Here is a 68,479-nt window from a genome sequence, read left to right as displayed (position 1 = left end):
ATACAGGAATATACATCTCTCCAGTTGTTGTCCATCATCCAATATACATTTTCAAGTTCCTTTAATGAAACAAGTCCATAACAATCCTTCGCACAGTACTAGGTGCAGTGTACAGCTATCAGCTAGTAACAAACAAGCTGCAGGCCTACAGATCGGAGCAGTGCTTTTCAGCGCTGCTAGATTTGGGCGCAGCCAGCGCCGCCATAGACTGTAATGGGAATCAGTCTATAGCGGCGCTCAGTGAGCAACGTCGGCTCCGTCAGAAGACGGAACCGAAGTTGCTTAAAAACACAATAATTCGGCCTCCAGCAATTGCTGGAAGCCGAATTATTTCATTCCCCCACTATCCATGGCGGCCTGGAGGGGGAATAGTAATTAAATCGGCCCAGACTTGTGCAGAAGCAGGATCAGCCATATAGCGCTGTATCCTGCGCCCAAGTCTACCGGCGCCGATTTCAAATGTACTCCTACAGATACCTTGCTGTAACTTATAACTAAGCACACACAGTTCTAACCTAGGTAAATCTGGCACAATACACCCTATAAATCACAGGTGTAAGGTTGTAAAACAGACCTACTTCTCTTTGTCTCTGGCCTTAGCTTGTATCACACATACAACACAAGTATCTGCCTATTGTGGGATCTGTCATCATTGGATGCTCGGGCTTACTGTGCACCCTGGGAGCCAGAGAGATTCGCCCAGCAGGTGTGCATTCTGGGCTTCCAATCAAAATTTTGGCAGCGTACCGCCGCTATTGATCGCTGAAAAAGCGACTGCATGGCGAATCACTGAAACTTCGGTAAGCAGGAAAGACTGAGATTAAACATACGATTTTCACTCGCTCATCCTTACGGATCACCTTTTCCTCTTGGCGGCCGCCATCTTGGTTTTCACCACATGCAAACTCTTTCAGTTTCTTTGCCGCCGTATGTCAGGTTTTCACATTAACGGAGTTAGCAGGCATCTTGGGGCAGTAAGGAACACTCCCAGGTGGTTTCCATGCAAACTAAGTAACCTAAATGTTCAGAAGGATAATATGCAGCAAGTCACAGAGATGGAGCTCTCTTACATACGTGTGATGCGACCCACATCCAAACACCCCCTCAATTTAATCTATTTTTATGCTGCATACACTTGCATAATTCTGCAGCAGCTCTGAGTTATTTGCATCTCATTAACCACCCCTAATGAGCTGCAGTCTTACCTTGTCCTGTATTGTGTTTCAGCCAAACCATGTAGTCTCTGAAGATGTGAGGACTGACAGCAGAATAGATCATGACCATTAGTGGCTGTGATTGGCTGAAAAGTTTCAGTAGCCTCAGGAGGCTCCTCCCCTAGGAATTTTTTGTGATGGACTAATGCTTCATACACACTTGAGATAAAAGTCTTTGGAAAAGGCAAGATCACAGACCAATCTTACCACCCTTCATGTAGTATGAGAGCCATACTCTACACAATCTTTTCTATGGAGCTGCACTCCCCATCAGATAAAATCTTTGCAAGATGCTGCACACAAAGATGCCCGTACACACTCAAAAGATCATTATCTGCAAAAGATCTGTTGCTGCAAAATATCCATTCCTGCAAAATGCATTCATAGTCTATGAGATCTGCAGATCATCATACACACTTGGTTTAACAGACAATCATCTGCAGATCATCTGCAGATCAGATCCACCAGGATGGATTTTCAGATCTGCAGATGATTGCCAGATATGCAGATGAAGTGTTAAACCAAGTGTGTATGATGATCTGCAGATCTCATAGACTATGAATGCATTTTGCAGGAATGGATATTTTGCAGGAACAGCTTACACAGGGGAGCTTACAATCTAATCCTACCATAGTATTATTATGTATTTATATAACACTGACATCTTCTACAGCACTTTGCAGAGTGCAACTCAGCCAGTTACCAATACAGAAATTCACTAAGGGCCTGTTTCCACTACACGCAGATTGGATGCAGAAAAACGGACTCCAATGAATGCCTTTGGGAAAATCTGCATCAGAAAAATTGCTTTTAGTGGAAACAGGCCCATAGGCATTCATTGGAGTCCGTTTTTCTGCATCCGATCTGCGTGTAGTGGAAACAGGCCCTAATTGTTGCAACTGTTGCTGCCAATCTGAATTCAGGAAGATGGCGCCTTCATTGACAACCACAGCCTCAGAATTCTGGCCTGTTTTTGTTTTTCTTCCCTTTTCCCTACTAATTCACCTTGTTTTTACCCCTGAAGGTGTGCAGTGTGGTCTGGTGTTCATGGGGAGTTCAGGGCCCAGAGTTTTAACCACCTTGCCGGCCGCTGCCTGGGTCCCTTATCTGTGCAGGTACAGGCCATGTGGAGTCCACTGCTGCCACCCAGGAGGTTGGGGCTCCACTGAGGTTGGAAGACACTGTGCCAATCGGGACATCTAGCTAGCTAGCTCCATCCATCCATTGGCTGCTGCTGCTCCACCGCAGCAGGGACACCTTTGGCTCAGCCTCTCCATGATGTCAGCCTCTAATCCGAAAGTAAGGGCTGCCATAGCTGGACGCTTCTGTGACAGCTAAATTATCTTGTCCAGCCCTGCTGAATGCTGCCCAGGAGTTGGGACCCACCACAGAAATGAACACTACTGCACCTTTTGAACTGGAACACCTTGGCCAGCACTGCCAGATGCCAGCAATCGGGATCCTCAGCAGCGTCAGCCATCACCGCCACTTTCTTTCATGAAGAACTGGGCAATTTCTGCTGAACCTTTGCCTTCCTCTGCCCCCCTCCCCATATTTCCTTAGTGGTAACAGATAACTGCCAAGTGTGACTGGTCGCGCCGTAATATGGCAACCTCGGGCCTTGACTTTTGACATTTTCCCCCCTCTCACCATCCAACCACCCCCTCTTTCAGAACCTGTATATGCCAAAACCAATTCTATGCAACTAACCCCCCCCCCCCCCTTTGTACTTAGCGAAATAGACGATTCTGATATATATCCACTCCCTGCCAGATCCAGGCAGGGATATCACAAAGTTTACAAAGAATACAGCGGTTCAGGTAAACAGCAGTTCTTTAATTTCTAGTTAGAGCATTCAGATATTCAACATAACATTTTTTTAAATATTGTTTTAATAAAAGAAGGCTAAATCAGTGCAGAAATATTTATAGAAGAAAAAAACTTATAAAATGAACTTTATAAAAAAAAAAGTATATCAGAAAAGGAAATTACAGATGGAAAGTAGATAAATATGCACCGCTAGGCGTTAGCCCAGTGCAGCAAATGTGTTACATGCAGATCAGTCCAGGCTGGTGATCCAAAGTCTCCAATCTCTAGCTTTACTTTTTTGGTAACTAAGCTCTTTGTTTTCGATCAGTCTTCTAGAAAACCTTGTGGTTGCGGTTCACCCTAACTTAACTAGGTACTCTGTGGATCCCTCACAAGTGAATCGTGACAAGGCTCAGTTCGCACTCAGAATCAAAATCACAATTGCAATTAGATGTGATTTTGCATTAGGTGATCTGTGATTTTGCCGCAATTGCGTTTTGCGATTCCCATTCCAGTGAATGAGAACCGCAATGCAATCGCCTGAAAAATGCTGCATGCAGGGCATTTGCGATCAGCGGAAATCGTGTGAGTAATCGCATAGGATTACATGAGCTGCAGCGTATTGCTGATCGCTGGCGTTAAACAAACCACTAAACTCCGGCTAAAAGCGCCCGAGTGTGAATGGAGCCTAATGCTTTTCTATCCAATCACAGCATGCTCGTGCTAGTGCCCTGCCCCATATGAATGGAGGCTGCTGGGATACCCGCTCACCAGGACTCCTCTGAAGCCTGATTAGTTGGCTTTTGTTACCACTTTCCTCTATGCTGCTGCACATCAGATTGCAGCCTCCAGTATAAAATGACAGAGCCCTGTCCTGCCAGCCTCTGTTTTATAATGCAGGATTGGAGAAGGTTTCAGGGTTAAATACTTACCTAATCCAGACTATTCGGAGCTCCGCCTCCCCCATGATCATGTTTCCAAAGTCTGTTGAAGCTTTTTGAAAAAAACTCTACCAGCATTGTTGGGGCCCTCCCCCAGCTCAGCAGCCACCAATTAGGCCATGGCTACTGAGCTGGGGGTGGGCCACAACTATACAGATTAGTGTGGCCTGGGCCCTGGCCAAAATTTGAAAAAAAAAAAAAAAACACTATGGTATTCCAAGGAAGGCGGAGCGATTACCTGACTGGATGAATTACAGCAGATCAAGTATTTAACCCTGAGGCCCCCCAGTCCTGTATCATTAAAGGGAACCTAAACTGAGAAGGATATGGATTTTTCCTTTTAAAAGAATACCAGTTGCCTGACTCTCCTGCTGATCCTGTGTTTCTAATACTTTCAGCCACAGCCCCTCAACAAGCATGCAGATCAGGTGCTCTGACTCAAGTCAGACTGGATTAGCTGCATGCTTGTTTCAGGTGTGTGATTCAGCCACTACTGCATCCAAAGAGATCAGCAGGACTGCCAAGCAACTGGTATTGTTTAAAAGGAAACATCCATCCATATCCCTCTCAGTTAAGGTTCCCTTTAAGACAGGCATGACAGGATCTATCTTTTCACTTCCGAGATCCGAGCTGAAAAATGACATTCGGATCCGAGATGAAAAACTAACTATAACAGGTAATTTGTCTATATATCTTATCTAAAGTTTAAGTTTACACATCTTATCTGGCTGCAAACAGCTTCAAAAGTTTATGATTATTTCTTCCTGTGTACAATGAGGGCAGCCATATTCTGTTTGTCACAGGCTGAGGGCTGGAGATGCTATCAGCTTGCCTGTGTGTAAATTCAGTCCCCTCTCCTCCTCCCTCCTCCCCTCTGCCTCTGAAATCAATGGCTAGTAACCTCCTCCTCCTCCTGCCCAGACTGAGCTCCAATATGCCCTTGCTACAGTGCCAAGGCACAAAAGGAGCTGTGCTTATCTTATAGGGAATTAGAGTATTAAAACTTAAAACAAAAAAAGAATTTGGCTCGAGGAATGCCCTATAAACTATATGAAAGGAACACAATTGTGCAATGAGTAAATGCTTATCTCGGATCCACTTTAAGTCCTCTTTAGGAAGGCAGCCTGGATGTCAGAGATACTATGCAATCTATGAGATGTCCGTATTCCGTGCGGTGTGCAGAAAAGTAGTAGAAAAGTCTAGAGCCGCTCTAGACCTGATAACAGACTGTTTTCCACCACGGACACAAAGACATGTTTCTGGATCTTCAGTTAGCTATAGGATACCTCCACAGATTTGCTTTACACACGTCCACTGCAATAAAGGAACGCAAAGTCCCATCTTGGACATTTTTTTCTGCTATAATACTTACTATGGACACCACGATTATATGGACGGCCACAGCAGATCGTACATTGCATCTATTGTGACCGTGAAATGTTGCAGTGTGAATCCTGCCAATCAAAATTGACATATGTGAACAGATCCTATAGATAACATGGGACCTGCCAACATGTTGGTTTCATGCAATCAGTCCATTATCCAGCCTAGTGTAAACCTACCCTGAAGCCTTTACAGCATCCTCACAGACTAAAGGACGCTCATCTGTATGACTTCTCTGGTGTGTAAGAAGGTTTCTTTTGTCAATGAAACGTTTCCCACATTCTAGACAGGTATAAGGACACTCACCTGTGTGACTTCTTTGGTGTCTAAGGAGATCTCCTTTCTGACTGAAACATTTCCCACACTCTGAACAGCAAAAAGGACACTCCCCAGTGTGAACTCTATGATGTCTAAGAAGATGGGCTTTTTGACTGAAACATTTCCCACACTCTGAACATGAAAAATTACGCTCACCTGTATGATTTTTTGTGTGTCTAAGAAGGTTTCGTTGATCAGAGAAACATTTCCCACACTCTAAACAAGAATAAGGACGCTCCCCTGTGTGACTTCTTTGGTGAGTACGTAGATTAATTTTCTGAGCAAAACATTTCCCACACTCAGAACAAAAAAAGGGATGCTCACTTATGTGAATTTTCTGATGTTCAAGAAAGTTTCCTTGATTGGAGAAATATTTCCCACACTCTAAACAGGAATAAGGTTGCTCCCCTGTGTGACTTCTTTGGTGTACAAGTAAAGTTTCTTTATGAGTGAAACATTTCGCACACTCAGAACAAGGAAAAGGACGCTTACCTGTGTGCATTTTCAGATGGGTTAGGAGTGTACTTTTATGAGTGAAACATTTCCCACACTCAGAACAAAGAAAGGGACGGTCACCTGTGTGAATTTTCTGATGTGCACAAAAGCTTCCTTGATAAGAGAAACATTTCCCACACTCTAAACAAGAGTAAGGACGCTCCCCTGTGTGACTTTTTTGGTGTATAAGTAAAGTTCTTTTATGAGTGAAACGTTTCCCACACTCAGAACATGAAAAAGGTCGCTCACCTGTGTGCTTTTTTGTGTGTGTAAGAAGCTCACATTTACGAATGTAGCATTTCCCACAATCTGAGCAGGAATAAGGACGCTCACCTGTGTGATTTTTCTGGTGTATAAGGAGATCACCTTTCCCACGGAAAGATCTCCCACACTCTGAACAGCAAAAAGGCCGCTCCCCAGTGTGAACTCTCTGGTGTCTAAGAAGACTGTCTTTCTTTCTGAAACATTTCCCACACTCTGAACAGGTAAAGGTTAGGACACCTGTATGACTTCTCTGGTGTCTAAGAAGCTCTCCGTTTTGACCAAAACATTTCTCACACACTGAACAGGAAAAGGGAAGCTCTCCTGTGTGAATTCTCTGATGTCTATAAAGGGATATTTTCTTAGTGAAACATTTCCCACACTCGGCACATGACCATTGCAGCTTGCGTGACTGTGTTTCCTGCTGCACAGCCAGTGATGCTTCAGACTTGCTGCACTCAGGATATCCTAGTCTTTGATATTCTGTGTGTGTGGCATGATCTGATGTACAAGAAGATGCCTCCAGATTAGATGGCTCTGTTCCTGTACTGGCTTTGTGACGTGGTTCGTGGACATCTGAGAAGACCGCCTGTGACTTCCCATAAAACTCCTCACCATTAGAGGAAGCCGCTCCTCTATCTGCACTGTAACCCCGGTGATGTGTATTTACAGTAACAGGAATTTCTTCTGGAGAACATTGTGTGACGCCATTATCTTCTGCAGCATCACATGGATGTGACTTAAGAGGTACCATTGTATTGCTCCCGACATCATCTCCCCCTGCTGGAGAGAAAATGTTACTGTTATATTTCTGCAGTCAGGAGTCATATAAATATGCATAGTAGTCACCAGTGTTACAGAGCTCTATCATAGAAGTGGCACAACAAAACCTACTGAGATGGGTGTGTCAATGAAACCAATTTTCCATACTTTAGGCAAGTGGTAATTACTTTCTGCATAAAGGAGGAAGGGTTATGTAGTACCCAGTAATGTCTTGGAGAACCAGAACCATTAGGAATCTTATATAGAGACATGATTTCCATATTCACTCACTGGACTTGATTCACAAAAGAGTGCTAACTGTTAGCACGGCCTTTTTTGCATTGCGTACGATTGTGAATTTTTGCGCAAAATGATAACGTTTTAGCGCGCAAACGTGAATTTTTGCGCGAAAACAATATCGATTTTGCACGAAAATTTGCGATCGCGCGCAATGCGAAAATTTGCACGAAAACGGCCGTGCTAACAGTTAGCACTCTTTTGTGAATCAAGCCCACTGACTGAAGTGTAGTTTGTCTTCTTCAGCAGAAGGTGTTTGCCATAATTCCGATTTAAGTGTGTAACTGTGGTTACCCACAATGCATCACTACGGAATATGCAAATTATCTCTTTATGCCCCTAAAGCCAGGCTTACATCCAGAACCGCTGGTGTATAGCAAGTCTATTGCTTTTAAATTTTACATAGCCTCATCATCCCCACATGCAGACTGCCTGTTTCGGACTGTTGGTCCTCCTCAATGCATGACAGGGATGGATATGGCTTTATGGGATAGGTGTTTGGACCAAAACAACAGAATACCCAAGCAGCTCTGAGTGACCCAGAAACACTAGGAGATTGGAGTGATGCATTACGGTGGTAAATTTTTGTTCCTGTGAGGCTGTATATATTGAGATAACCTCTTGTTTAGGAAGGCAAGACCTCTAGTAAGTATCTCAAGAACCAGCGTGGCTCGGGGGCTGCAATTTGGCACAGAGGTAGTTTGGGGGGGGGGGGGGGGGAGTCCCTTCCATACCCTGCATACCCTGCATACCCTGAAAATGTGGGGAGTATAGGACATGTGGAAGTGGAGATATTCAGTGTTTTACCACCGGCAGCATAATCAAGTAGGAAATGTGGCAGCACAAATTTACAGGCAGCACGATCAGACACATCAGAGGAATCATGAGGATTGTCTTCACAAGTTATGACCTGACAAAGGCTTAATTCACAAAGCTGTGCTAACTCATAGCATGGTTGCGCTAGCGTTTTGCGCACGTTATAATGCGTGTAACGTTTTTTCCACGCCATCGCAAATTTTCGCTCGCAAAAATTTGCATTTGCGTGCAAAAGTTTGTGATTGCACACGAAAACCGTTGCGCGCAAAACGCTAGTTCGACCTTGTTATGAGATAGCACGGCTTTGTGACTCGATCGCAAAGAGTGCTAAATGCAAAGACAAAATAAAAGGACACTAAATGAGTCACATCAGTCCTTCAGAGAGGGAACAGAGGTAGTTATCCTGGAGGATCCACAGAAATACCATTACTAGTAAGTCTAAGTGGGATTTTCTCTCCCTTCCTTGGGAAAGGTCCACCGCCTAAGTGTCACATCTTAGCTTAAAGAAGAACTTCAGCCTAAACAAACATACGGTCATTAAATTACATTAGTTATGTTAAATTAAAATAAATAAGTAATATAATCTCTTACCAACCCTGTTTTCAAAGAACAGGCAAATGTTTGTGATTTCATGGGGGCAGCCATCTTTTTGGTTGAAAGGAATTGACAGAGAACATGAGACACGGTTCCAACTGTCCTGTGTCCTGATCACCCCTCCCAGCTGCGCGCGCTAGGTTTCAAATCTCAAAATCAAAATTAAAAAAAATAAATAAATTTGTGCCAAAACAGCAGAAGGAGAACAACAATATCAGAAATCCCTTCATGCTTTGCACAGCATCAGGGGAAAAATGCCCAGGCATTTTTCTTCTGTACAGCTAAAAATGAGGTTTGGGTAAGAAAAACAAAGTTCTGATGCTGTGAAACTTTTAAAGAAACACCAAGCCTTTTCAGTGCTGATGAGTAGATTTTTAGTCTGAAGGTTCACTTTAAAACAAGGCCCATTCAGTATTGCTTCATGAAGACTGTTGGGCCCACCCATGTGGCTGCTGTACAGATGTCCTCGATGAAGACTCCTGGTCTCTCTTCAAGGGATCAATACAGACCCTGTGGAGTGCACTAGTTCCTTTTCTCAGAGATTTGTCCGAAAAATCGAAGCTTTCCTTCAGCCATTCCGCTATGGATTCCTCACACCCAGGTCATTACTTCTTCAGTGTGCTCCCATCAACGAGGCTTCTGGCCATCTCCACCAGGACTGTTAGACACAAGAACTTTTCCACACCTTCCCCCTCCCCAAACATCACTCTCATTCTTACAGCCTCCTTCCGCAGTCATTGGATTAATATCACTGGTACATATCCCAATGTGCACATTTTTGATAGATAATGGAAAAATAAAAAAGATTTACCCCAGCTTTTTAGGTCTTCTTCCTCTTGAATTGTCCTGAATACATCACTCATCTGTGTAGACTTCTGATGACCCTTAACAGATATCTCTTCTTCTTCTTCCTCTTTAATTAATCTCATGATGTCACCCTTCTTCATATTCTGCTGATCTCCCTTCACATAGGTCTCTACTTCCTCTTTAGTTGTCCTCATCATGTCACCCTCCTCCATAGACTGCTGATCACTCCTCACATAAGTCTCTTTTTCCTCTCTAATTGTCCTCATCATTTCACCCTCTGAAGTAGTCCTCTGATCACCCCTCACATACATCTCTTCTTCTTTCTCAGGTTTCATGCATCCCAGTTCTTCTGCCTAAATACACAAAATAGTAAAGATGAAAATAAAATCTTCCAGGCAGAGAAGAACATAACCTCAGATTGTCTGAAGTCACTTCTAGTTCTAGATCTTCAGTTCCACCTACATGATAATGGTGGGGGATGGTGGGATCCTCCTGTGGACAATCCTGGGAATAATTAGGACCTGTACATCTCTCTGGTGGGTTTCTGTTACTGGACCCATCTGTAAGAACACACACTGTAACGGTTAGTGTCAGCAAGGGACAGCGTTCTGATTATTTGTTGATCTGCAGTATCACCAATAATACAGAAACTATATCTGATTACATGGTGATCTGCAGAATCACCAATAATACAGAAATAGCAACACGGTATAGCAATGGTCAGAGAAACTCTGCTGACCAGAGTGAGCTCCAACAGACTAGTAGCAATATAAACAGTATGAGGACAGAAATGTCAGTAATTTAATAAAGGTGTGATCACACGTGTTTAGGTACACAGTAGCTCAGGAGTACTCCTAAATGATAGCCCCTTGGTTGTGGGGACTGACACTAACACTAGAGAGGTCGTACAGGCAGGGTCGGTAACTGATCGGTCAGGTCGCAGTACAGAATCGGTAAACAGAATCGTAGTCAGAGTAAAGCCAAGGTCAGCAACAATTAGATGTACGGAAGTACAGAATCAGAAGGCTAGAGCAGAATCGAGGTTGGGCCGGGGTCGGCAACAAGACAGGCAGAGCACAGAATCGTGAGGCAAAGGATAGTCAGAAGTTCAGGCAAGGTTCATACACATAAAGGCAATAATATCAAATTACAATTATAGCTATCAAACAATTCCTAGCTATGTGTGAAATCCCCGGGTTCCTGCCCGATCAAAGCACACTGGGATCTGACTAATGTCTGAGAGCTTAACCACAAAGTTTCAGCAACAGCAGACAATGATGCACTGACAGTTTAGGCCTTAAATACAGACAGAGCATTCACAAGTTCCGCCCAGCAGATTCCAGCCAATCAGTGCCAAAAGTCAGCCCAGCCCCGTCAGCTGACCGGCAGGTCAGCTGACCCGCCTCCTCAAAGCATAAAGGTCCTGTCTCCTGGTGTGCGCAAGTGCTGCCCTGCTTTTATGGACTCTGGAAAGACCTGACCTGGTGGGAGGCGATGGCGAGGAGGCGGCGGTGGAATCCGCCGTGACGTCAGACGCGAGAGCGGCGGCCGCACCGCTCTCCGCTGCAGAGGTAATTTTGCTGTTACTGACACACACACTGACTGAATACATTGGGCTCGATTCACAAAGCGGTGATAACCCAGTTAAAGACTTTAGGCGTGATAGCCATTTTATCATGCCTAATCTCCGTTTAGGCATGATAAGTTTAGATACGTTAAGATCGCAAAGTCCCGCACGCAAAGCAGCGCCATTAAACTCTATGCAACGTTTCGTGCACCAGACTTTGCTAGCGCAAAACTTTTGATCAGCTGTGTACTGCGGTGCTAACCAAGTTGGTACTATAGTTATCATGCCTAAACTTATCATGCCTAAACTTATCACGCCTAAACTGAGTTTATGCGTGATAAGGGGCATTTCACCAGCGTGCTAACAGTTTGCACTGCTTTGTGAATCAGGCCCTATGTGTTTATCAGATAAAGGGGATATGTAGGTGGATCCTCTGTACGGCTCGCTGTGTAATACATTGGCGCTATATATATATATATATATATATATATATATATATATACACAATAAATAAATACTGCTCTCTCCTCTATAAGAAATGAAATTCTTCTCTTACCCGGTGATGTAAGGGGCAGCTGATTCTCCAACATGGTGTCCTTGGAGAGGTCCTGGTGTCCCTCTGTATACTGCCCCTCCTCCACCACATCTTCCTCTTTCTTCTCTACCCTACAGCTCTTCCAATCTTCCATTACAATGTTCTCCTTCTGATCCTTTTCTTCCTGATGCCTCCCCTCCTCCTGCAAAGGCACAGTGAGACATGAAACAAGGACAGGTTTGTAATAAAGCACACAATATTTCAGCAGGTAGATAGACCATTACCCCCAAACCACAAGTTCACTTCACATATTTCTATCAGCATATATGTTTCTTTACTTGTATATTTTATTATGTTATAATTGCAAACTGCTTGCAAGCACAGTTGACCTGGAATAGTGTATCTCCCTTCCACAACATGTGTTCTGCATAATAAAGTCTCAATGTTCTGATCTGAAGATGGTCCACTATATTTTTTTTTTTTGGAACTAGAGCTAGAGTGACCCTTATCTTCCATGTATGTTCTTTTATTGTTTTTATTTTATCAAGCTATGGAAACCACCCCTTAAATGCATAATAATTCAGTACAGCTTGGCCAAGTTAAGGCAACCACAGGGAGCAGATACAGACCAAATCCAGGAATCAATCAATTACTCATTTGTAACTCAAGAATTCTACCTGACTGGATTTCAGAAGAAATCTGAACAAGGAATAACTGCTGTCCCTGCTAGATCTATACTCCTCAATGCAGTACAAAGCTCCTCCCTACTAGCCCCTCCCCTCACTGCTCCCCCCTTGCCAGCTTGGCAAAAATGTACAACTGTGCCTGCCTGCCAAGCTTTAAATTGATAAACTGAAAAATAAATCTGTAGTTGGGCTTCTGGGGGTCCACTGATTAGAGTGTAAGCTCCTCTGGTGCAGACATGATGGGAATGGATCAGCGATCTATGTACAGCGCTGTGGAATATGTCAGGGCTATGTAAATACACTGTATAGTGTGTAACTGTGGTGAGGATAGCTCCTCTGTTGGTTTACTGGTGGCTCAGGACTGATGGGAAAGGATTAGTGATCTCTACAAAAATAGCAGCAACTGGTGGTGATGGGGGAGGGGTCACAGTGTGGGGGTTACTGGATGTAAATATAAAATGATATCTTACCTTTGCTGCCAGCCCTAGCAATGTGTCTTTTCCTCCACCCTTCTAAGCTCAACTTCCTGCCTTGCCCCATTATTTTACTGATTTGCGTTCGACTTAAAATTATATGAGCCTGCCACCACATGGACTACGGAGGAACTGCAACCAACATGACTTCAGTGTGATCCTGAAGTCTACAAGCATGAAATCTCTCCCATTATTAATAATGATAAAATAATGTCTGGCCTCTTTGATGTCACTCTAATACAAAAATGATTGGTCATCTGTACTCTAGTAATGTTTGCCCTCTAGTAATTTGTAGACCTCCCCCTCCCCCTTCCCGTAAATAAAAAAAAAACGTCCTGCCCCTCTTCCAATAATCCTAAAATATTTCCTACTGCTCTCTATTACTCCTAAAGTATTGTTTCTCTATTATAGTGATAACATATGGTAATTTCTGCACTCTCTTTTCATAATCTGAAAATGATTTCTTTTAATCCTTGATAAAATGTAATCCTATAATATCTCCTGCACTCTCTTCTATTAATTGTAAAATTATTTCGGTCTTTTTCAATAATGCAAAAATAGAAAATGTTGTCCCCACTTCATTTTTTCTTATCTGCATTCTGCACTTACCTCCCAGGAATACACAGATGTTCTCTCTGAACAGGCTAATGAAGGAGCTCACAAGAGACCCTGTCATGTTGACACAAGGCTTTACTGCTGGACCATTAGGGCAGCACATGGCAATTATTTCTGCAATAATTCCTCCTCTTGCTCTCCTCAGGGTAGGTTACCCCGCCATGCTCTCCCCCAAGCAAGAAGACCTTGTGGTTTCTGTGTTTGTGTTATAAAAGTGGGATGCAAATCCTGTACCTGCACTGTACTGCAATTACTCAAAATATAAAGTGCAGCAATAATCTCACATTTGAGGCGCAGCAGTCACCCCACATATGAAGTGCAGCAATCACCCCACATATGAAGTGCAGCAATCACCCCACATAGAAAATGAGGCAATCACCCAAAACTTCAAATGCAGCTAATACGCTTCATATGAAGTGTGGCAACCACCCACATATGAAATACGTCAATCACACTAACAATTCAGCAATTAGTATGCACAAGAAGTAAAGGAGTGCGGTACTCTCCCAGTAAATCAAGTTGAAATGAGAAAGTATAAATAAATACACAGGTAAATCTCTCACTGATGTTCAGTCAGAAAGCTGCACTAGGGGGTGTGCTTTGTTGTTATGTAGAGGTGAGGAAAGGCAAATGGTTAATCCATATCACAAGAAAATAGCGCACGTACCATCCGTACGAATAATCCTTTATTTACAGTGACAGCATCCATTTGTACACTGGTGAACATAGCTGTACAGATTGGCCATTAGTGGAAGTAGCAGTGGCAGCCGTGGCTGGTGGAGGTAAGTGGTGGGCACAAAACGGGGAGAATATTCTTGGGATATGAATTCAGCAATTAGCCCACATAGAATATGCAGCTCAGCTCACTGCTTAGTGTATGAGGAGGTGACAGTCACTCACTCAGACCTCAGTCAGATCATGCAACCCATGTGACAGCCATCTTCACCACCACAAGGACCACAAGACATAGTGAGGGACATTTATCAAGAGTGTCCGAGACAACATATTAGTAGGTTTTTAGTAATCCATGCAGAAATGTCTCAGACAGCCTAGGAAATCACTAAATAGTGCAGATTCCTTCTAAAACTGTTGTAAAATAGGAGGAGCTAGGAGGAGTCTCTCAGACAGTGCAGTGTGTGAGGGGAATTGCTGTAGCTGAGCTAACCAACACACCTGCTGTATTGATAGCAGCAGGCTCTGAGGAGGAATTCAGCAGGGGGGAGGGGCACATCACAAATCATGTCTAGCCTGCAATTCTACATCTGTAGAACTGCTATCACAGTACTTCTTAATCTGCGCCAGTTTAGGGATGGATTTGCACTTTTCTTAACTGTAGTGCAGCTCTAGAAATCCACACTAAATTGCCACTATTACCTAGGATTTAAGAAGGTTCTTATCATGCAGAACTGCAGGCATGGTCGGAAGAGCCCATTTCCGTTTCTGGGACAATTCCGTATACAGTCATACCGAAATTCCGCATACCGGCACATTCCGGCGGTATTCCGTGGTATTCCGCATGTATTTTCCGTAATTTTTATCCGGACTTCCGTAATTTTCGAATGATTGTGTCTATGTTGTCTATTGTCAATAAAGTTGTTGTATATTACGGAAACGTGATTGAAACGTGTACTTTCGTAAATTTCAGCCTTTTTTTACGGAAATGCTTTTTTTTATATGCGTACTGTTTGGGGGGTGGCGCCCAGGCGGAATTTCGCGTCCATGAGCTTGTTGTCATGATTGGGCAACTCATTCCGCATCTCCTGATTGGTCAATTCATTCCGATTTTGCCAGAATTCCGCATTATTCCACATTCCGGTTTGAAGTTTCCGGATTCCGCGGAACAATGCGGAAACCCCAATTCCGGCGGAATTTCGGTATTTTAGCTTCCGCGGAATTCGGAAGCTCATGCCTGCAGAACTGTTCTCCCTGCTGGTTAGAACAGATTAAGAAGAAAAAACTGTCGGTAATGTGTTGATAAATCTCCCCCAATGAATGCTGCCGTTGGTGTCTTAGTCAGCCTCAGCTACCCTGCCTGCCCCTGGCTGAGCCTCTCTCTCTGGGCCCAATCCAATTCACTTTTTGATATTCTCACAATGTATCAATAAGCACCCAGTAAGCAAGTGAACACTCAGAATAATTTTGACAGTACTTTTTCAACTACTTTTCAATTGCAGAATTCTGAAAAGTTATTTTAAAAAGATGAAAAATGATCTCCTAGGAGAAAACTTGATTTGGATTGGGCCCACTTTTTATTCTCCTGGCCACCCGTCCCTGTCCACTTACTGTGTGTGGCTGCCTCAGGATCCACAACCCTCTGATGCCCCAAGCCGAGGTGGCATGCAGAACACATATCACACATGGTCAGTCAGACCTTAGATAGTGCCACTAGTAAAGGACAGGCACAAGTAACCGCTCACCCTCCTGAGTCCTGCTGTAAGGGCCCTTTCCTACTAGCTAACATGTGTTACAATGCACAGAGCGATGATGAGAAGATGCTTTTTAGCGTGAATCAGCGGTGCTTGTACTAATTAGCTCACCAGGAAATCGCTTGTGACATGCGATTAAATGTTTCCAGTAACATATTTCAAAATGTGAAAAGTACAATGAAAGTCTATGGACATTCATTTGACCTTGAGCATCGTGCACGATACACATTGCATCAAAACGGGCATAATTATGCCTGTTGTGAAAAAGTTTTAAGTGCAAGTGTCACTTCCTGCTAGTGCTGGTGGACGGATACCTCATGTGTCAGCTGTATCCTCCAGATGCCTCCTCCTAAACGCCTCCTGCTGTTTTCTGTGCTCCTTCTCCAGCCGGAGGGCAAGCAGTATCACACTGGCACCACTTCCACCTCCACGCTGATGCTGCTCTCCCCCCATGGCTTGTTCTCATCACTGGTGGGCCAGCCCTAGGGGTCGTGACCTGGTGGGCACCAGGCAGCAAAGTAGTCTATTGTCCACTAGGGATGAAGGCTCATCATCCTTTTCAGGGTGTGCTGGTGAAGACCCATGCTAACTTTAGACCCAACGCCTTGGGGGTGCTCGCACCAATCACTGGTGATGAGTTCAACAGGACCTTGAGACGGGCCAGAAAAGGAGGGGATTCTGGGACTTGATATGCACATTCCTCTTGTATTTGTATATAGAACAGAGGCGCCAGCAGGATAAAAGTCAATAACATTTTTAAAAATTGTTTGGAGGAGGTGGTGGGTTTCGCAGGCCCAGCCCGCTTCATCAGGCAATAAACGTGGGGACAAAACAGAATTTCGGCAATAGCAGGTGTAGCGCCTCAGTACTCAGTACTGAGGCACTACACCTGCTATTGCCGAAATTCGGTTTTGTCCCCAAGTTTATTGCCTGATGAAGCGGGCTGGGTGTAATAGATAGCGGAGATACCGCCGCAGAGACAAGCGGCATGGCAGCTATCTCTGCGTATCAGCCAGCAGCCTCTGCCGCGCGGTTACATGCTGAGACTTTGCCTGGTCCTTCTATTGCTCACAGGTGAAGGGATACGCGCGCACAAGCCGAGCGACAGGACCTTTATGCATCTAGGAGGGGAGTCAGCTGACGCGCGGTCAGCTGATTCCAGCCAGCGTCCGGATTGGCTGAGTGACTGGGGCGGCGCTGTGGAGCATGGTTGGGTATATATAGGACAGGCCTGTCAGTAGCTCCTCGTCTGCTGTTGCAAATGCTATCGTGTTACCCTAGTCAGATCCCAAAGGGTGCTAGAACCGTCCGGAGCCGGGGATCCACACTTAGCCAGATTCTGTTGATAGCTTAAAGAGACTCCGTAACAAAAATTGCATTCTGCTTTTTATCATCCTACAAGTTCCAAAAGCTATTCTAATGTGTTGTGGCTTACTGCAGCACTTTCTGCTATCACAGTCTCTGTAATAAATCAATGTATCTTTCCCCTGTCAGACTTGTCAGCCTGTGTCTGGAAGGCTGCCAAGTTCTTCAGTGTTGTGGTTCTGCTATGAACTCCCCCTTTCAGGCCCCTCTCTGCACACTGCCTGTGTGATATTTAGATTAGTGCAGCTTCTCTCTGCTCTCTTATCTTTTACAAGCTGGATAAATCGTCCTCTGAGCTGGCTGGGCTTTCACATACTGAGGAAATTCAGACAAGGGCAAAGCTGTTTGCAGGAAGAAAAGAGCAGCCTGAAACTTCAGTGCATGAGAGATGCAGGGGGAAAGAAACACACAAATGATCTCTTGAGATTCAAAAGGAAGGGTGTATACAGCCTGCTTGTGTATGGATGTATTTTGTAGGTGTGGACATACTGTACATCAACCTACTTCCTGTTTTGGTGGCCATTTTGTTTGTTTATAAACAAACTTTTAAAAACTGTTTTTAACCACTTTTAATGCGGCGGGGAGCGGCGAAATTGTGACAGAGGGTAATAGGAGATGTCCCCTAACGCACTGGTATGTTTACTTTTGTGCGATTTTAACAATACAGATTTTCTTTAAAGTACTAATTGCATTGTTTATTTGTTATGACTTTCTGCTTCCTCTGACTATCCTCCTATTTGTCGATTCTGTGCCTCAGCCATCTGATTCACGTTGCCGACCCTGCTTGTTATTGACGCTGAATCAGTCTTCCGTTTCTGTACTGTACCTGTCCGCTCGTTGCCTACTCTGCCTGTCTGACCTCGCTACCCGCACCAGTGGGCCTAGCCACTGGGGAGGGAAATTACTGTCTATATCATCTACTCCTAGGCTGCAGTACTGTCTGTATCATCCACACCTAGACTACAGTACCGTCTGTATTACCTTCTCCTAGGCTGCAGTACTGTCTGTATTGCCTACACTTAGGCTGCAGTACCTTCTGTATCAACTACGCCTAGGCTGCAATACAGTTCGTATCACCTGTTCCACAGGGGATCGTTAGTGCAGTACTAATTGTATTACTCCTCCTTGTGCTGTGCACCAAACACTACTAGGCTGCAGTACTACCTGAATCACCTGCTCCACAGGTGATCACTTGTTCAGCTCTGGTTGTATTATCTTCTACTTGCGTTTGTGTTTCCAACACTCTCGGCTGCAACACGGTCTGACTCACCTTCCCAATAGTGAGCACCGGCTGCAGTACTGTCTGGGTCACCCGCTCCTCGGGTGAACCCGCTCATCCTAATTACTGTTACACCAAACACTATACTACATTAGCTGCCTTGTGCTTTGCTATACTTGTATTATTGGTGATTCTGCAGATCACCATATAATCAGGTATAGTATCTGTATTATTGGTGATACTGCAGATCACCAATAATCAGAAAATCTGGTCAGCTGACACCTATCATTACACTGGGCCTGTGAAACGCGTTGCACTGTTTTTGGGGTACCGTATAATAAATGTATTGATTTATATGAAGACAGGATCTCGTGTCTGCTTTTGGGAGGCAAGCCCACCACTTCCTCCAAGCATTTTTAAAAAAATGTTATTGACTTTTATCCTGCTGGCGCCTCTATTCTACATACAAATACTCTGTGTCCACTCCTGGTGGAGGGGAGTGCTACGTAACCCCTTTCTTGTTTCTTTACTACAGAGAGCGACTTCTTAATCCTGAGTGAGGACAGGTCTAATCTCCTCACCTGCCTATTGAGTGGTTGCCTGAATGGTAACCCATGTTTGCGAGTATAAATTATCTCACTAAACCACTTACCAATTGTCTAACATACTGCACCATATTGGGCTCTCGGTTTTTTCTATTTTACATTCCTCTTGTGCACTTGTGAGAATGTATCCATTTCAAACTCCTTGAAATACACCTGAACTGAAATGGATATGGAGGCAAACATATTTAATTCCTTCTAAACAATACCAGTTGCCTGGCTTTCCTGCTGATCTCTTTGGCTTCAGTAATATATCGATCACACACCTGAAACAAGCAAACCGTTAATCTAGTCAGACTTCAGTCAGGAACATCTGATCTGCATGCTTGTTCTGGGTCTAGGGCTAAAAGTTTTAGAGGCAGAGGATGAGCAGGACAGCTAGGCAATTTGCATTGCTTAAAAGAAAATACATATGGCAGCCTCCATATCCCTCTCAGTTCAGCTGAGAACCAATCATCAATAACTGAAGTTGGGTCTTTGCCCTTAGCTTGCTCAGGTAGTCCAACTACCCTAATGTAGCTGCAGCACGACCGAATTTCAAGGTCTTCAGCTTCTTGGTGCCAAAATGTACCATTTTGCTTAGGGTACTGTAGTTACCAAGAATGGGGGCAACAGTATCCTCGAGGTCAGGAATTCTGCTTGGTCAATTTTCAAGCTGAGTACATTTGAATACAAAATTCACATAATCCTGCACCAACTCTGTATCTCATTGACCATCCTTAGTGCAGTGTAGTAGCAACCAAGCTGGAGGACTACAGATACCTTGCTGTAACTTGTATCTAAGAACACACACTTCAAACCTATTAAATCTACACCCTATAAATCACAATTGTAAGTTGGTGAAACAGACCAGCTATCTCTCCCTGAAGCATACACTTCTTTCCTCAGCTACTATTACACAATGAAAAACTCCTCCCTCTATTCCCCTTTATATCTGCTTGTCGGGGGATCTGTTTTTCATTGGCTGCTGGGGCTTGCTGTGCATCCTGGGAGCAAATAATTTGCAGAGCAGGCGGCTATTCTACACCTCCCATTTAAATTTTGCCACCGTACTGCCCCTGTTTTGTCCATGATCTTTCAGTGAGAGAACGACTATATGCCGAATCACTGGGCCTTTCTCGCATTAAGTTTTAGTAAGCAAGAAAGTGCGATTCACCACAAAATTGAATGTACGATTCTCGCCCACACCTATGGAGCACCGTCCTTCACCTGCTTGGCGGCTGCCTAGAGTTCTCTGCCACTGACTTTCGGGTTGTATCAGTGGCGGAGATAGCAGGCATCTTGGAGCAATAAAAACACTCCCAGGTAATTTCCAGGTAAACTAAATAACCCAAACATTCAGCAGAATAATATGCAGCAATTCAGGTAGATGGAGCTTTCTTACATGCGTGTGATCTGTTCATCTTCTAGACACAGCCTCGGATTAATCTGTTGTAAAGCTTCACAAATTTACATTGACCATTTCTAATGATGAGCTGCAGTCTTACCTTGTCCTGTATTGTGTTTCAGCCAAACCATGCAGTCAGTGAAGGTGTGAGGACTGACGGCAGAATAGACCACAACCATTAGATGCTGTGATTGGCTGAAAAGGTACAGCTGCCTCAGGTGGCTCCTCCTCTGCCGACCCTTCCAGGTGATGGAGTCAGTGTTGGCACATTATACATCCTGGGAGATTATTAATATGTATTTTTGTAGCACTGCCGCTGACATGTTCTGCAGCATTTTACAGAGTACATAGTCATGTCACTAACTGTCCTCAGAGGAGTTCATAATCTCATACCCGTCACAGTCTAATGTCCTACCATATTGTTATGTTTTAATCTAGCACTGACATATTCTGCAGATCCCACTCTAATCCTACCACAGTCATAGTCTAAGGTCCTACCGTATTATTATGTAGTTATATAGCACTGTCATCTTCTGCAGTACTTTGCAGAATACATGGTCATGTCACTGACTGTACTCAGAGGAGCTCACAATCTAATCCTACCACAGTCATAGTCTAAGGTCCTACCATATTAATTATTATTATGTATAGCACTGACATCTTCTGCAGCACTATACTGAGTACACAGTGATGTCACTGACAGATCTCAAAGAAGCTTACACTCTAAACCAGGCATGGGCAAACTTGGCCCTCCAGCTGTTAAGGGACTACAAGTCCCACAATGCATTGCAGGAGTCTGGCAGCCACAGTCATAATTCATAAAGGCAAATGCATTGTGGGACTTGTAGTTCCTTAACAACTGGAGGGCCAAGTTTGCCCATGCCAGCTCTAAACCCTACCACAGTCATACTCAAATTTTCTAACATATAATTATTATGTATTTATATAGCACTGCCATCTTTTGCAGCACTTTAAAGAATACATAGTCATGTCACTGACTGTCCTCAGAGGAGCTCACAATCTAATCCCTTCCATACTCATAGTTTAAGGTCCTACCATATAATTATTATATTATTACTACAGTGCGGTCCCCGGTATCCAGCACCAGCGGGGATCACCTGATGTACATGTTCTTGCCAGTTGCCAAAGCAACCAGCCGAAACAGTGCCAAACTCGCCCTGAAATACTTACCGAGGCTCCAGCGATGTCTGACAGCCTCCCTCTGTCTCCCCGCGGCTTTCCAGCTTCCCCAGTGCAAGGAAGCTGGAGTGTCAGCTGACCTGCATGGGGTCATGTGACACTCCAGTTTCCATACACAGATGCCGGTGTAATGTCTGATTGCACTGCCCGGAAGCTCCCTTCCACACTGAGTAGCACGCATGCTCAGTGTTAAATTAATGATGCTGCTGGAGATAAAATACGAACTATCTCTGCTCCCACACCTCTTACACTCCCCAAATTTTCAGGGTAGGGAGGGGACCCCCCGAACGACCACTATGCCAAATTGCAGCCCCCGAGACCCGCTGGTTCAGGAGATAGATTAGAGAAATCTATCTCGGGAACCGGCGGATCTAGGGGACTGCAATTTGGTTAAGAGGTAGTTCGGGGGTCCCCTCTCTACCCTGAAAATTTGGGGAGTGTAAGAGGTGTGGGAGCGGAGATATTTAGTATTTTACCTCCAGCAGCATCATTCTATAGGAAATGTGGCCGCACAGTCTCCTACTGCGCATGCGGGGCAGCGCAAATCCACAGGCAGCGTAAGCAGACACAACACCGGAAGCTGCTAGGAGCCCCACGGGGAGATAAAGGTAGACGGCTAACCATCGATGGAGCCTCCATAAGTATGTAAAAGCCTGCCAGCACCCAAAGAAAGCCCCCCCCCCCAAAAGAGGTCCCCGTTATCCTTCAGGCATGTCGGTTAGCTGAGACTTCCAGTTGCCTGAATTCTGGATGATGCAGATTTTGCTGGATTATTATGTATTTATCTAGCAATGACATCTTCTGCAGCAGTTTACGGAGTACAATTCAGCCAGAAACCTTTTTACACAGACAGTTGCCAACACAAAAATTCACAAATTGTCACAACTGTTGCTGCCAATCTGAGTTCTGGAAAGGTCAGTACCACTCCCTGCTACATCCAGGTGGGGAGATCACAAAGTTTACAAAGAATACAGCGGTTCAGGTAAACAGGAGTTCTTTCATTTCTAGTTAGAGCATTCAGAGATTCAAAGCAACATTTTATTTTATATATAGTTTTTAATAAAAGAATGATACATCAGTGCAGAAATATTTTATAAGACTTATTAAATAAAATTTGTAAAATTAAAATAAATGATAAAAGAAAAAAAAATACATATACAAAGCACACAAATATGCACCCGCTAGGAGTTAGTACAGTGCAGCACATGGATTATGTACAGATCGGTCCAGTCTGATAATGCACCAATTTCTTGCATTGCTTTTGGTAACAATGCTTTTCAGTTTAGTGGTTGTGATTCACCCTAACGTAAAGAACAACTGAAGTGAGAAGTATATGGAGGCTGCCATCATTTGTTCCTTTTAAAGGGAACCTAAACTGAGAGGAATATAGATGTTTCCTTTTAAACAATACCAGTTGCCTGGCAGTCCTGCTGATCTCTGTGACTGCAAAAGTGGCTGAATCACACACCTGAAACAAGCATGCAGCTAATCCAATGTGACTTCAGTCAGAGCACCTGATCTGCATGCTTGTTGAGGGACTGTGGCTAAAAGTATTAGAGACACAGGATCAGCAGGAGAGTCAGGCAACTAGTGTTATTCTAAAAGGAAAAATCCATATCCTTCTCAGTTTAGGTTCCCTTTAACCAATACCAGTTGTCTGGCAGCCCTGCTGATCTATTTGGCTGCAATAGTGTCTGAATAACACCAGAAACAAGCATGCAGTAATCTTGTCAGACCTGAAAATAATGTCAGAAACATCTGATCTGCTGCATGCTTGTTCAGGGTCTATGGCTTAAAGTATTAGAGGCAGATGATCAGCAGGACAGCTGGTATTGCGTAAAAGGAAGTAAATATAAATAAATATGCTATATGCCTCTCACTTTAGTTGTCCTTTAACTAGTTGCTCTGTGCATCCCTCATCCTTCACTATTAATAAAGCTTCTCCATCCAATCACAGCAAGAATGTTCTGCTAGTGCTCCGCCCACCAGGACTCTTCTGAAGCCTGATTAGTTGGCTTTTGTTCCCACCTTTCCCTATGCTGCTGCACATGTGATCTCAGACTGCCTCCAGTATAAAATAACAGAGCCTGTAAATCAGACTAATGCTGCAGGATCAGGATGTAGGGGGGGGGGGGGGGATGGGGGGGTTTCAGGGTTAAATACTTACTTGATTGAACATAATTGGGACTCAGGTGATGCTCCGCCCCCCTCCGCCAGGTTTCTGAAATCTGACGAAGCTTTTTGGAAACCTCCACCTGTGTTGCCATGGCCCACCCCCGGCCTGGCAGCCAGCAATGACTGCTGAGCTGGGGGCGGGCCGCAATGCAGATGGGTGTGGCCAGAGCCTCGGACAAAATTTGAAAAACAAACTTGCCATGGATGCAATTCTGAGTGGGTCAGAGCGATCAACTGCCAGGATGAAGTACCTTGGATGAGGTAAGTATTTAACCCTGCGACTAGGATTTATCCACACATGTGCTGCTTTCCACTTATCTGTTACAGCAGTGGAATGCAAAGTCACATGTTTTCTGGTATAGTATCAATAACATGTCTGTTACTATGGACACCACAGATATATAAAGGTGGGAGGCGCCCAATGGGAACAAAACCCAATCTAGAAAGATCTATATATAAAAAAACTCACAAGGAACTTCCGGTTCCGGCGCCGTGGGAGATGGCAGCATAAGAGGAGAGCTCTGTCTCACCCGCTCTGGCAAACCGTCCCCCGCAGCTAATTTGCCCAGAAAACAAGATGACAGAACCCACAGAACCGACAGCGATGGATCGCTATGTCCTTCGCACCCCGCGTGAGAAGCAGCAGCCTAAGCTTCCGAGGCAAGGACAACGAGGCGGCGCACCCAAGATGGCGGGCGCACCAACAGGCCCAGAAGCGGAGATTCCTGAAACTCCGCAAGAGAAACATCCCACTGCCACCAATGCGGGAAACCAAAGCCAAGAATCCTCAGCGGACTCCCCTCCAGAGACACAGGACGAGAGCCTGGAACAGCAAAGAACGCCAGAAGCAGTAACAGAGACGGAAATACCAGAAACAACAACAACACAGGTACCAGCTACTCCAGTTATAGATTATATAATGATTGCCAAAGAAGTAGTAAAGCTATTAAAGCCAGAAGTAACTGCAACAATAACAGTAGTGATGGAACAACAATTACGAGTCCTGCAGGAAGAGGTCTCTTCACAAGCAATACAAATAACTAAAGCAGAGACTAGGATAAGTGATCTTGAAGATAAACTGGAAGAAACCACGAAACTCTCACAAACTGTTAATACCAGACAAGTAATCTTCTTTGACAAGCTAGACGATTTGGAAAATAGGTCTAGAAGGAACAATCTTCGAGTAATTGGAGTTCCAGAATCAGTAAAACCTACAGATCTATTAGAGCTGTGCTCCATAGCAATACCAAAAGCCCTGGGCCTTAGCACGCCCTTTAAAGTGGAAAGGACTCATCGTATAGGCCCACAGCGCCCAGATAGAAAATCTCCGCGACCAGTGATAGCATGTTATATGGACTATACTGAAAAAGTTGCTGTAATGAGATCCTACAGATCACAACGAAATCTATTAGTGGATGGAAGGAAACTATTTTTGTTTGCTGACTATTCTGCAGAGGTCAATAAAGCGCGGAAAGCTTTCAACACGGTGTGCCAGTCTCTAGTACGCCGCAGACTGAGGTTTGCACTGAACTACCCAGCAACACTATACATCTACCCACCTGATGAGAAACCAATAACCTTTACTTCACCTACTGAAGCAGAAGATTATCTTAAACAACACCCGGAAAAAAACTCATCACTAGCTAATGAATCTCCAGAGAAACAAACCTCTGTAAATGGAGAAGGCACCCCAAAAAAAAATCAAGCATGCTAACATCAAGCCAAGAATCAGCACCATGGGATGACTGACGGTAACTATAAGGAAAGAGACACTGACATATAAAAGAACTTACGGATCTAAATTTGGGGGACGGATCCATATAAATCATTATTTACATACCTGGGGAAGGTGGCAATACACTAACTATGCTTTATACTGATGGCGATGTGACCACTTTCTCCCCAATCGGGCGTCACGAGCCTCTCTGAAGGAGAGGTTAGAGATTTACACTCTGGCTGTGAAAAGGGTTATTAATATAAAGTCCCATATCAAACATATTAATAACGCACATAGTTTACAATGTTTGATTGTAATGTGTTTGACTCTAACAATGTTTCTTTTTACAGCATGGGACAATACTCCCACGGAAAAAAGGGAGTCAATAAGATATAAGGGATTTATGCAAAAAATAGAAAAAGATTGTTTGTTGATAAGGAAGAGAGATCCTTGGCAGTTAAGGGGATCTCATCTTCTGTCAGTTGAAGTTATTGTTCCAAAAATAGTTAAGTGCAAGGTTGACAGTTCTCCCTCCTCCCAGATTACCGCACCTCCCCCTGAATCCAAATTTAATGATATAACTAAAATGTATCCCGCCGCTAGGAAAAAAATAAGTCTTTCTGCTAGCTGCTGGGACAGCAGGAGACTAAATAATGCAGAAATTTTTTTCAGGTTAACATTAGACTCTGATTGGGCCCTAACGTGATCATTACAACCTGGAATATAAAGGGACTTAGGACCCCCCAAAAACGGACCCAGGTCTTGCGACATCTGGGAAAAATGAAAATTGATTTGGCATTTTTGCAAGAATCTCATCTTAAAATACATGAATTTCCTTTGATGTCCAAGATGTGGGTCCGAGAAGTGATTGGAGCACCGTCTCAAGGCACAAAAGCTGGGGTATTATTGCTAATTGGTAAATCTTTCCCAGGAAAAATCACCTCATATGAGGTAGACAAAGAAGAAGGCAGATGGGTCAGAGTAGAGCTACAATTGGAAAACAATGCTATTTTAATATGGGGTGTTTATGGTCCTAATTCTAATAACAAGGAATTCTTTAAAATCTTAGCAGATGACATTACACAAACCTCCGACCAAAAGAAATGCATAGTACTAGGAGATTTCAATGCGGTACCGGTCCCACAAGAAGATAGACAACCCCCCCCCCCCCCCCCCCCGTCAAATACCAGAACGATCCACCTCTCAGGATCAATCCCTAGCCCAATTCTTAACTAAAACAGCACTAATAGATGGATGGCGACATCTAAACCCATTTGAAAGGGACTACACTCATTTTTCAAGAGCCCATTTGACACATTCTAGAATAGATTTAATACTCCTCTCCCACAATATTATTACTTCTATGAAGGAAATTGCCATCAAAGCAATGGTAATCTCTGACCATGCTCCTGTTGTAGCTAAATTACAACTCCAGCCAAAAAAGTCACAATTAATGTGGCGATTCCCCACATATTTATATAACGATAAGCAATTTCACAAGGATTTGACATGTTGGTGGAGAGATTACTACTCAACTAACAAAAAACATTTAAAACAACCAATCTTATTCTGGGAAACGGCCAAAGCTGTATTAAGAGGCCAAATATTGGCTTACTCATCGACATACAAGAAAAAATCACTTGAACAATACATGGCCACCTGTAATAAAACTAGACACTAATATCTGCTTTATAAAGCTGATCCCTCGGTGGAAAATAAAGAGAATTGGCTAAAAGACAAAAAAGATTGTGATATCTGCTTAGAAAGATATGATAAAACATATAGGGCCCACGGGGCTGCCAAATTCTTTAAATGGGGAAACAAATCTGGGAAGTTATTAGCGAATATGGTCAAAGCTAAACATCCACCAATGTCTATACCACAACTAAAAAATACAAAAGGGGAAATAGTTCAAGAAGGTGAAAAAATATTGGAGGTTCTAAGTGAATATTACAAAAATATTTATTCTTCAAAAGTACACGACACCACAACACAAACAAACTTCCTAGATAAGGTAAACCTCTCAAAAATATCAGAGGAAGAACTAGAAATACTAAATACTGACATCTCAACAGGAGAAATAATAAGAGCCATAAAGTCCCTCACCTTAGGGAAAGCACCAGGACCTGATGGCTTGTCAACAGAATTTTTTAAGATTCTGGTATCAGAAGTGGACTCACTGACTACTCTATTTAACGCCATTTATAAGCAAAACATGTTTCCTCCCACAGCAAACGACGCACTCATTAAACTTCTACCTGAACCTGGGAAAGACTTACTAGATCCGGCCTCTTACAGGCCCATTTCATTATTAAATGTCGATTTTAAATTGTTTACCAAAATATTGGCAGATAGGCTATCAGATATTCTTCCAAAATTGGTAGATGATTCTCAAGTGGGGTTTGTTAAAAATCGAAGTGGCATAACTAACATCCGAAAAGCTCTGTCAGTTCTGGAGAAGCACAGGACGGATTTGGGAAAGGGAAAATCGAAAGCCTTCTTGGCGCTTGACGCCGAGAAGGCTTTCGATAGTATTGAATGGACATGGATAACTAGAGTGATGGAAAAGTTTGGATTTGGAGGTAGATTTTTGTCTTTCATAGATCTCATGCATGTTAACCCACAAGCTTGTATTTCTCTGATGGGTATGAAGGGCCAGGTATTCGGTCTGGGTAGAGGAGTGCGACAGGGATGCCCACTATCCCCACTTTTATTTAACATAGCTTTGGAGCCTCTGTCGCGGTCTTTTGCCCAGAGTGAAATATTTGAAGGGATTCCAATAGGAGGGACTAGACTTTTATCTGCATTATTCGCAGATGACATCTTGTTGTTTTTGGCAGATCCTGAGAGAGATGTGAAAAAGGTTATAGACCATATAAATATTTTTGGAGCTTCCTCAGGATTTGCCATAAATTATCATAAGAGCGAATTACTATTTTTATCATCAAAACAAGCCGGTAAATACTACTCAGTTCTGGAATCAATGAAGATGAATTACAAAAACACGTTAATCACTTATTTGGGAATAAAACTTCCAAGACAACTGGACCAGCTATATAATCTAAACTACACTCCACTAATCCAAAAAATAATAAAAGAAATAAAAAATTGGGAGCAATTACCATTATCTTTAGCTGGAAGAATACAACTCATAAAAATGTTTAGTGTAGCTAGGCTTTTGTATCCACTACAGACCCTCCCAATATTACTAAAACATAAAGACATCAAACATCTAGAATCATCGTTTATTAAATTTATTTGGAGATCAAAAAAACCTAGAATAGCACTTGCAAAATTGAAGGCACCCATTTCTCAGATGGGCTTTAATTTTCCAGATCTGAGGACATATAACCTGGCCGCCCTCTTCAGACACATCCGAGATTGGATAGGTGACACGACTTTCTATACATCCCTAGGATTAAATAAGGAAATGGTGGCACCACACTCCCTTCTTGGAATACTTCATACCCCCTGGCGTAATATACCTGTAAACATTAAACATAACATTGTGATTAAAGACACTGTAGTTGCCTGGAAAGAAATCCGAAAACGCTTTGGTCTACCAGCAAATATCTCACAACTATGGCCCTTTATCAAAAATCCTAATTTTGGACCAGGAAACCTGCACGAAGCCTATCAACAATGAGAAGCAATGAGGATATTAAATCTGGGGCATTTCATGGATTCAGAAGGGAAAATATTGTAATGGGAAGAAGCCCTTAAAACAAAAGAAGTACTATCGAACCATGATTTTTATTATAGACAGATTAATAGTTTTGTAATGAAAGCCACAGGGGGAACAGGGAAGATAAAAACACACCCTAAATTTGAGGACTTATTGGCAGGTCTAAAACACAAACAGTCCTTATCCTGGATCTACGCCTTTTTAAAAGATGCACAGACCCAACGTAAAGATTATTACTCCCAAATGCATAAATGGGCAGATTTAATAGGTATACCCAGAGTCGACTTCATAGAATACGCTAAAAAAGGATGGGAAACCGTGAGGCAATCAATAACTGGCGAAGAATGGAGGGAAATGTATTTAAAAATAATATACAGAGCCTATATCCCCATTATGAAACCATAGCGATCTAACGACCCTGAAACCGAAATAAAATGCCCTAAATGTGGGAGCTTAACCCCAAACCGGAACATATGTTATGGCTCTGTGAACCTATCCAGGGATATTGGACAGATGTAATAAATATGATGAATGACATTTTTCATAATCAAAGAAAAGTGGACCCTTTACTTTGCCTATTCCATAATATTAAACAAATAGAAGAGACGGAGTCTCCCCCAATTTCCAAATGGGAACACCTGTTACTACTAGCTGCCGCTAAAGGGATCATGAAAAAATGGCTCGACCCAACTGCACCATCATTAACAGAAGCAAAGACACTCCTTAATCATATATTACATTTAGAACGCCTGTCCCTGAAAAGAATGAAACCTAAAACAATTCCCAAATTTTTCAAAACATGGCAACCCTTCATAGAAAAGACATATAGCAGGCCCCAAATCATACAAGTGATGAGATTCTTTGAGGATACTGAGTGGTATTTAAAAAGGCAAAATTGGGGGTTACTTGGGTCTATTGGAAATATGAAAGTTCAAATAAATGGATATATACGCAAGGGGACTCGGACAGGGTGGGGGAGGGATGGGAGGAACGAAAAGGAGAACTGTGTTTATGTGTTTATAGGTTATGTTTATAAAGAATTAAGGATTAGTTAGAGTAACTCAGCAATAACTGGATTAAGAAAATAGAAGAATTGAAATAGATAGACAAAATTAGAAATCCCAGAGGACCAAGGTAATGATACTCTAATACTCATGTTCTTATATAAAACACTTTGTGATGCGATATATTAATCTTCTCAAACTAAAATAAAGTGTAAATGCTGTTTCAAATACATAAAAGAAAGTGTATTGATGCTTTATGATACTAAAATGTGAGAATTTGATTATGTTATTTTGTATGCACAATACTTAATAAAAAAATATTTGAAAAAAAAAAAAATCACAAGGAGTGTGTGTATTTATAAAAAGATTTCTATACTGTACTGTGACAACGCGTTTCTCAGCATCAGCCGCTTCTTTAGGTCAAGGATGTGCCTTAAAGGGAACCAGAGATGAAAGTTTCACACAAAATAAACATATCAGTCGAGAGCTTGTAAAGAATAAATGCTCTACCTGATAATTTCGCCGTTCTGGTGTGCCTTTTTTAGTGTTTTTTATCCATTATTGCTCCAGGAAAAATCAAATATGGCCACCGGCTCATATCCCTTCTGCTTCCGGGTTATGAGTTGTTCTGGATGTGCTGTCTAGGCTATATGAGACTATGCTGCTATCTAGGCTATATGAGAAAGGCTGCGTCAGCCTTTCATCTGTGTGCTTTCATTTTGGTATGATGAGCAGCTGCCTGTAGGAAGTGTCTCTCATAGGAATGAAACTGCAGTCATCATCAGTATCTATGCAGACAGAGTGCACACAGATCATCATATTGCAGCCACACTTGTCTGTTTCAGAGATTCTCTCTCAGCAGCAGCATCCCCTCCCATGTCATCACAGCTCTCAGTATGCAAAGCAGGAAATCTGAGCCAGGAGGTGGCAGGCTTGGGCTTGAAAAGACTCCACAGAAGAGTGACTCAGCTCTAATGATTCCAGGTCAAACCTAGACTGAGCCAGTCGGGGATTCTTATCACAGCTGGTAATAGACTAATTAAGCAGATAAGAATGAAAATAAAAGCAGGGTAGGTGTTTACTGTCACTGATAAATGTAATAAAATAGATGAGGATGCTTCGTCTCTGGTTCTCTTTAAAGATACAAATAAAAGGTAGCTCTCAGACCCAGAGAAACTAAATGAAAGTAAAAATACAAAAAAGTGTATACAAAACGGATTTAAAATTACATAAACAAATGACTACATATTACATTCCAGCCTATAACTACCCACCCATTGCTGTTCTCATTCATAGGAGCTCTCCTGACCGGGAACCATGCTGTTTTAGTAAGCCTGATATTTTGAACCTATATATTCTTACAATGGGCTATTTTGATACACTTTTCTCTCCCACTCCCATTCTCAATTGGCTACTTCCCTTTCCTCCTCCAGGTGCTTATTCTTATATCACATGTTACATCTATATCTTAAATGGCCCATACACCCATACTGGTTAATCTGACCAATCGATTATGGTGGAATATAATATGTAGTAATTTGCTTAAATAAATTTCAAAGATGATTTCAAATGTATGGCCTACATTCAAAATGTTGTTGATAGGATCTTTTATTTGTTAATATCCACATTGATGAACCAACCAATCGATTGTTGGAATGTAAGATGTAGTCATTTGTTTATGTAATTTTATATACATTTTGTATACACTTTTTTGTATTTTTACTTTCATTAAGTTTCTCTGGGTCTGAGAGCTTCCTTTTATTTGTATCTTTAAGGCACATACTTGACCCGAAGAAGCAGCTGATGCTGAGAAACGCGTTGTCACAGTGCTCATGAAATAAAGTTTATAGAAATCTTTTTATAAATACACTCCTTGTGAGTTTTTTATATATAGATCTTTCTAGATTGAGTTTTGTTCCCATTGGGTCCCTCCTTCCTTTGTCTAGTCCAAAATACCCTGGAGGGCCTGTACTGCACAATTCTATTGATACAATTTTTTCTGGAGAGCGACCATACCTCTACATCTGATAGGCTGAGTGGGGACGGTACTTCTCCACGTCTATATGAGTGGCTGCATCTGGTGGCAACCCTCCTTTGTGAGTATACATTTTATTAGCTTAACTTATCTACCACGACAAAATGATATTACACCAGATTGGGCTCCTGGTGTCCGCGTGTCCTTTTCTGTTTTTACCAGTGCGAAGACCACAGATATATGGACGGCCACAGTGATTTGTACATCTCATCCGTTGTGAATCCAGCCTAAGGCGGAGCTTTGCATTCCGCTACCACAACTGACATATTCAAAATGGACGTGAACAGATCCTACAGATAACATGGGGCCCATCAACATGTCCGTTTCCAGCAAACAGTCCATTATCCGGCTTAGTGTGAGTCTATCCAGAAGCTTTACAACATCCTCACAGACTAACGGATGCTCGCCTGTGTGGCTTCTCTGGTGTGCAGGAAGGCTTCTTTTTTTCACTGAAGCATTTCCCACAGGAATAAGGCCAGTCCCCTGTATGACTTTTCTGATGTACAAGTAGTGTTCCTTTACTTAGGAAGCATTTCCCACACTCCAAACAAGAAAAAGGCCGCTCACCTGCATGCTTTTTTTGGGGTATAAGAAGATCACCTTTCTGAATATAACATTTCCCACACTCTGAATAGAATTTAGGCCTCTTCTCCACGGACTGTTGAACTGTGTGTTTGGCAATCAGTTACCAGGCAGCAGTAAGCAGTTATCATGCAGCAACAAGCAGTTACCAGGCTTCAGTGAGCAGTTGTGAGAGCTTGAGAGGCATTTCACTGCCTATCAACAGTCCGTGGAAAAGAGGCCTAAGGGTGTTCACCTGTGTGCATTTTTCTGATGTCTAAGAAAATATCCTTTCAGACCAAAACATTTCCCACATACTGAACAGCAAAAAGGACCACCGGCTGTGTGAACGCTCTGGTGTCTAACAAGTTTACCTTTCTCATAGAAACATTTCCCACACTCCGAACATGAATAAGGCCGCTCACCTGTGTGTATTTTTTGGTGTGTAACAAGATTTGATTTCCAAAGGAAACCTTTCCCACACTCTGAACATGAAAAAGGCCGCTCACCTGTGTGTGTATTTTGGTGTGCAAGAAGATGTCTGTTCTCAATGAAACATTTCCCACATTCTGAACAGCAATAAGGACGGTCACCTGTGTGATTTTTCTGATGTCTTAGGAGATCTCCTTTTTGCGTGAAAGATTTCCCACACTCTGAACAGGAATAAGGCCGCTCACCTGTGTGAACTCTCAGGTGTATAAGGAGATCTCCTTTCTGAATGAAATTTTTCCCACATTCTGAACAGGCATAAGGACGCTCTCCGGTATGGCTTCTCATGTGTGTCAGAAGCTCTCCCTTCCGACTGACACATTTCCCACACTCAGAACAGCAAAAAGGACGCTCTCCTGTGTGAATTCTCTGATGTACACGAAGCGATGTTTTCAGAGTAAAACATTTCCCACACTCTGAACATGACCATTGCAGCTTGGGTGACTGCTTTTTCTGGTGCGCAGAAAGTGATGCTTCAGGTTTGCTGCATTCCGGAGATGCTAGTCTTTGATATTCTGTATGTGTGGCATGATGTGATGTACAAGAAGATTCCTCCAGATTAGATGTATCTGTTCCTCTATCTGTACTCTGACCCCAGAGATGTGTATTTCCAGTCATGAAAATGTCTTCTGTAAAACGTTGTGTGACACCATTATCTTCTGCTACATCATCCAGATGTGACATCCGAGATTCCATTGTATTGCTCCCAACATCGTCTCCCCCTGCTGGAGGAAAATTATACCGTTATATTTAGTATAGTCATAGATGTGGCACAAACAAACTATGGGATATTGGGGAACTGTAATGTCATTCTTATGTCATGTAATGGAGTTGGACCTTTCATATGGTGTACAGTATATCCTGCTCATTTGTTGGTACTATGATGTTATACTGAGGAATGGAGATGTGCCTTTCTTATGGTGTACAGTATCTCCTCCTCATTTGTTAGTACTATGATGTTATACTGAGGAATGGAGATGGTCCTTTCATATGGTGTACAGTATCTCCTCCTCATTTGTTGGAACTATGACGTTATACAGAGGAATGGAGATGGGCCTTCCATATGGTGTACAGTATCTCCTCCTCATTTGTTGGTACTATGATGTTATACTGAGGAATGGAGATTGACTTTTCATATGGTGTACAGTATCTCCTCCTCATTTGTTGGTACTATGATGTTATACTGAGGAATGGAGATGTGCCTTTCTTATGGTGTACAGTATCTCCTCCTCATTTGTTAGTACTATGATGTTATACTGAGGAATGGAGATGGGCCTTTCATATGGTGTACAGTATCTCCTCCTTATTTGTTAGTACTATGATGTTATACTGAGGAATGGAGATGGGCCTTTCATATTGTGTACAGTATCTTCTCCTCATTTGTTGGCACTATGATGTTATACTGAGGAATGGAGATGGGCCTTTCATATGGTGTACAGTATCTCCTCCTCATTTGTTGGTACTATGATGTTATACTGAGGAATGGAGATGGGCCTTTCTTATGGTGTACAGTATCTCCTCCTCATTTGTTAGTACTATGATGTTATACTGAGGAATGGAGATGGGCCTTTCATATGGTGTACAGTATCTCCTCCTCATTTGTTGGTGCTATGATGTTATACTGAGGAATGGAGATGGGCCTTTCATATGGTGTACAGTATCTCCTCCTCATTTGTTGGTACTATGATGTTATACTGAGGAATGGAGATGGGCCTTTCATATGGTGTACAACATCTCCTCCTCATTTGTTGGTGCTATGGTGTTATAATGAGGAAAAGAGATGGACCTTTCATATGGTGTACAATATCTCTTACTCATTTGTTAGTGGTAATTACTTTTTGGCAAGATCTGTCACGGTGGCTGACCACTGCTACTGCAAGAAAGAAAAGGTATTAAATATTACCCAGTAATGTCTTAGAGAACCAGAACCACTAGGAATCTTATATAGGAACATGACTTCCATATTCAGTCACTGATTGAAGTGATACATGGAGGTAATTTCCTGCTCGTGTGAAGCTGAATACATACTAATAAACTTTGTTTAGGAAAGAAAAACTCATGATGGACTTAAGGTGCCCATACATCTCGCAGGCAGATTGACTAAAATACCTGTGGTTTACATATAGCTATACAGCCAGCTATATGTGCCACATGACAGGTTAGCCAGTGTATAGGTGCAACAGGATAGGTTAGCCAGTGTATAGGTGCCACAGGATAGGTTAGCCAGTGTATAGGTGCCACAGGACAGGTTAGCCAGTGTATAGGTGCCACAGTACATGTTAGCCAGTGTATAGGTGCCACAGGACAGGTTAGCTAGTGTATAGGTGCCACAGGACAGGTTAGCCAGTGTATAGGTGCCACAGGACAGGTTAGCCAGTGTATAGGTGCCACAGTATAGGTTTGCCAGTGTATAGGTGCCACAGTACATGTTAGCCAGTGTATAGGTGCCACAGTACAGGTTAGCCCAGGCATGGGCAAACTTGGCCCTCCAGCTGTTAAGGATCTACAAGTCCCACAATGCATTTGCTTTTATGAATCATGACTGTGGCTGTAAGACTCCTGCAATGCATTGTGGGACCAAGTTTGCCCATGCCTGGGTTAGCCTGTGTATAGGTGCCACAGGAGAGGTTAGCCAGTGTATAGGTGCCACAGGACAGGTTAGCCAGTGTATAGGTGCCACAGGACAGTTTAGCCAGTGTATAGGTGCCACAGCCTCCAGATCCCCCTCGCCGCTGCTGTTACCTACTCTACTCCCTTCCCCCTCCTCCGCTCGCACCCCCCTCCTCAAGTACTTTTCGATTACATTAGGTCTCATCGCATTGTATTGCCGCGCGGTTAGCTGCAGGGAAGAGGAAACGAGTGTTGCCTAGTAACGGTGGCCGCTAGGAAATGATGTCACACTTTCTCGTACAGGCCAGAACACTCGCCGCCTCTTCCTTGCGGCTCCCCACTCAGCAGTCCAATGCGGTGAGGCCGAATGTAATCGGAAGTTACTTGAGGGGGACCGCAAGCAGAGGAGGGGGAAGGGAGTGGTGCAGACCAGGTACCTGCGGCAGTGGCGAAAACCGCCACTTTGACGAATCCAAGATCGTCATTCCACTGATCACGATTTTCAGTTTTAAGCCGAAACTCGTTTCAGTTTTAAACCTTACAGTTGTCCTCAATGGAAACTCTCTTTGCCCAAGACGTCAATACTGACCTCGTAGCAGGGCTGTGGAGTCAAGTAGTGGGAAAAATGTTTGGGTTCCTGGAGTCGGAGTCGGTGGTTTTATAAACTGAGGAATCAGATGATTTTTGTACCAACTCCACAGCCCTGCCTCGTAGAGTGAGCTATTAGTCCTATTAGGTGTGAAAATGTTTTCTACTTGTTCTTGTGGTCCAGACAAGAGGAAAGAAAATTATTTCTTGTGACCTCTGCAAACCTGTATTCTACTTTAAGTAGAAAAGTGGGGTCAGGCATAAATACTATTTGAATCCTAAAAAGTGCCAAGAATGGATCTTAGATGAATATTAGAATCTCTTATTCTTTTCTATCTGAGGCAATAGAGATGACGAAAACAACTTTAGGAGTAAGGTATTTGATTGAGGTTGCTATCAAGTGGTTCAAAATGGGCTTTTATTATTATGCAAGAAAGATTTCAAGGGGGATCCTTCTTAGAGGGAACCAGTCTGCTCTTTTCCACACTGATCTGAGGAATCTTGTAATCAAATCATCCATATCCAGCTTGATATCTAGAAAAGTAGAAAGGGTGGCCACCTGAACTCAGAATACCGGTGGCATGTTCTTTATCTACTCCTTTCTGAAGCAAATAGAGGATAACTTGAACATTGACAAACCTTTTATTTGTCTCCATGAAGAAAATGCCCTCTAAAACCTCCTCCAAAAACAAGAGACTTCCCACGTTCTTGCACTACTATGGTAAACAATGTAGTAAAATCTTCCCGACCAGAAGCTGCCAGTCATTTATCTTCTTTAGGATTACTGATTGGCGGCTGATGTATGGCCAGATTGACCATTGGATAGATCCTTCTGTGATTGAATCTGATCAGAGAAGGATTTATTGCCTGCCCACAACCTAACAGCAATTTGTTTTGATCAGGCCAGAATATTAAGTAACATACAGTATGGGCACACTTAGGGCTTGATTCACTAAGACAAATAGCATGCCTTATCAAAGTTAGCACACCTTATCAAAGTTAACACGCCTTATCAGAGTAGCGAACGTATGTCTGCTAATTGGCAATGACGAGAGCTCCACTCGTCCTGCCCTGAGCCCCTGCAGGTTCGTAGTGCTACTCCAATAAGTTGTGTTAACTTTGATAAGGCGTGCTAACTTTGATAAGGCATGCTATTTGTCTTATTGAATCAAGCCAATCAAGACCATCTTTTCTTTGGATCAAAACCTTTAAACTTTATTCTTTAAAAAAAAAATCTTTGCAATGTCATTTTCTTCCTTATTTGTGATATATTTTCCCTTTCACATTTGACCTAGCCTGCATTTACTCTAAGTTGGTTCCAAATAGTAAATGTCATGGCTCATATGTGACTTCTGGACGTTTGCTCTCCTTCCCACATCTGCAGCAACACTGCTCTCCTCCTGGTTGGTTGGAAAAAATGAAAAAGGAGAGCCAAGGGGAGGGTGGGGCTATTTAAACCTGACGTTTCCCATATAGTACGCCAGTGTATTCTCATGCTGGGGGCCATGTTGGACAACAATGGGAAAATTGTACTTGCCATAGCTTTTTTTTTCCCTGTAGAGTTGTTTTTAGACTGAATACTAACAAATGCCTTTTGTTTTAAAAAGGCAATATTGTACTTAGCATATTATTTTCAGTAGTGGGGCTTTTTAGTTCTCTTTAGCCAACTGCAGTGGTGGTCTTAGTCTTAGTGGCCTTAGTTCACCATGACGTTAATGGCTAACACATCCACCTCAGAAATACTATATATTCTAGTATTTCTTAATGTACGTCTAGATATTTAAAGAGAACCCGAGGTGGGGTTCTGACAATGCTATCCGCATACAGAGGCTGGGTCTGCCTATACTGCCCAGCCTCTGTTGCTATCCAGATCCCCTTAAGCCCCCCCAACCCCTCCCCCCCCCCCCCCCCCGCGCGCTCTGCTATGCAGCATAAATCACAGCCGCGCTGTCGACATGCAGCGTGTCACAGCGAGCTGTGTTTACCTTTGTACTGTCAGTCTCGGCACTCCCCCCGCCTCCTGCATAGCTCCGGTCCCTGCCTGCTTCCCTTCCCTCCCCGCTGATTGGAGGGAAGGGATGCGGGCGGGGACCAGAGCTATGCAGGAGGCGGGGGGAGAGCCGAGACTGACAGTACAAAGGTAAACACAGCTCGCTGTGACACGCTGCATGTCAACAGTGCGGCTGTGATTTATGGGGGAGAGCAGAGCACAGGGGGAACTTAGGGGGGATCTGGATAGCAACAGAGGTTTGGCAGTATAGGCAGACCCAGCCTCTAGTGTCCACGAGTCGGCAGATCACTGGCTGAGTGCATTATGTTTCCACTCACCTCATCACCGCATGACGTCAATTGTATGCCAAACCTACCTTCCAACCACCCGCTTAGCAACAGAACATGCCACTAGCGATAAGTGTGTAGTGTTGGCCCTGCACTATCACCTGAGAGATCAGGTAATGATCCCTCACAGGTGACATTCCTTTACAGCAACCTTCCTCAGTCATTGACTTAATGTCACCAGTACATTGTCCAGTGTGCACATATTTGAGAGATAATACATTTTAGAAAATGAGATTTACCCCAGTTTTTTAGGTCTTCTTCTTCCTCTTTAACTGTCCTCATGCCGTCGGCCTCCTCTGTAGACTGCTGATCACTCATCACATATGTCTCTTCTTCTTCTTCCTTTATAATTAACGTCATGATGTCACCCTCCTCCATAGACTGCTGATCATAACCCTCATAGATCTCCTCTTCTTCCTCTTTAATTGTTCTCATCGTGTCCCCCTCCTCCATAGACTGCTGACCACCCCTCACATATGTCTCTTCTTCCTCAGGCTTCACGTATCTCAGCTCTTCTGCCTAAATACACAAAATAGTAAAGCTGAAAATAAAATCTTCCAGGTGAAGAAGAACATAACCTCCGATTGTCTGAAGTAACTTCTAGCTCTAGATATCAAGTTCCACCTACCTGATAATGGTGAGGGGTGGTGAGATCTTCCTGTGGACAATCATGGGAATAAAGAGGACCTGTACATCTCTCTGGTGGGTTTCCGTTACTGGATCCATCTGTAGGAAACACACACTGACTGAATACATTGTTGATATGTATTTATCACATGATGGGGGATCTAGGTGAACCCTCCGTATTGCTCTCTCCTTTACAAGAAATGAAAGTCTCTTACCCGGTGATGTGAGGGGCGGCTGATTCTCCATCATGGTGTCCTTGTAGAGCTCCTTGTGTGCTTCTATACACTGCCCCTCCTCCACCACATCTTCCTCTTTCTTCTCTACCTTACAGCCCTTCGCATCCTTCCTTACCATGTTCTTGTTCTGATCCTTCTCTCCTTCCAGATCCCCTCCTCCTGCAATGGCACAGCGAGACATGGAACAGGGACAGGGTTTGTAATAAAGTACAGAATACTTCAGTAGGTAGATGGACCATTACCCCCAAACCACATGTTCAGTTGACATATTTCTATCATCATATATGTTTCTTTACTTGTACTTTATTATAGTATGTTTGCAAAGTGCTTGCTAGCACAGCTGACCTGGAGAAGTGTGTCTCCCTTTCACAAAATGTGTTCTGCATAATAAAGTCTCAATGTTCTGATCTGAAGACGGGTCTACTATTTTTTCAGAACTATCAGGGTTCTCCCCAGGAGTAATTAGGTGGGCGGGCTGCCCGGCTGTTTTAAATCACCGCCTGAGTGCTACCATGTGCCTGGCTGGGGTGCCCCATATGTCATCTCTGGGGTGCCCAGCAGGAGTGCCCCGAACAGTAGTGAAGTGCAGCCGCCAGGCATTCGATATGATGGCCGCCATATAGTGGGCGGCACACACGGTAATCCCCAGCCTTGCTCAGCCTGCATCTATGGACTGAGGCTAAGCTGTCAGCACAACACCGCCCTTGCCCAATCACGATTACCTGGCAGGGGGGCATGTAATTGTATTCGAATGGGGGGGGGGGGGCTGGAGACAGCTTTTTCAACTGATAAACTGAAAACTAAATCTGTAGTTGGGCTTATGGGGGTCAACTGACAGAGTGTAAGCTGCTCTGGTGCAGAGACTGATGGGATTGGATCTGTTATCTCTGTACAGCACTGTGGAATATGTCAGAGCTATATAAATGTATTATTATAATAATAATAATAATAGCATGTAACTGTGTTGCGCGCATTAGAGTGTAAGCTCCTCTGGTGCAGAGGCTGATGGGAATGGCTCAGTGATCTCTGAACAGCGCTGTGGAATATGTCAGCTCTATATAAATGTATAATAATAATAATAGTAGTGTGTGACTGTGGTGAGGACATTACAGTGTAAGCTCCTCTGGTGCAGAGACTGATGGGAATGATTGAGTGATCTCTGTACAGTACTGTGTGGAATATGTCAGAGCTATCTAAATAATAATAATAGTCTGTGGCAGTGGAGAGGACATTAGAGTGTAAGCCCCTGTGGTGCAGAGATGAGGGGACGGGATCAGTGATCTCTGTACAGAGCTGTGGAATATATCATATAATAATAGTGTGTGAGTACGCTGAGGACATTGGAGTGTAACTTCTCTGGCAGAGCCGGTCCGCCCATGAAGCGGGGTGATGCTGCTTCCTCAGGCGGAAGAAGTGGGGGGGCGGCGCCAGGCCAGAAGCAGGAAGTATAGAGTGCATCTGGCCGACTCTCGGATTACCGCTGCTTGCTTGGACACCATGACACCCCTTGGCCTCTGCCGCACCTGACGATGATGCAATGGTGACCCATAATTTTTCTCCCGTGAGCAGCTTCCGATCCCCACATGCTCATGCCTCCCATACACTCCCCCTCTGAGTCTGCCCCCTGGCAGCGGCCCAGCCAATAGGCAGCTGGGAAAGCTCTAGCCCACAGCTCTCTGCTCTCTCCAAACTCTAAGCAGCCACAGGCGAAGCTTTTAACTTTGTGTAGACCTGCTTCTAGCCCAGCTCCCAGTCAGTCAAACCAGGAATTCGGGCATGAAGATGGACGCTGCTGACCCCCTTGACCTTTGAGGCTTACCAGACGATGCTCCCTGCATCCCCTTTGACGCGATGAGAAAGCAGAGAGAGGTGGGCAGGTGGCTAGGCTGCACGTGCAGGGGAGAAAAGATAACACACGGGCTGCCAGTCAATGGGATGAGGATGAAGTTATGAGGCAGTAACACTGTGACGAGGAGAGACTTATCCTGGACCTAAACGGCTGTCCTTTGAGAAAAATAGGGGTACTGTCTGTGACACTGACTGTCCTGTGATGCATGCAGCAACAATCCTCGTGCAGCATTGCTGCTGAACTGATTTTCACTAATTTGAAAATAAAACTTGCAGTTTCTTTCTGCAGTTTTTCTCCTATAGGTGATCTATATACATGGGTGGTGGAAATTTCTGGAGTCATACATCATGGCATGATATTGATAAACTGCCTGACTGTTTATCAACATCATGCTATGACCCCAGAAATTTCCTCTTCCTGAGTGGGACACCCATGTACAGGATCTTCTCAAAAAATAAGCATATTGTGATAAAGTTCATTATTTTCTGTAATGTACTAATAAACATTAGACTTTCTTATATTTTAGATTCAAATACACACAACTGAAGTAGATCAAGCCTTTTATTGTTTTAATATTGATGATTTTGGCATACAGCTCATGAAAACCCAAAATTCCGATCTCAAAAAATTAGCATATTTCATCCGACCAATAAAAGAAAAGTGTTTTTTTTTTTTAAAAAAGTCAACCTTCAAATAATTATGTTCAGTTATGCACTCAATACTTGGTCGGGAATCCTTTTGCAGAAATGACTGCTTCAATGCGGCGTGGCATGGAGGGAATCAGCCTGTGGCACTGCTGAGGTGTTATGGAGGCCCAGGATGCTTCGATAGTGACCTTAAGCTCATCCAGAGTGTTGGGTCTTGCATCTCTCAACTTTCTCTTCACAATCTTCCACAGATTCTCTATGGGGTTCAGGTCAGGAGAGTTGGCAGGCCAATTGAGCACAGTAATACCATGGTCAGTAAACCATTTACCAGTGGTTTTGGCACTGTGAGCAGGTGCCAGGTCGTGCTGAAAAATGAAATCTTCATCTCCATAAAGCTTTTCAGCAGATGGAAGCATGAAGTGCTCCAAAATCTTCTGATAGCTAGCTGCATTGACCCTGCTCTTGATAAAACACAGTGGACCAACACCAGCAGCTGACATGGCACCCCAGACCATCACTGACTGTAGGTACTTGACACTGGACTTCAGGCATTTTGGCATTTCCCTCTCCTCAGTCTTCCTCCAGACTCTGGCACCTTGATTTTCGAATGACATGCAAAAGTTGCTTTCATCCGAAAAAAAGTACTTTTGGACCACTGAGCAACAGTCCAGTGCTGCTTCTCTGTAGCCCAGGTCAGGCGCTTCTGCCACTGTTCCTGGTTCAAAAGTGGGTTCATGCTTCCATCTGCTGAAAAGCTTTATGGAGATGAAGATTTCATTTTTCAGCACGACCTGGCACCTGCTCACATTGACAAAACCACTGGTAAATGGTTTACTGACCATGGTATTACTGTGCTCAATTGGCCTGTCAACTCTCCTGACCTGAACCCCATAGAGAATCTGTGGGATATTGTGAAGAGAAAGTTGAGAGACGCAAGACCCAACACTCTGGATTAGCTTAAGGCCGCTATCAAAGCATCCTAGGCCTCCATAACACCTGAGCAGTGCCACAGGCTGATTGCCTCCATGCCACGCCGCATTGAAGCAGTCATTTCTGCAAAAGGATTCCCGACCAAGTATTGAGTGCATAACTGAACATAATTATTTGAAGGTTGACTCTTTTTGTTTTAAAAACACTTTTCTTTTATTGGTCGGATGAAATATGCTAATTTTTTGAGATAGGAAATTTGGGTTTTCATGAGCTGTATGCCAAAATCACCAATTTTAAAACAATAAAAGGCTTGAACTACTTCAGTTGTGTGCATTTGAATCTAAAATATATGAAAGTCTAATGTTTATCAGTACATTACAGAAAATAATGAACTTTGTCATAATATGCTAATTTTTTGAGAAGATCCTGTATATAGTAAACACTGAAAAAACTTTTTTTTAATTTTCAAATCAGCAGTTTGCATCAGCAGAATGCATCTTTACTATATGCCTATATCGATAGTAAAGTAGCTGCAGGCAGTGTGTGCTGATCTCTGCTACTTCCAGTATGTACAGTATAAGCTGTTACACTGCGCCTGTACTGATAGGAAATTAGCAGCAGTGTGTGCTGATCTCTGCTACCTCCAGTATGTACAATATAAGTTGTTACTCTGTGCCTGTATTGATCCGAAACCAGCTGCAGTGTGTGCGATCTCTGTTGCCTCCAGTATGTACAGTATGAGTTGTTACTCTATGCCTGTATTGATCCGAAACTAGCTGCAGTGTGTGCTGATCTCTGTTGCTTTCAGTATGTACAGCTGTTACTCCTAGCTGGGCCCTCATTGTCGCAGTAGTCACAGGGGCTATTGTAAAGCCGAGGGGGACAGGGTGGCACCACGAGTTACAGCACCAGGTGACACCAATGCTAGTGACACCACTGCTGTGCTGTGACTTCTGTCAATCAGGCATAATGTTTGCAGCAACGCAGCCGCAGGGAGGATCAGGATGGTGGCTGGAGGAGGAGTGACTGTGAGAGTGACAACATTCAGGCCTGGGGTGACTTGGTAGTCAGTGACTGAGGGGGTCAGGGCAATTATACTACCTATACTGGGGGAAACGATACTAGCTACCTATACTGGGGGCAACTATACTAGCTACCTATACTGAGGGCAACTATACTACTACACTTGGATTACTATACTGACTACCTATTGTGACGAATCAACGTTTATTCGTCCTAAAAAAGTAGTTAGAGCCTTATAAAATATTCCCTGTCGCCACTATTAACCACTTGCCGACCGCGCACTCATACCGCGCGTCGGCAAAGTGGCAGCTGCAGGACCAGCGATGCAGTATTGCGTCGCCAGCTGCAGGCTGATTAATCAGGAAGCAGCCGCTCGTGCGAGCGGCTGCTTCCTGTCAATTCACGGCGGGGGGCTCCGTGAATAGCCTGCGGGCCGCCGATGGCGGCTCGCAGGCTAAATGTAAACACAAGCGGAAATAATCCGCTTTGTTTACATTTGTACGGCGCTGCTGCGCAGCAGCGCCGTAAGGCAGATCGGCGATCCCCGGCCAATCAGCGGCCGGGGATCGCCGCCATGTGACAGGGGACGTCCCGTCACTGGCTGCACAGGACGGATAGCGTCCTGTGCAGCCCGGATCTCCAGGGGGGGCCAGGTAGGAGAGGGAGTGGGAGGATTTCGCCGCGGAGGGGGGCTTTGAGGTGCCCCCCCCCCCGCAACACCCGCAGGCAGGAGCGATCAGACCCCCCCAGCACATCATCCCCCTAGTGGGGAAAAAAGGGGGGCGATCTGGTCGCTCTGCCTGCACGCTGATCTGTGCTGGGGGCTGCAGAGCCCACCCAGCACAGATCAGCTACAACAGCGCTGGTCGTTAAGGGGGGGTAAAGGGTGGGTCCTCAAGTGGTTAAAAAGTGACAGCAGAGGGAAAGGCTTGGTTTACAAAAAAAATCAGGGAAGCCAGGGGTTAACAGTTCCTCTCCCTGGTCAACTGTAGCAAATGCTCTTGTTACCTAGTTTTTCCGCACCTCCATGTGACCAAGGGTCCTGGGCATTCAAGGACCCCCAACCAGGCAGAAAGAGGGAAATCTCACACCTCCACTGCCTAACCCAGACTTGGTGGCTTCTCAGCTCCGTACATGAAAAGAGCAGCCACAGGAGGTCCTGCTAACATCCTGCAGAAGCCACTTAGAGACTACAGCTGGCTTTCTCAGCGACTAGTAGGAAACCTATCTGTGACCTCACAAATATGAAATCCATCTTTTATCATAAAGATGACTTCCCAAATAGGCCACGGCCTTTAGAACCCGCTTATTCTGAAATTCGGAATCAACCACATGATTGGATGTTTCTGAATGCAAGGTAAGCCCTGCCAAAGCAGAGATATGCATTTTGGGGTCACCGTTCACTCTAAACCCCCCAAGTTTGGGATCAACGTTCTTGATAAATTCTGACAAACCTAAAAATGTTATTAGATTTAACATAACTTGTACGGTTTGCAGATGAGCACACTTATCATGATTCAGGTAAATTCTTGTCTCTATGAGAGGGGCAGAGACCTCCTGCTGCAAAGAGGTGTGTGATCCATGCCCCCTAACCCCTCCTTGCTGGAGTGGGGGCTATAACCACTGCGAGCCCAGAAAGCTCTGGGTCCTTTACCTTCCATCTGGTGCCTAGTAACATCCTGGCAGCCCGCAAGGACACGGGCCAAAACCTCCATCTTGGAAATTCTCACAAAGGCCTGTTGGCCGCATGGCAACCGCCATTTTGGGACTTTTGCCAAAGACTTGCGATTGCCGCACGGACTACCAATAACGGTATTTGAACTGTATATTAAGACATTCTGTTCCTTTTCCTCTCTTCTCTCTGTCAATCAATCTGTTCTAAAATAAGCTGTGTGTATGTAGTTTAGAAATAAACTAACGATTTTTATCGTTCAGTTGTGTGCCTTTTCTGGTCATCTGATTGCTGCTATAACGAATCTGCCCTCTGAAGAGTCAGTCATACTACCGCATTGTTTTATGATTTGCTTATAGATTGTTGATTTGCTAGCTAGGTTGTAAATAACCGTTTCTTCCTTCTAGGATTAGCTAGTACCAGATTTCCTGTGCGAAATCGATAACTTTCGTTTCTCAATTGTAAACACAATTCGAGATTGTAGCATATAGGGACCCAGTAACCTTTCTTTAAAGAGTAACTGTCAGGCTGCAGAAGCTAATTTAAACCTCTATTCTCCTGTGTTAAACAGTTTAGAAGGAAGCTCAAAAGCCATTAGTGAAGATAAACATTTCAGTTACCTTTGATGTGTGCTTATCTTAGTCTGTTATATAGACCCATAAAGACGCAAGCCGCAGCTAAACTGCAAAGCATTCTGGGGCCCTCCCCTCGGCTGCTAATGAGACGGTACAGGAGCTTCTAATCAGTCCATCGCGAAACACTGATAAATCTCGGGGCAGAGTTTCACTGCAGGAGTCAGCTATTGTTCCTAGCCACATGGCTCATTAATATTCACTGCACACCGTGTTGTTCAAGAACCAGCTTATCTGTGATCAGAAGCAGGCAGGACATGACGACACATTTGGCTTCACAAACATGGAGCCTGCCATGAGCTGTCAGGAGCATCTATCTCTGCATATACTATATACAAATTCTGTGAAATCCAAACGTGGACAGTGAAATGCATATGTAATGTAAGTACAGCCAATCTTTAGCTACTGATATATGTGTTTATTTTCTCTGAGACCCTTTACCTAACAGCTCCTCTTTAACGTCACATTGCTCACAGTCTTTAAGCCGTCGGAAGTGACTATTCCCCGAACGGTGATTGGAGCTTGTTGAACGTGATTGGGCTGGCTACCGTATTGTGACTGCGGGAGTCTCTTTCCTCCCTGAACTGAGAGAGTGGTGGCAGTGTACTTACCCGATTTCCAGCGCGAAATCAATATTTTTGAGTTTACCGATTGTATATACAATCCGGATTGTACATGTATGGGCACCTCCAACCGATCTTAACCGTTTACTACGCACACAGTGAATTTGCCTCCAGCAGTCTCTAGTGCATGAGACCTGCATGGCAACAGTGGCCTAGTAATACGGGATTGGTGGATGTTTGTCCCATTACATATTGTCGGCAGCTGCGCGACCAATCTTTATTGTCAGTCTGTTCACCGTACTTCCTGCGTATGCTAACGGGAGCAGATTAGACGGGATTGGCACGCTCTGTCGCCTTTTCCTTTGCTTTCTTCCCTCCGACGATCCAGCAACCAGTCTCGTTGTCCGTCTGCGCCCGTACTTCCTGCGTACGCTAACGGGAGCAGATCTCGACGGTATCGCGGGGCTGGATTGTCGCACCTATATTGGGGGCAACTATATTAGCTACCTATGCTGGGGCAACTATACTGGCTACCTATACAGGGGGCACTTTTACCTGGATACCTGCCTACCCATACTGAGGGTGTTTTTCTCTTGGTCGCACCTCATCTGTAATGTGCGATGAAAATTGGCGGGGGGCGCTTCCTCACAAGTTTGCCTCAGGCAGCAAAAAGTTTAGGACCGGTGTTCGCAAGGTTAATGCTGCTGATGGGCATTATGGGGTTAAAGAATGACCTGCATCACTTTGCACATGCTCAGTAGCATTTGTATGCTATTCTGTCGGGTATGCTAAAATGTTGGAACACAGGTATTCCAACATTTTAGCATACCCGACAGAATAGCATACAAATGCTACTGAGCATGTGCAAAGTCATGCAGGGCATACATTAACCCCATAATACCCATCAGCAGCATTAACCTTTTCAACCCCAGTTAGCTGCCTGTGTGCTGGTGTGCAATCTCCACTATCCAAGTGGACATAGAGTTGGAATAAAAAGTTGTCCGAGCGAAGCGAGGACCGAGCCCGCAGCCCAACGAGCGAAGCGAGCGGGCAAGGGGACACTGATTCTACTAACAAGGGGTATATCACTTTAAATGTATGCTATTCTGTCAATGTATGCTAGTTAGTTGGAACACCGATCCTGTTCTCTGGTACAGACTGATGGGAAGGGATTGATGATCTCTGTATAAATAGTAGCAGCTTGTGGTGACGGGAGAGAGGTCACGGAGCGAGTGGAGGTTACTGCCTGGATGTAAATTTAAAATTATATCTCACCTCCGCAGCTCTGTTGGCAGTCCTTGCAATGTCTCTCGTCCTCTTCCCTTTTAAATTCAACTTCCTGCCTTTGCTCCATAACTTCCTATTTTTGCGTTCCATTTAAAATTATATGAGCCTGCCACCACATGGACAATGGCGGAACTGCAGCCAACATGACTTCAGTGTGGCACCCCCTTTTGTTAATTCTACAATTATTTATTTCCCCTCTTCTTTTAATCCAAGTTAGAAATGTAATCTTATATGAACTAGCTGTTGGGTATTAAGTATTTATATCACACTAGTCAATTATTTACATACCACATCCCACTGTTTTTGGGTGTAATCTTATATCTTCTTCACTTCAATTTTTATTATCTGCATTCTGCACTTATCTCCCAGGAATACACAGATGTTCCCTCTGAACAGGCTAATGAAGGAGCTGACAAGAGTTCCTGTCATGCTGACATAAGGCTTTACTGCTGGACCATCAGGGTAGGACATTATTTCTGAAATAATTCATCCTCATGCTCTCCTCAGGGCTGGTTACCCCACTATGCTCTACCCGAAGAAAGAAGACTTTGTGGTTTCAGTGTTTGTGTTATAAAGTGGGATGTAAAACCTGCACTGTTCGGAAATCACTTGACATGTGAAGTGTGGCAGTCACCCCACTTATGAAGTGCTGCAATAATCCCACATATGAAGTGCAGCAATCACTACACATATGATGTGTGCAAATCACTACATGTATGAAGTGCCTTAGTTATCCCACATATGAAGTGCGGCAAGCACCCCACATAGAAAATGCAGCAATAACCCCAAATCTCACTTGCAGATAATACTCCACATATGAAGTGTAGCAATCACTCCACATATGAAATATGGCAATCACCCCAAAAAAGAAATGGGGCTATCACCCTAACAATTCAGCAATTAGCCCACATAGAAAATGCAGCTCATCTCACTGCTTAGTGTATGGGGAGGTGACAGTCACTCACTCAGACCTCAGTCAGATCATGCAAACCATCTGACAGCCGTCTTCACCACCACAAGGTGCACAAGACATAATGAATGCTGCTGTTGGTGTCTTGGTCAACCACCCTGCCTGCCCTTCGCTCACCCTCTCTCTCTGGGCCTGATCCAATTCCCTTTTTCTCCTAGGTAATATTTTTTCACAAAGTATCAATAAAATGCCTTTGAAGCCACCAGCAAGCAAGAAAACACTGGGCCAGTAGAGGAGAGACAACTAACTACTCACGCTCCTGGGTCCTGCTGTAAGCACGTGTCCTTCTGTCAGTGCTGGTGGGTGGATATCTCATCTGTTGGCCGTGTCCTCCAGAATCCTCTTCCTAAAAACCTTTTTGTTGCTTTCTGTGCTCCTTCACAAGCAGGAGGGCAAACGGTTCCACATTGGCACTGCCTCCTCTCCTTCCACCACACTGACACTGCTCTCCCCTCACAGCTTGACTTCTCTTTCTCTCTCGGATGTCCTCACTCTCCTGGGCAGTAAGACACTTTCTGCTTCTTGCGCTGAACCCTATAGCTTGCTACCCTGAATTATGTGATTAGGTTGCTTCATGGTAGGGCCAGTCCTGGCTCTCCTTCCTCCATGGATCAGAGAGCATGTTCAGCTCAGACTCTGTGGCTGCTCTTGGTGCAGGAAGAGGGCACGGCATCTGCTGGAAAATGTAACATGCTGCAGCGAGGCATCCTGACCGCATAAACCTGGCCTTCTTTTAGCTGTTAGGAGTAGATGTGTAGCCATGGCAGAGAGCTACAGAATGCAACTAAGAACACTGCCTCCCCTACAGACCTGATGGTCTCTTCCATCACTGACACCATGCTCAGAAACATGCTATAGATACAAGTTAAATTTACATCACTCACAGATCTTTTTAAAAATTTACAGTAACATACTAGCAAGCTGCAAAATGTTATCTCCAGTTCAATTATGGAGCGGTTATTCTCGCTGGTCCTAGGCTGGCCTTCTAGAACGCCACTACTGGGAGTCACCCAGGGTGGCATGGCTCGCGTCTTTCCCCCAGCCTTGTAGCAGTGGTGGGGGGACACTACAACACAGGTGCGAAGGCCAGGGTATTTTAACCATGGCCAATCACTGCTTAGTGATGTTCCATCCCAGCAGCTGCGGCATGTTGCCACGCCATCTGTGACTGTCACAGTCCTCTTGTCCCATCTTTCCGCTCAGTTCACTCACTGCACAGTCAGTCCTCTCAGTGCAGTTACCCACGTCAGTCCTGTCACGTGCTACCTGTCAGTCCAGTAATTTGTCATTCCCATCATCTGTCTGGTTCAGACCCGGATTAAGCAGGGCACTGTAGGCACATGCCTACAAGCGTTTTATACTGCAAAGGCGGGTGTCTGAACTTCCCTATTTTGCAATACAAAAGCTGGGAGTGCGACCGCTGTCACGACCACAGCCCGCCCATGATCGCGTCTCCCAGCTGCACACAGTTCAGTTGCCAGCCTGTGGTCCCACCCCAAAGCAATTTGACGGCCTGCATGCAGGCCAGGGTTGGGGATGTGGCCTGTGTTTAGGGCGCCAGAATGCCTCTTCCTACAGGCTCCTGAAATCCGGCCCTGGTCAGTCCTGTTACATCAGTCCAGTAAGTCTGGTCTGTCACTTTAGTCCACTCTTTCCCTTATTGGGCTTGATTCACTAACCGGCGCTAATTGATAGCACCGGAGTGAACAGCAACTTAGTGCCTGAAAAGTAACTTTGCGGGCACTAATAGCTCCACAAAGCTACATCGTGCACAGCCCAGGGAAGTGGCGCGCAGCCGGTAATAGTGCGCGGTGCGACGATAACGTCACACCCACTGCCCTGTAAACAATGGCGCATCGGGTTCCCCCAAAATGGCGCATTAGTGCGCCGCTTCAGGGCAGCCGATGTGCCGTTTTTGTTCACAGGGCAGCAGGTGCAACGTTATCATTGCACTGCGCACTATTACCGGCTGCATGTGCACTGCTCTGGGCTGTGCGCGATGTATGGGCGCAAACCACTTAACTCCGTGGTTTGCGTCCACTATGTCTTTAGGCTCACTAACCGGCTTAGCGCCTGTCAGTGATTCAAGCTGTTTGCAGGAACCACCTCTCCTATTTTCCTCATCACTGGTGGGCCAGCCCTAGGGGTCGTGACCTGGTGGGCACCAGGCAGCAAAGTAGTCCATCGTCTGCTAGGGATGACGGCCCATTGTCTATTACCTTTTTACACAGACAGTTGCCAACACACACAAAGAAAAAAATCACAAATTGTAGCAACAGTTGTGTCACGATAGTTTGTGCCACTTGCCTCTTCTCACTCCTGCGCTGGCTCTCTTGTCAGAGCAGTGGAGGGCAATGATCGCAGCCCTCCAGCCGCTGAGTCCCATGCAACTCCTCACGTCTTCTGTCCTCCAGCATGGTGGAGGACGCCAGCCCAATGTGCTTCCAGGTCTGGCATCCTCTGTTGCTAGGCGCGCGCACGCCTCCTCTCTGTTTATCCCTGTGGCGGTAGGCAGTACTGCACCCTGCTTAAAGGATACCACAACTGACATGTGGCATAATGAGATAGACATGGGTATGTACAGTGCCTAGCACACAAATAACTATGCTGTGTTCCTTTTTTTCTTTCTCTGCCTGAAATAGGTAAATATCAGGTATGTAAGTGGCTGACTCAGTCCTGACTCAGACAGGAAGTGACTACAGTGTGACCCTCACTGATAAGAAATTCCCCCTTTTTTATCTCTTTCTTGCTCTCAGAAGCCATTTTCTGCTAGGAAAGTGTTTTATAGTTGGAATTTCTTATCACTGTAGTCACTTCCTGTCTGAGTCAGCCACTTACATACTTGATATTTACCTCTTTCAGGCAGAGAAAGAAAAAAAGGAACACAGCATAGTTATTTGTGTGCTAGGCACTGTACATACCCATGTCTATCTCATTATGCCACATGTCAGTTGTGGTATCCTTTAATTGAGAGGCAGGGTATTTAAACCCTGCACTGTCACAGATGGATGCTGTTGTATCCCTGGTCACAGCCACAACATTCCGCCACTGTTCCCTCTTCCCTTTCCTGTTTGTCCTCCTTACTGGATTTCCCTCAACCAGGATCTCCCTTCCAAGATCCCTTGTCTAATCCCTCTTGCCGGCCTGTATGCCTGCAATCCTGCCCTGCCTAACCAGGATCCCTAAATTCCCTGTCAGTTATTCCTGGTTCCCTGTCCGTCTCCCTGCAGTCATTTCCCTGGATCCCTGCTGTCTCCAGCCTCACTTCCCTGTCCTCGGCATTCCCGGGGATTCCCTCAGCCTGCCTGTTCTCCTCTAGGAACTTCCACCTACCACCTGCTGCAACCCTGGGTTTCCCTCAGCCAGCTCCCTCCTGGAGCTCTCCAGTCACCTGCAGTATTCCTGGGATTCTTTCAGCCTCCCAGTTCCCTCTGGGAGCCCTCCAGTCACCTGCAGTATACCTTGGTTTCCCTCAGCCTGCCAGCTCCCTACTGGAGCTCTCCAGTCCCCTGCAGTATTCCTGGGATTCCTTCAGCCTCCCAGTTCCCTCTGGGAGCTCTCCAGTCACCTGCAGTATCCCTGGGTTTCCCTCAGTCTGCCAACTCTCCCCGAGAGCTCTTCAGTCACCTGCAGCATCACCGTGTTTCCCCTTGCCTGCCAGTTACCCTCCTGGGTTCCTAGCCTGTCAGCTCTCTTCCCTGAGGTACTCTATCAGGCTTCTCCAGGAATTACCCTGTCAGTTGGTACCCCTCCTGGGATCCTAGCTGTCAGTTCCTTACCTGGGATTCTCCCTGCTTATCCGCTGCCCTCCTGGGAGCCCCTCAGTCAGCTCCCTCCCCGGGTGTATCCTGCCTGTCCAATCCCATCCTGGGAACTACTGCCTGTCTGTATCCTTCCTGGGATCCCTATTGGTTAGGTCTACCTGTTCTGCAGGTCCTGTCCTGCTAGACTGTCTTGGCCCAATGGTCCGCTCTACTCGAGATCCCTCCTATCCCGTCAGGTATCCTCTGTTCTTCCCGTCACTGGTGCTGTAGTCCTGGGGGTCGTGACCTGGCAGGCGCCAGGCAGCAAAGTAGTCCGCCACCCACTGGGGGGTGATGGCCCATCATCCCTTATGGGATGCGCTGGGGAAGACCCATGCCTGCTTACACCCCACGTCCTGGGGCTGCTTGCTCCTTGATACCAGTGACGGGATCAATAGAACCCAGACAGGTTGCGAGAACCCTGACAGGATGCTGCTGATTTGAGTTCTGGAACGGATTGTACCACCTCAGGAAGTGCAGGAAGCGATATCACAAATTCTACACAGAATACAGCGGTTCAGGTAAACAGGAATTCTTTAATTCCTAGTTCGAGTATTCAGAGATTCAACACATTTTCTTTTATATATTGTTTTTAATAAAAGAACGATACCTCAGTGCAGAAATATTTATAGAGGAAAAAAAAGGCTTATTAAATAAAGTTTACTTTATATAACAAAAATACATTATTAAAAAAAAGGAATTTACAGATACAAAGTACACAAATATGCACCCGCTAGGAGTTAGTACAGTGCAGCATATGGATTACGTACAGATCGGACCAGTCTGATAATGCCGAGTCACCAATTTCTTGCATTGCTTTTTGGTAACAATGCTTTTCAGTTCCTTTCAGTTTAGTGATTGTGATTCACCCTAACTTAACCACCTGGGCGTTACGGACGAGATCAGCTCGTCCATTAACGCCGCGGTGGATTGCTCAGGCCCTGGTGGGCCGATTTGCATACATTTTTTTTTATACACACAGCTAGCACTTTGCTAGCTGCGTGTCTTACCCGATCGCCGCCGTTTGGCACTGATCCGCCGCGAAAGAGGGCCCCCCGCAGACCCCTTGCGTAGCCCGGCCAATCACCGCCAGGCTGCGCTATGGGGGGATCGGGTCTCCCTGTGACGTCACGACGTCATTCTGTTCATCGCCATGGCGACGGGGGAAGTCCTGCAGGAAATCCCGTTCAGAACGGGATTTCCTGATAGGTATTCACGACGGCAGCGATCGGAAGGGTGGGAGGGAGAGAGCAGGGAGCAGGGAGAGTAGGCTACCTACATGAAAAAAAAATTAGGTAAAAAAAAAACCCTCCCGCGGCCGTGCGGAATCAAAACGCCAGGTAGGTTAAAGGACAACTGAAGTGAGAGGTAGCTCACCATAGCCTTAAAACGAACAACTTTTAATGATATCCAGTAAAATGATTACATGCAGTTGAAAAAAAGTGAACAACAATGATACTTATCAGGCACACGTCATGATGGAGGTGCGGAGGTAAGTCAGTTTTTCTCTCTTACATTTGATTGATGGACTGATTCTCTGGATGCTGCACCACCATCATGTATGGTAACTATTTTTGCAGTTGATGTAAGGTGTGTACTCACCACAAGTATCTCTCTCTGAAAAACTGAAGTGAGAGGTATATGGAGGCTGCCATATTTTTTTCCTTTTAACAATACCAGTTGCCTGGCATCCTGCTGATCTATTTGGCTGCAATAGTGCCTGAATAACACCAGAAACAAGCATGCAGGTCAGATCTGGTCAGATCTGACAATAATGTCAGAAACTCCTGGTCTGGTGCATGCTTGTTAAGGTTCTATGGCTAAAAGTATTAGAGGCAGAAGATCAGCAGGACAGCCAGGCAACTGGTATTGCTTAAAAGGAAATAAATATGCTATATGCCCCTCACTTCAGTTGTCCTTTAACTAGGTGCTCTGTGCATCCCTCACAGGTGAATATTAATAAAGCTTCTCTCCATCCAATCACAGCATGAATGTTCTGCTAGTGCTCCGCCCACCAGGATTCTTCTGAAGCCTGATTAGTTGCTTTTGTTCACACCTTTCTTTAAGCTGATGCACAACTGATATCAGACACCCTCCAGTATAAAATAACAGAGCCTTTCAGTCAGACTAATGTTGCAAATTCGAGGGGGGGCAATATTCAGAGTTAAATGTTTAGTTGATAAAACATAATCGGGACTCAGGTGACGCTCCACCTCTCTCCTTGGGTGCGCAATTGCGGTCATGTTTCTGAAATCTGACGAAGCTCTTAGGAAACCTACACCTGTGTTGCCATGGCTCGCCCCCAGCTCAGCAGCCTCAGCCTCATTGGTGGCTGCCGGGCCGGGTGCAGGCCATGGCAACACAGGTGGAGGTTTCCAAAGAGCTTCGTCAGATTTCAGAAACATGGCCGCAATACAGATGGGTGTGGCCAGAGCCTCGGACAAAATTTGAAAAACAAACTTGCCACGGCTGCAATACCCAGAGGGTCAGAGCGATCAACTGCCAGGACGAATTACCTTGGATAAGTTAATTATTTAACCCTGCAACTAGGATTTATCCACACATGTGCTGCTTTTCACTTATCTGTTATAGCCGTTGAATGCAAAGTCACATGTTTTCTGGTATAGTATCAACGACATGTCTGTTACTATGGACACTACAGATATATAAAGGTGGGAGGTGCCCAATGGGAACAAAACCCAATCTAGAAAGATCTATATATAAAAAAACTCACAAGGAGTGTATTTATAAAAAGATTTCTATAAACTGTATTTCATGAGCACTGTGACAACGCGTTTCTCGGCATCAGACGCTTCTTCAGGTCAAAAATGTGCCTTAAAGATACAAGTAAAAGGTAGCTCTCAGACCCAGAGAAACTTAATGAAAGTTTCTTACAATGGGCTATCTTGATACACTTTCCCCCCACCCCCATTCTCAATTGGCTACTCCCCTTTCCTCCCTCCGCTGCTTATTCTTATATAACATGGTACATCTACAGAATATCTTAAGGGCCCATACACCTATTTTGTTTACAATACCTTTCTCATGTATTTATCTATGTATACTTTGTGAGTCTTGCTATACTTATGTATGTACGTGATAATTGTTATAGTTTGCGGTTTGAAGGGTTAGATTACCCTCTGACAAAGTTATGCTTTTTTGAAATTTTAGCATTTTATCATATTATTAAAATTGGATCTAACATGGAAGATGTTGTTAAAAGGATCTTTTATTTGCTTATATCCACATTGGTTAATCTGACCAATCGATTATGGTGGAATATAATATGTAGTCATTTGTTTAACTACTTGCCGACTGCTCCAGGCCAATTGGCGTGAGCAGTGCAGTGGCCATTTTAATAAAAATGTCCTGGCCACTAGGGGGGGTTTAACACCACGGTCCTCAAGAGGTTAAAGAATTTCAAAGATGATTTCTAATTTTATGTCCAACATTAGAGATGTTGTTGTTAAGATCTTTTATTTATTTATATCCACATTGATGAACCAACCAATCGATTATGTTGGAATGTAATATGTAGTCATTTGTTTATGTAATTTTAAATACATTTTGTATACACTTTTTTGTAATTTTACTTTCATTATGTTTCTCTGGGTCTGAGAGCTACCTTTTATTTGTATCTTTAAGGCACATACTTGACCTGAAGAAGCAGCTGATGCTGAGAAACGCGTTGTCACAGTGCTCATGAAATAAAGTTTATAGAAATCTTTTTATAAATACACTCCTCGTGAGTTTTTTTTATATATAGATCTTTCTAGATTGGGTTTTGTCCCATTGGGTCCCTCCCACCTTTGTCTAGTCCAAAATACCCTGTAGGGTCTGTACCGCACAGTTCTATTGTGATGTACAATTTTTTTCTGGAGAGCGACCAAACCTCTACATCTGATGGGCTGAGTGGGGACGGAACTTCACCACATGTCTATATGAGTGGCTGCATCTGGTGGCAACCCTCCTTTGTGAGTATCCATTTTATTAGCTTAACTTATCTACCATGACAAATTGATATTACACTAGATTGGGCTCCCGATATCCGCGTGTCCTTTTCTGGTTTTACCAGTGCGAAGACCACAGATATATGGACAGCCACAGTGATTTGTACATCTCATCCGTTGTGAATCCAGCCTGAGGCGAAGCTTTGCATTCCGCTACCACAACTGAAATATTCAAAATGGACGTGAACAGATCCTACAGATAACATGGGACCCATAAACAGGTCAGTTTCCAGCAAACAGTCCATTATCCGGCTAAGTGTAAGTCTATCCAGAAGCCTTTACAGCAACTTCACAGACAAACGGATGCTCGCCTGGGTGGCTTCTCTGGTGTGCAGGAAGGCTTCTTTTTTCATTGAAGCATTTCCCACACTCTGAACAGGAATACGGCCGGTCCCCTGTATGACTTTTCTGATGTACAAATATTGTTCCTTTACACAGGAAGCATTTCCCACACTCCAAACAAGAAAAAGGACGCTCACCTGCATGCTTTTGTTTGGTGTATAAGAAGATCACCTTTGTAAATATAACATTTCCCACACTCTGAATAGGATTTAGGCCTCTTTTCCACGGACTGTTGAACTGTGTGTTCGGCAATCAGTTACAAGGCAGCAGTGAGCAGATACCAGGCAGCAACAAGCAGTTACCAGGCTTCAGTGAGCAGTTGTGAGATTTTGAGAGGCATTTCACTGCCTATCAACAGTCCGTGGAAAAGAGGCCTAAGGGTGTTCACCTGTGTGCATTTTTCTGATGTCTAATAAAATATCCTTTCAGACCAAAACATTTCCCACATACTGAACAGCAAAAAGGACCATCGGCTGTGTGAACGCTCTGATGTCTAACAAGTTTAGCTTTCTCATAGAAACATTTCCCACACTCCGAACATGAATAAGGCCGCTCACCTGTGTGTATTTTTTGGTGTGTAACAAGATTTGATTTCCAAAGAAAACTTTTCCCACACTCTGAACATGAAAAAGGCCGCTCACCTGTGTGTGTATTTTGGTGTGCAAGAAGATGTCTTTTTTCAATGAAACATTTCCCACATTCTGAACAGCAATAAGGACGGTCACCTGTGTGGTTTTTCTGATGTCTTAGCAGATCTCCTTTTTGTGTGAAGGATTTCCCACACTCTGAACAGGAATAAGGCCGCTCACCTGTGTGAACTCTTTGGTGTATAAGGAGATCTCCTTTCTGAATGAAACTTTTCCCACATTCTGAACAGGCATAAGGACGCTCTCCGGTATGACTTCTCATGTGTGTCCGAAGCTCTCCCTTCCGACTGACACATTTCCCACACTCTGAACAGCAAAAAGGACGCTCTCCTGTGTGAATTCTCTGATGTACATAAAGAACTGATTTCTTAGTGAAATATTTCCCACACTCTGAACATGACCATTGCGGCTTAGGTGACTGTTTTTTCTGATGCGCAGAAAGTGATGCTTCAGGTTTGCTGCATTCAGGATATGCTGATCTTTGATATTCTGTATGTGTGGCATGATGTGATGTACAAGAAGATTCCTTTAGATTAGATGCATCTGTTCCTCTATCTGTACTCTGACCCCTGTGTTGTGTATTTCCAGACATGAAATTTTCTTCTGTAAAACATTGTGTGACACCATTATCTTCTGCTACATCATCCAGATGTGACCTACGAGATTCCATTATATTGCTCACAACACCGTCTCCCCCTGCTGGAGGAAAATTATACAGTTATATTTCGTATAGTCATAGATGTGGCACAAACAAACTAGCTATGGGATATTGTGGAACAGTGATGTCATTCATAGGTCATATAATGGAGATGGACCTTTCATATGGTGTACAGTATCTCCTCCTCATTTGTTGGCACTATGATGTTATACTGAGGAATGGAGATGGGCCTTTCATATGATGTACAGTATCTCCTCCTCATTTGTTGGTACTATGATGTTATACTGAGGAATGGAGATGGGCCTTTCATATGGTGTATAGTATCTCCTCCTCATTTGTTGGTGCTATGGTGTTATACTGAGGAATGGAGATGGGCCTTTCATATGGTGTACAGTATCTCCTCCTAATTTGTTGGTATTATGATGTTATACTGAGGAATGGAGATGGGCCTTTCATATGGTGTACAGTATCTCCTCCTCATTTGTTGGTACTATGATGTTATACTGAGGAATGGAGATGGGCCTTTCATATGGTGTACAGTATCTCCTCCTCATTTGTTGGTACTATGATGTTATACTGAGGAATGGAGATGGGCCTTTCATATGGTGTATAGTATCTCCTCCTCATTTGTTGGTGCTATGGTGTTATACTGAGGAATGGAGATGGGCCTTTCATATGGTGTACAGTATCTCCTCCTAATTTGTTGGTATTATGATGTTATACTGAGGAATGGAGATGGGCCTTTCATATGGTGTACAGTATCTCCTCCTCATTTGTTGGTACTACTGAGGAATGGAGATGGGCCTTTCATATGGTGTACAGTATCTCCTCCTCATTTGTTGGTGCTATGATATTATACTGAGGAATGGAGATGGGCCTTTCATATGGTGTACAGTATCTCCTCATTTGTTGGTGCTAGGGTGTTATACTGAGGAATGGAGATGGGCCTTTCATTTGGTGTACAATATCTCCTCCTCATTTGTTAGTGCTATGATGTTATACTGAGGAATGGAGATGGGCCTTTCATATGGTGTACAGTATCTCCTCCTCATTTGTTTGTACTATGATGTTATACTGAGGAATGGAGATGGGCCTTTCATATGGTGTACAGTATCTCCTCCTCATTTGTTGGTGCTATGATTTTATACTGAGGAATGGAGATGGGACTTTCATATGGTGTACAGTATCTCCCCCTCATTTGTTGGCACTATGATGTTACACTGAGGAATGGAGATGAACCTTTCATATGGTGTACAGTATCTCCCCCTCATTTGTTGGCACTATGATGTTATACTGAGGAATGGAGATGGGCCTTTCATATGATGCAGGGCTGTGGAGTCGGAGTCGTGGAGTCGGGGCAATTTTGGGTGCCTGGAGTCGGAGTCGGAAAAAAATGCACCGACTCCGACTCTTAATGAATTTAAACTGTAATTCAAATAGAAAATATGATAAAATGTTCTATTTCTCAGATGATAGTCATCATAAATAATTTATACATACAGTAATAGCTGTGCTTAGTCCACAAAAATGAAATAAACCAATCAAAATGAGTTACTTGTGCTGCTTCAGTAAAGCAGTCCCCATATTTTTAAAGTCAGATATACACATCTTATTGTGACTGTCTATATGATGTGTACACAGGAACCTCTTATATATATTAAATAACATCTATGCTGTAAGAATAAAGCCTGATGTGTAGCCGTGTCACTAATAGAGATGGTCAATGAGATGGAAATAATTCTGCGTTGATTCTGATTAATGCAAATATACGCACTCTCTTTGCTCATGAAATCAAATAATTTGATATGTTGTTAAAATTTGGTTTGGTGACTACGAATTAAAAATGGTACCTGAGAAGGATGAAAAGTAAAGTTTTATACATACCTGGGGCTTCTTCCAACCCCCTTTAGGCTAATCAGTCCCTCGCTGTCCACCTTCACCACCTGGATCTTCTGCTATGAGTCCTGGTAATTCAGCCAGTCAGCACAGTCCTGCAGCATGCCGCTTCCACAGCCAGGAGCGTTCTGCACCTGTGCAATAGTGCTGCGCAGGTGTAGTGCGCTCCTGGCGGAGTGTGTGCATGCGCACTACGCCAGACTGGCTCAAGTACCTGGACTCATAGCAGAAGATGCAGGTGGCGGAGGAGGACAGCGAGGGACTGATTAGCCTGAAGGGGGCTGGAGGAAGCCCCAGGTATGTATAAAACTTTAATTTCATCTGTCTCAGGTTTACTTTGTTACACAGTAGTACTATACTCTACATATGCACTCCCCACAGAGCTGCAGGGAATCCACTGAGAATGTTGTGCACATTGAACACAGAGGTGTTGTGTATCACCCATAAACCTGGTTCAGATTGTGCATGAAGAATGTGTAATAGAGGAAGAATCGCCTCATTCTCCTGCAGAGTACCTGCACATCACTCTTACACGTACTCACAGTTACATTGCCTAGGGCCTGATAGATGTTCTTTGTTACGCCCTGTACCTTTTACAAATACTCTTACCAAGGACTAGTTTTAGTCTAGGACTAAAGGGAATAAATATGGCAGTCCCCAAATCCTTCTCACTTCAGTTGTCTTTTAAAATTCCTAAGCGGTGGCAGCTAAGAGACGACTTTCATGTTACATACTTTCAATCAACAAGATTGTAATATGCAAATTAGAGGAGTCGGAGTCGAGGAGTCGGTGGAATTCTAAACTGAGGAGTCTGAGTCGGTGGATTTTCGTACCGACTCCACAGCCCTGATATGGTGTACAGTATCTCCTCCTCATTTGTTGGTACTATGATGCTATAATGAGGAATAGAGATGGGCCTTTCATATGGTGTACAGTATCTCCTCCTCATTTGTTAGTGGTAATTACTTTTTGGCGAGATCTGTCACGGTGGCTGACCACTGCTACTGCTAAAAAAATGTATTAAACCTTACCCAGTAATGTCTTGGAGAACCAGAACCACTAGGAATCTTATATAGGAACAGGACTTCCATATTCAGTCACTGATTGAAGTGATACATGGAGGTAACTTCCTGCTTGTGTGAAGCTGAATACATAGCAATAAACTTTTTTTAGGAAAGAAAAATTCATGATGGACTTAAAATGCACATACATCTAGCGGGCAGATCGACTAAGATATCTGTGGTTTCCATATAGATATACAGCCAGCTATAGGTGCCACAGGACGGGTTAGCCAGTGTATAGGTGCCACAGGATAGGTTAGCCAGTGTATAGGTGCCACAGTACATGTTATTCAGTGTATAGGTGCCACAGGACAGGTTAGCCAGTATATAGGTGCCACAGGACAGGTTAGCCAGTATATAGGTGCCACATAACAGGTTAGCCAGTATATAGGTGCCACAGGACAGGTTAGCCAGTATATAGGTGCCACAGGACAGGTTAGCCAGTGTATAGGTGCCACAGGACAGGTTAGCCAGTGTATAGCTGCCACAGGACAGGTTAGTCAGTATATAGGTGCCACAGGACAGGTTAGCCAGTATATAGGTGCCACAGGACAGGTTAGCCAGTGTATAGGTGCCACAGGACAGGTTAGCCAGTGTATAGCTGCCACAGGACAGGTTAGTCATTATATAGGTGCCACAGGACAGGTTAGCCAGTATATAGGTGCCACAGGACAGGTTAGCCAGTGTATAGCTGCCACAGGACAGGTTAGCCAGTGTATAGCTGCCACAGGACAGGTTAGCAAGTGTATAGCTGCCACAGGACAGGTTAGCAAGTGTATAGCTGCCACAGGACAGGTTAGCCAGTGTATAGCTGCCACAGGACAGGTTAGCCAGTGTATAGCTGCCACAGGACAGGTTAGCCAGTGTATAGCTGCCACAGGACAGGTTAGCCAGTGTATAGCTGCCACAGGACAGGTTAGCCAGTGTATAGCTGCCACAGGACAGGTTAGCCAGTGTATAGCTGCCACAGGACAGGTTAGCCAGTGTATAGCTGCCACAGGACAGGTTAGCAAGTGTATAGCTGCCACAGGACAGGTTAGCAAGTGTATAGGTGCTACAAGACAGGTTAACCAGTGTATAGGTGCCACAGGAGAGGTTAACCAGTGTAAAGGTGCCACAGTATAGGTTAGCCAGTGCATAGGTGCCACAGTACATGTTAGCCTGTGTATAGGTTCCACAGTACAGGTTAGCCAGTGTATAGGTTCCACAGTACAGGTTAACCAGTGTATAGGTGCCGCAGCCTCCAGATCCCCCTCGCCGCTGCTGTTACCTACTCCGCTCCCTTCCCCCTCCTCCTCTTGCTGCCCCCTCCTCAAGTACTTTCTGATTACATTCGGCCTCACCGCATTGTATTGCTGCGTGGTTAGCCGCAGGGAAGAGGCAATGAGTGTTGCCTAGTAACGCTGGCCGCCAGGAAGTGATGTCACAATGACACTATAGCTATACAGCCAGCTATAGGTGCCACAGGACAGGTTAGCCAGTGTATAGGTGCCACAGTATAGACTAGCCAGTGTATAGGTGCTACACTCCCTGCTGGAACCCCCCCCCCCCCTTATAAAAGGCAGGCAGCAACAGGCATTGGACTCACTCGTGTGCCTGCAGTAATTAGAGAAGGGAGAGCTGTTGCAGAGAGAGCTATAGGGAAAGCTTAGTTAGGCTCTTGTAGGCTTGTTAGCTTGCTCCTTGCTGATTCCTATTGCTAAAAAAGCACCCATCAACAGCTCTTGAGAGCTAATCTTGTTCTTGTGATCTATTTTTTGTGTGTGTGTGTGTCCCACAGACACTTGTGTTGCATAGACAGCCTTGGTAATTCCTACTGTGCCACTGCCAGGCCCAGCACATTCAGCGACTACCTGTGTGTGCGACAGGCAGCTGCACATTTGTAATCCCAATCACTGCACCTGTTCACTGTTCAGTGCACCTACCTACCTATACCTACGTGAGCGCACACATTGTTAATACCACCAGTCATTGCACCTGTTCAGGGTACCTGTGTGTGTGTGACAGGCAGCTGCACATTTGTAATTCCAATCACTGCACCTGTTCACTGTTCAGTGCACCTACCTACCTATACCTACGTCTGCGCACGCATTGTTAATACCACCAGTCATTGCACCTGTTCAGGGTACCTGTGTGTGTGTGTGACAGGCAGATGCACATTTGTAATTCCAATCACTGCACCTGTTCACTGTTCAGTGCACCTACCTACCTACGTGAGCGCAAGCAGTGTAATATACCACCAGTCATTGCAATTGTTCACGGTACCTGTGTGTGACAGGTGCACATTTGTAATACCAATCCCTGCATACCTGTTCACTGCACCTGTGTGACTGCACGCTGTTTAGTATACCAGTCCGTGCATACCTGTTAACTGCACCTGTGTGACAGCTGCACATTGTATTGTAATACCAGTCCCTGCATACATGTACACTGCACCTGTGTGACAGCTGCACATTGTATTGTAATACCAGTCACTGCTACCTGTTCACTGCACCTGTGTGACCGCACGCTGTTTAGTATACCAGTCCGTGCATACCTGTTAACTGCACCTGTGTGACAGCTGCACAATGTATTGTAATACCAGTCACTACTACCTTTCACTGCAACTGTGTGACTGCACATTGTATTAGTCAAGTCAGTGCATACCTTTCACTTCATCGACCCCGATATGGACAAAACAGGTAGAGGCAGAGGCAAGGGCAGACCTAGAGGCAGGCCACCTGGCAGGTCTGTTCGAGGTCGTGCTGATGTGATTTCGTGCGTCCCTGGCCCAAAGTACAGTGCTCAGAAGAAGGCACGTCCCATCAACTCCCAAGATTGTCAGGACGTGGTTGACTATTTAACACAGAACACCTCATCTTCCGCAGCCACCAGCGCTACTCCAAGTACCACATCCGCTACATTTTACACTTTGCAGGAGGTATTTGGTGGGGAAATCACTGATTCACAGCCATTATTGTTACAAGATGTAGGCACTAAGCAAGTTACACCACCTCATATGTCTGAGTTATGCAACACTATGGACGTAAGGTGTGAGGAGGTGGATGATTAAGTACCTGCTGTTGGTGCAGTTTTGGAGGTGTCTGATACAAGCGAAGCTTTGGAGGATGATTATGATGATGATACTGCCATGGATGCCACATGGGATACTAAGAGACACGATGACCAAGGGGACAGTTCAGAGGGGGAGTCAGAGAGGAGTAGGAGGAGACGAGTTGCTGAAAGAAGCAGGGGGAGCTCGTCGTCAGAAACAGCTGGTGGCAGTGTCCGGTGCCATGTATAGCCACCTATGTATTTGGAACTTGTTACCACTACCACTCCAGTTTATAATCTGGCATTGTACTACTGTCTGCATTGTGTTGTGTATCTTTTTGCTATTACCTGTATTGTTCTGTCACCCCTGTTATCATTGTCTGTAACCTTATTTATTGTACAGTGCTGCGTAATATGTTAGCTATATAAATCTAATAAATAATAATAATAATAATAATAATGTACACCCAGCCAACATGCCCTTCAACGTCAGCTGCTGACGCCACCATAGTGCCCACACCCCAGGGTGGCTCAGTGGTGTGGAAATTTTTTAGTGTGTATGCCAAAGATCAGAGCAATGCCATCTGTACTCTCTGCCACCAAAAATTGAGCCGTGGCAACTGCCTTATGAAGGCACATGCTGAAAAGGCACAAACTGCAATGGGAAGACCACCTGAGCAAAAGCAGCACACAAAAGCAAAGCCACCCTCCTTCTCCTTTTCCTTTTCCTCCTTCTCCTTTTCCTCCTTCAGGTGCATCATCTTCTTCAGCCGCTTTCTCCCTTGCACCTTCACAATCACAGCCAACCTCCTCCACTCCGCCTCTCACCTTGAGCGGTTCCTGCTCCTCTGCCCACAGCAACAGCCAGGTGTCCATGAGGGCAATCTTTGAGCGGAATAATGCCAATGTCTGCCAGTCACCCCCTTGCCCGGCGTCTCACAGCTGGCTTGGCAGAACTGTTATCCCGCCAGCTGATACCATACCAGCTGGTGGACTCTGAGGCCTTCCGAAAACAGGGTCCAGGACTCCAGGCGGATTCCTGAATTTTGAAGGACGCTGCTAGCAGCGGCCGCTATAATAATTTTTCTGGTGCGTGTACATGCCTGCCTAATTTTTCTGGCTGCATTGCGGGCGGCTGCAACAACAAAATAAAAGGCATGTACATGTGTCAATTCCCCTTCGTGATCATTACTTTGCCGCGGTGAAGGGGCTTGCGTACCGCAATGAAGCAATGACCGCCGGCTATATGTGTGTCTCGGGGGGTAGCACACCAGACCAAATTCGATCAGCTGGACAGTCACTGTTGTTCTGTCATTGAGCTACCTCAGCCTGGCGACCATATGGGCTTGAAAACCACTATCGCCTGCACTCTCGCCATGGTGCGCACCAGTCCAGCATGGCCGTCACAACACAAACAGCTGTTTGCGGTGCGTTACACATTGAGTTTGGTGTGTCAGTGTGAAGCAGTTAACTAATTACACTCCCTGATTGACGTATACACTTGCAAGATGTTTTAAAGTACTTTTGGCCTCCAATTTAGCAAGCAATGTGATTTCTGCCCTTAAAACGCTGCGTCAAATCCAGATTTTTCCCCGGGACTTTTGGCGTCTATCCCACTCATCCATGCAAAAACTCAGATGTTAGACCCCTTGAAACATCTTTTCCATCACTTTTGTGGCCAGCATAAATGTTTCTAGTTTTCAAAGTTCGCCTCCCTATTGAAGTCTATTGCGGTTCGCGAAAGTTCGTAAGTTCGCGAACGTTTGCGGAGGTTCGCGAACGCCTTTTGTTTTATGAAGGCAATATTGTACTTAGCATATTATTTTTCAGTAGTGGGGTATTTTAATTCTCTTTAGCCCACTGCAGTGGTGGTCTTAGTGGCCTTAGTTCTCCATGACGTTAATGGCTAAGACATCCACATTTAGAAATCAGAATCATTTTATTTATCGCCAAGCACGACTTGGTCGTGCTCGGAATTGGGCTTGGCACAAGCAGGTACAGAAAAGGACAGGCAACAGAGATAACAGGTAGCATACATCAAACATAATGTAGTACAGTGGTGATACACAACAGAGAAAAACCTTGTTCGCAGTAAATATGTAGATCTGCCGTGCAGACATGCTTAAGGGACGGTTCTGGTTAGTTGAGGGAGAACGGTTCTGGCTAGTTGAAGAGCAGGCTGATGGGAGGATGGTGCGGTGGTGGAGAGGGATGGGAGTGAGTCTAGAGAGTATACTCTCTAGACTATACTATATATTCCAGTATTTCTTAATGTACGTCTAGATATTTAAAGTGTCCCCAATCACTGGCCGGGTGCATTATTCTTTCCACTTACCCCATCACCGCGTGATGTCAATTGTATGCCAAACCTACCTTCCAACCACCCCCATAGCAACAGAACATGTCACTAGCAATATATCTGTAGTGTTGGCCCTGCACTATCACCTGAGAAATTGGGCAATGATCACTCACAGGCGACATTCCTTTACAGCAACCTTCCTCAGTCATTGACTTAATGTCACCAGTACATTGTCCAGTGTGCACATATTTGATAGATAATAAATTTTAGAAAATGAGATTTACCCCAGTTTTTTAGGTCTTCTTCTTCCTCTTTAACTGTCCTCATGCCGTCAGCCTCCTCTGTAGACTGCTGATCACTCATCACATACGTCTCTTCTTCCTCCTTTATAATTAACGTCATGATGTCACCCTCCTCCATAGACTGCTGATCATAACCCTCATAGATCTCCTCTTCTTCCTCTTTAATTGTCCTCATCATGTCCCCCTTCTCCATAGACTGCTGAACACCCATCACATATGTCTCTTCTTCCTCGGGCTTCATGTATCTCAGCTCTTTTGCCTAAATACACAAAATAATAAAGCTGAAAATAAAATCTTCCAGGTGAAGAACATAACCTCAGATTGTCTGAAGTCACTTCTAGCTCTAGATATCAAGTTCCACCTACCTGATAATGGTGAGGGGTGGTGAGATCTTCCTGTGGACAATCCCAAGAACAAAGAGGACCTGTACATCTCTCTGGTGGGTTTCTGTTACTGGATCCATCTGTAGGAAACACACACTGACTGAGTACATTGTTGCTATGTATTTATCACATGATGGAGGATCTAGGTGAATCCTCTGTATTGCTCTCTCCTTTACAAGAAATGAAAGTCTCCTCTTACCCGGTGATGTGAGGGGCAGCTGATTCTCCATCATGGTGTCCTTGTAGAGCTCCTTGTGTGCTTCTATACACTGCCCCTCCTCCACCACATCTTCCTCTTTCTTCTCTACCTTACAGCCCTTCGCATCCTTCCTTACAATGTTCTTGTTCTGATCCTTCTCTCCTTCCAGATCCCCTCCTCCTGCAATGGCACAGCGAGACATGGAACAGGGACAGGGTTTGTAATAAAGTACAGAATACTTCAGCAGGTAGATGGACCATTACCCCCAAACCACATGTTCAGTTGACATATTTCTATCATCATATATGTTTCTTTACTTGTACTTTATCATAGTATGTTTGCAAAGTGCTTGCAAGCACAGTTGACCTAGAGAAGTGTGTCTTCCTTCCACAAAATGTGTTCTGCATAATAAAGTCTCAATGTTCTGATCTGAAGAC

The 68,479-nt window shown here is 44.4% G+C and overlaps 2 protein-coding genes across 2 annotated transcripts; both read right to left on the bottom strand.

Annotated features, from left to right (window-relative positions):
* Positions 1–3,044: 3,044 nt before the first annotated feature.
* Positions 3,045–13,041, bottom strand: LOC137543901 (zinc finger protein 432-like). Its single transcript, XM_068264972.1, has 5 exons — positions 12,956–13,041; positions 11,821–12,001; positions 10,160–10,257; positions 9,702–10,050; positions 3,045–7,204 (listed from the first exon to the last, which is right to left on the bottom strand). Exons 2-5 carry the CDS (start codon positions 11,951–11,953, stop codon positions 5,523–5,525), a joined length of 2,262 nt encoding a protein of 753 aa, XP_068121073.1. The 5' UTR covers positions 11,954–12,001; positions 12,956–13,041; the 3' UTR covers positions 3,045–5,522.
* Positions 13,042–32,147: 19,106 nt separating this feature from the next.
* On the bottom strand, positions 32,148–68,222 carry LOC137543903 (zinc finger protein 605-like; the record flags this gene model as incomplete). Its single annotated transcript, XM_068264973.1, has 8 exons — positions 32,148–34,163; positions 39,213–39,492; positions 39,602–39,699; positions 39,816–39,995; positions 58,374–58,910; positions 67,443–67,719; positions 67,826–67,923; positions 68,043–68,222. Coding segments are annotated over 8 exons (2,612 nt in total), but the record flags the coding sequence as incomplete, so codon positions are not given.
* Positions 68,223–68,479: the final 257 nt, after the last annotated feature.

Source organism: Hyperolius riggenbachi, unplaced genomic scaffold (assembly GCF_040937935.1).
Source record: "Hyperolius riggenbachi isolate aHypRig1 unplaced genomic scaffold, aHypRig1.pri scaffold_347, whole genome shotgun sequence".
NCBI classification, from domain to species: domain Eukaryota; kingdom Metazoa; phylum Chordata; class Amphibia; order Anura; family Hyperoliidae; genus Hyperolius; species Hyperolius riggenbachi.
The sequence above is the reverse complement of the archived record's forward strand: the minus strand, read 5'-3'. Positions and strand labels throughout refer to the sequence as shown.

What these genes read in the sequence shown, in the direction of transcription:
- LOC137543901 (XM_068264972.1), bottom strand. Translation starts at nt 11,953, where the DNA reads ATGGAAGATTGGAAGAGCTGTAGGGTAGAGAAGAAAGAGGAAGATGTG. An exon ending in GCTGCCCCTTACATCACCGG is followed by an intron (nt 10,258 to 11,820) that starts GTAAGAGAAGAA and finishes GTGTTCTTACAG; the next exon opens with ATGGGTCCAGTAACAGAAAC. An exon ending in CCATCCCCCACCATTATCAT is followed by an intron (nt 10,051 to 10,159) that starts GTAGGTGGAACT and finishes TTGTGTATTTAG; the next exon opens with GCAGAAGAACTGGGATGCAT.